General features: G+C 28.6%; 3 protein-coding genes across 5 annotated transcripts; 1 reads left to right on the plus strand and 2 right to left on the minus strand.

Moving 5' to 3' along the window:
- Positions 1-31,436: 31,436 nt before the first annotated feature.
- On the minus strand, positions 31,437-46,023 carry LOC112682347 (tyrosine-protein phosphatase 10D). Of its 2 annotated transcripts, none has more exons than XM_025552916.1 (24): positions 45,771-46,023; positions 44,859-45,685; positions 44,647-44,791; positions 44,317-44,544; positions 44,016-44,122; positions 43,605-43,842; positions 41,098-41,201; positions 40,746-41,017; positions 39,906-40,192; positions 39,307-39,801; positions 39,104-39,229; positions 38,866-39,006; positions 38,493-38,798; positions 37,806-38,180; positions 37,254-37,640; positions 35,604-36,449; positions 35,311-35,528; positions 34,865-35,090; positions 34,413-34,764; positions 34,043-34,313; positions 33,610-33,870; positions 33,288-33,481; positions 32,754-33,061; positions 31,437-31,718 (listed from the first exon to the last, which is right to left on the minus strand). In XM_025552916.1, the coding sequence occupies exons 2-24, from the start codon at positions 44,898-44,900 to the stop codon at positions 31,687-31,689; spliced, it is 5,961 nt and encodes a 1,986-aa protein (XP_025408701.1). In that variant the 5' UTR covers positions 44,901-45,685; positions 45,771-46,023; the 3' UTR covers positions 31,437-31,686. The 2 variants fall into 2 exon arrangements, with proteins under 2 accessions (XP_025408701.1, XP_025408710.1); XM_025552925.1 differs by having other exon boundaries at positions 44,859-45,207; positions 45,270-46,023.
- A 3,924-nt stretch (positions 46,024-49,947) lies between these two features.
- Positions 49,948-55,643, minus strand: LOC112682360. Of its 2 annotated transcripts, none has more exons than XM_025552936.1 (5): positions 54,676-54,953; positions 53,986-54,122; positions 52,058-52,171; positions 51,787-51,964; positions 49,948-50,668 (listed from the first exon to the last, which is right to left on the minus strand). In XM_025552936.1, exons 1-4 carry the CDS (start codon positions 54,909-54,911, stop codon positions 51,876-51,878), a joined length of 576 nt encoding a protein of 191 aa, XP_025408721.1. In that variant the 5' UTR covers positions 54,912-54,953; the 3' UTR covers positions 49,948-50,668; positions 51,787-51,875. The 2 variants fall into 2 exon arrangements, with proteins under 2 accessions (XP_025408721.1, XP_025408728.1); XM_025552943.1 differs by lacking the exon at positions 54,676-54,953 and adding an exon at positions 55,570-55,643 and having other exon boundaries at positions 49,949-50,668.
- A 1,003-nt stretch (positions 55,644-56,646) lies between these two features.
- On the plus strand, positions 56,647-60,747 carry LOC112681916 (repressor of RNA polymerase III transcription MAF1 homolog). Its single transcript, XM_025552280.1, has 7 exons — positions 56,647-56,996; positions 57,078-57,676; positions 57,781-57,918; positions 58,810-58,966; positions 59,903-60,105; positions 60,162-60,284; positions 60,446-60,747. Exons 2-7 carry the CDS (start codon positions 57,594-57,596, stop codon positions 60,585-60,587), a joined length of 846 nt encoding a protein of 281 aa, XP_025408065.1. The 5' UTR covers positions 56,647-56,996; positions 57,078-57,593; the 3' UTR covers positions 60,588-60,747.
- The last annotated feature ends 2,351 nt before the right edge of the window (positions 60,748-63,098 follow it).

Consider the following 63,098-nt stretch of genomic DNA (forward strand, 5'->3'; position numbering starts at 1 on the left):
CGAGTAGATTATGAAACGACGCAGCAGTAGGTACACCAACCTATCTATGTACATTATTGGAACCACGCGCCCGGTGCGGGCGACGCGTTTAATATATCGTACATTATAAACGGCGACGGAATAGTCTGCACAATATCCGTACGCGTACCTGCAGCGATGTGAAAGGGGTGAAAAACATGCCACCGCGGAGCGCGGGCGAAAAAAATATTTGACGATGCATAAGAGCACCACGATAATAATTTGTTGGGGGCGCGCGTAATATATTTTTCGAATCCTAGATACGTATCTCGGTCCCATATAATATGTGTATGTGTTCGTCAAGGTGCTGATACGGAGATGATATTGCGCGGGTGGCGTCGCACGGCGGTGGAGAAGTCCGCGCGGATAGGGGATGAAACGTGAAACAACAGTCGTCGGTTTCGGTTTTGGTGTGATAAATCAGCGTTGTCGGTATCGGTACCGGCAGACTTTTGCGCGCTCGCAGCGGGAATCCCTCGTTCGACCGCCTCTGCGCCGTGGCTTGTAACTGTTGTGTTCATACTGGTCGCGGCGGCGGTGGGATTCCTCTGCGAGAGACACCCGAACGGGCTAGTTTTTTTCTTTTTACTTTTTTTTTTTTATTTATTTATTTATATATTTATTTATTTTTTTTTTTTTTTTGAATAGCGACTGACTGCGTGGCAGCGCAGACATCCTGCTGAGTACCGCCACAGCATATATATATATATATATATATTCCTGTACGCTCGTACATTTTTTTTTTCTTTAAATCCTCTCATTTAAATATTTTTTTTCCATCATACGCATTAAATACTCACTTATACAACACGTATACGGCGTAAGCAGTACGTATTATATTATTACCACCGACTCCGCCGTTCCTCACTAATAATTATATATATGTACGCGCGCACACACACACACACACTTATGACTGCATATTATGTATATATTTGTGTGTATCTTCAATACGTAGATTTATTCTTTTTTCCATCGCACTGCCCTTTCTTTCATATTTTTCCTCAATTATATAATGGTAGCCGTACGTACCTATCCGCATTACGTACAACATATTTTATACATAATAATAAAACGTATTTTAATATTTAAATATATATAATATGCTAATGCACTGGCGGCACATACCTCAGAACGCGTTGGTCACTCGATGTAAAGATTTCAGAAACACCCGTGTCGGACAAATGAAAATGGGTTTTTTTTTTTATCCAAAACACTATCGTACATATTTCATACCGATATTAAAATATTATAATCAGACGCGTAGGCATGGGATCAAGAAAGATCCATCGCCGGGAAGGTATCCGTTAATACACGAATGACATATAAAAAAAGTTCGATATTATTAGATTGTTACCGGCAGGGCCGTATTAGCGCATAGGCACTATAGGCACTGTGCCTAGGGCCTATGAACATTTTTGGGCCTACGGAAATGTGTGACTACGATTTTATTGTAGTATGCAAATGGGTATAAAAAAAATATTTTTATAGTGTTTGACAATTTATATATAAATATGTTTTGAATTAAAATGAATTTTTTTCAACATTTTTTAAAACTTTTATCGTGTAAAAATGTATAATAGTTATCGTATAAAAGTTTAGATTTGATTTTTATGTTGTAAATATTATTGTTTTAAAAGCTAAACACTGCATGAGATTCAACACTTCCTCTCCTAAAGAGAAGGTTTCTTAACCATTTAAATACTGGAAAACGGCCCTGCAAGGACTAGAGGCCTAGGGCCTACGATAGTGTTAATCCGGGTTTGGTTACCGGGAAATGACAATAATACAGAACAGAGGTTTCGTATCACATCGATTCAAGTTAAGATGATATTGTACAATTTCGTGATCGCGAATATAATTTATATATAATAAAAAAATATAATTACCCGTAAAAAAACAATACAGCTCAAAATAAATCTGTTATAAATCATTTTAGAGATATTTCATTTGTTGTCGTTAACTATGTTCACTTACAATTACCTACATAAAATCATAATTATAAAAAATGACGTAAGATGTCATATATTTATATTCGTATCAGTATTTGTATAATTTTAATGTTGTATATTTTTTTCATTTCAGACTTCTTCTTCTTCTCTACTAAAAACCTTCCCTTGTCGTTACATATCTGGATCGCCATTCTTTGTTGTCTTTCATTGCTTAATGTTAGGGAGAATTGATGCAGTGGTTTCCCGTTGCCTTCTGCATCAAAATGACATCACTTATTGCTAGGAAATGTTATTCAAGTAAAGATGAATCTCTACTTGATACTAACAATATTGCTGCCCATTGCTAGGTCCATTTTGATCGCTTTCTACGACGGGCATGGACTGCCGGGGGTGTATTCTGGCCCCCACCCACAAGGAATTAATTTCAGACATAATGTTATATTGAATATAATTTTTATTTGGTATCTATTACCATAGGTAAATAAATCCATCGTGTTTTTGAACTCTCATTATTGAATCCAAATCATTTTATATTATATATTGATACAGAAGAATTATTAATTTTCTTCTGTATCTATATATATACATTATTCAGTTTAACATTATTTTATTATTATTTATATTATTATTATTAATATATAATATTATTAATATTATTACAGTTTATTATTATTTCACAATTTAAATAATTCGGTATATCACCCATTGGTATACACATTCTATGAGGTGTAATATTTTTGGTGTTAGAAATAATGTTCAGAAAGATTCTGAAAAAATATGATTATATTTTTATATGATTTTAATACCTATACCAATATGTATTTATTATATTCTTTAACGACTTAATATTGAAGTAATTCATGAAGTATTTCATACAATAATTAGATATTGATGCATGATCCAATTGTGTACGTAAAGACCAAACAATCATCATTATAATTTAAACAACTATTTAATACCATACAAATACCAAGTGAACTTCAAAATAAATTATCACTCATTATATTAATTCAGAAGCACACCTGGATTCGTTCTTAAACAAGAGTAACATAAATGACGGTTCAGTACTAATTAAAAATTTAAATCTAGTCTTAAAAATAAAATTTAGATGTAAATAGTCTATAAACTAAGATATGGAGGTAAAAATAATTTAATGAAAAATGCATTGTGTAAATATCGAAACTCTACAAGAAAAAATTTCGTATTTTTCATTGAATGGTTATAGTCACATAAATAATATAATATTTATTATTTAGTGTATAGATTTATAAATTTTTATTTGTGTGTGTATGAGTATGTGGGTGTACACAAAAGCTCATGCAATCAAAAGTCATACAAGTCGATTTTTGATAACACCAGCTATTGATATTTTCATGAATGTTGCTATATATATAGCATATATCTAATATATACATATATCTAATTATTGATGTGTTTCGATACCTAGTTAATATAATGCACAATATCCGCTGTTTTTCTATGGCGAAGCCTGCATGTAAACATGGATATATATATATTATTTTTCGCCCAATAACTTTTTTAATGACCTATATTTTTTATTTTAATCAAATTATTAGCAAAACAAAATGTTTAAAAATTAACATTTTTAAAAATTATATATTTAAATCAATTAAATCAAACCTCGACAACGACTATTCACATATTAACTTCGATTTAAAACATCCATAACGGTTAATAATACATTTTGTTTTACACACATAACTAAAATATCTTTGTCTCCCTGATCTAGCAGTTGTTTCTCGAAGAGTTATTTCCTTATTTTGTTTTACTTGAACAACAGTTAAAAGATTGTGTGTAACCATCTGCGAATTACTTGTTTCAAACCACCTTTTTAATGAATCCATATTCAGTTCTTATCCTATTCATATTTATTTTTTTAGTCATCGATGTACACCGATTACATTTTCACGATATAAAGATCATCTCTCAGATTTTGATACAAGAATTTTCCCACAATCGTTTATCTAATACTCTTGAATAGTTCATTTGATTGCTTTACGATTATATGGTTGTATCCTGGTTTAATTATTTTGGATAAGAGATACAAATGTCAAATTACCATTATAATATTATAGAAAAGTTGTATAAAGTAGTTTTTGGGTAAAACTAACGTAACAACTAAATAACTTTTTTATATTTATTTCATGTAGATGTTGGTCAATTAATGAAAAATATTACGCAATGTGAAAATTTAGAGTCCATTTCATGAAAAGTTATGGAGTTAATGAAATTATTTTGTATTTCACAAAGTTTAAAAAAATGGTTTTTATTTCATGAAACAAATAACTCTTCATTAAATGAACAATTTTAACAAACGTATATGACATATACATATTATGTAAACTTATACAGAAAAAACAAAATCGTTAATGCATACTTCAAAAATGATATTATTTACTATAAATTATAATATTTTTGTTTACACTGTAGACTCTACAGATAACAATTCGTGAATTATCTTAAATTAAATGATCAAACCTTAAGTATAAAAATTGAGAGTAGGATAGTAGTACTATTATGAATTTTTAACAACAAAAAAAGTATCAAATTTTCGTGATTGTTATCAGGTTTTGTCAACATTTTAAATTTTAAATCTAACAAGAAAAATAGTGTCGAAAAATTTTAAATATTTTTTTACATAAATAATAAAAAAAATTTTAATCTATATTATTACTTTATATGCATTTAAATTTATAACATGTAATTTTAGGTTTCTTTACCTATGTTGAGTTGTTAAAATTTGGATTCCGTTTCGTTAAATTAATTGCATGTAAAAATTATTTATGTCAAAACATGTAATACAATGTTATAATTATTATAAAAATTTAAGTGTCACTCATTAGAATAATTATAGATACCTAACTAAAAAAACGGCTGACCAAAAACATGAGTGAATTCGGTAAATCGTTAAGAAAAATCAAATAATGGTTTATTTTATTTTAAAGTTTGGTGTAAAATATTTGAAAAAAAAAATGTATTATATTAATGTTTATTATAAAAAAAGAATTATCAAAGAACTTTTTAAATTATACACGAAAATGTTTTAAAAGTTAATTTAATTATGATTAGTCGAATATTTGTGCGTAAATTTATATTAACATTTAATAACAGATTAATTTTAAGTGACAATAACTTGAACAATTATAAAATGCATAGGAAACTTTTTTATTATTATTAAAATACACTTACCATTTGTTATTTAAAACAATAAGTAAATTTAATGTACGAGATATATATATAATTATAGTTTATAGTAGAAGAATAATATGAATAGCTTGAAAGAGAAACTGTTCACTAACGGCACCTCCAAAAAGTAAACTTAGAACATTAATATTGGTTTGAATAGTTCGTGAATAATGAACATCGACAGTCTCGATCGTTTGATAGTTATTACTGATTGCTATCGCAGGAAAATCTTTTTAAAAAAAATCATTTTTCGCGCGTATCAAGTTCAGACTGTGTATTTATTTTAAATATTATTATAGTATTTACATTTCGTATATTAACTATTTAAAATAATAATTACTACAAACATAGACACAAGTGAATATTATAATTTATTGATTTATAATTGCGTGTACACAATTATACATACGAGTTCATAGGTACACGTCATCTCATCATTGATATTCAAGTATATGAAAAAATTTTTTGTCCAAATGTATTTTTTAAATGAAATCAACACATTTGTTGAACCTGACCACCGATAAGTAATATATGATAAATTCCTATGTTATGATTAGGGAACGGATTTATATGTAATAAAAATACATAAATATGTACATATGTATGTAAGTATAATTTATAAAATATGTACTAAAACCATCCAAATATGTAGGAAAAAAATTTAATTAAAAAAAAAAAAATTATAATTATCAAATTATCAAAATGATTTGTTGCATTGAATTATTACAATATATTTTAAATTATCAAATATTAAATGTCGCCTATTAGATCTGAAAATATTTTTAAAACGGTTAAATGATCGTTCCACATCAACCTACGTCGGTTGATTAAAGCATATTTGAAAGGCATAATATTAGAAGGCGATAATTCCAAATTTTTAGAAGGGTGTCTGCCACTCATTATGTCATTGATTGATTTAAAATAAATATGGCCTGAAATTTTTTTCAGTAAAAATAGGAATTTTCTTTTTTACTACTTCTCCTATTGGTCCGTTTACGAGTTTTCATTATGCAATCCTTGATTCGACAATTTGCATACTTTCATTCAAGGACATATTTTTGTTTCTAATTTTGTAAATGTATGTGCAATAAAACTAAAATTCACTGAGATGAAAATTAAATTAGTTTTCAATGTTTCATTTTGCATAATATTTTGAGCTTTTCTAATAGCGATAGAAGTTCTGGATATAAATTTGAAATAATTTCTTGTATTTTTGTACGAAGAAGACGTATGAATGATGAAATAATAAAATATGTTTAAAAATATTTACAAATTAGTGAAATATGTAAAAATATGTAATTATACCAAAATATGTAAAAATATGTAAAATAAAAGTAGCATCATATTAATAGGAATGATTTAAATCATGAACATTTCTTATCAAATTTTAAATATCTCGTTTTAATAAAAATATGTATTTACATATAAATCCGTTCCCTAGTTATGATCTTTATTATTAGTGAAATAGTTTTGTAGAACTTCATTTCCATTGATGTAACTACGCGTGATGTATTTCCGTGGATTTAATATGTATTATTTTTTTGGTTATAAATATTTATACAGTTATTTCTACTTGCATTGATTTATATTACCAAAAAAATTGTTACGTGCCACCAGCTCGATTTCAACTTGAGCAGTCGATGGTGTGTAATTTTAATTAAATATGAAATTTTAACATTTACAATACGTTTATCAATAATTCAAAGTGTTAACATATTCTAATATAAGTGACGTAAAGTTGTTTGCAGTTCTATGACTAGAACTAGTAATATTCAGTATTCCTGATTAAACTATTATTTTTAAACATGATTCATAATAAATAGATGAACGCAAAAATATGATACATATTACATGAAAATAAGCATAATATTATAAATATATATATGTTATATGAGTGATGTATGGAATACATTTATATTTAATTATGACAAGATACAATAATCTATAATGTTACGTAGAGTGTAATCAATTTGTTAATATACTAATAATTGTATACTTATTTCCTATTACGTAAATTTAAGCATAATAGTATATGTGTTATATGTTCTTAACTGAATCCTATATAGGTCTTTTTTGTCCTTATAAAAACAGTTAACGTACAGATATTCCAAAAATGTAATCAAAAGATTATAGTATGGCCATATATTGTAGACATGGGATATATTTTATTCCATATAAACTTTTTGTACTATTAAAAGACTATTGTTAACCTAAGCGTGGGTGCTATTAAGACAGATATCTGGAAAGGTCTAAAATTACCTGTATATTTTTTCAATAACCATTCATGCTTAACATTGTATTCACTATGGAAATTCTACAAAAATAATTTAGGGAGTCATGAAAACCAGTAGTTTTAAGTGTTTAAATTGTTGTGTTTCATTGTTAAATATAAGCAATCAATGGATAAATAATGGCTTTACCAGAATAAGAAAAATACGTGATGTTCCCTAAAACTCAATGTGGATTTTTAAAAAGGTCCTACCCATAGATTTGGCCAATGGCCCACGCGTGTTTCGATAACTTGTATAAAGATTTATCGCAATCAATTCAATCATACTAATAATACTTAATACAATACAATGTTCTCAGACGGACACATTTTATCTTTTTGTTGAAAACTATTATGATCTATTCAACATATATGTCATCCCTAATCTATGTTATTCGATATGAGTTCTACGTAAGGTCTCAAAAAAGTTTCTCAAACATGAATCGTTTCATCTGAAATATAATTTAATTTGTTATTTTATCCAGCGTTAGTTTTGGCAAAAACTGAAAAATACTTCTTTTTATAATAGTCAAAACAAAATTTATATTTTTAAATACGATTTTTGACTGATAATTAAAAATAGTAAAATGTATTGTGATCCAGATGACCCTAAAACCAAAATTATGTTTTTAATATAATAATATTTAAAAAACAATGGGTTTTAAACAAATATCGTGTAAAGATTTCTTTTTACTTAACTAAAAAACAGTTAGATATGTTTCATACTACAATCATCACTATCAGATTTTTTTATGATCAGTAGCATATTCGAATAGTGGATATAGATCTCACATCAATTTATCTGTTTGTGTAGGTATTTTCCAAATATTTATTAATATAAAATTAAAAACAGTCTCTCACTGAAATTATAAATGTTTCTTGAATTTTTTTATCTTCTTCTTAGGATTTACCACATAGTGCTATCCCGGGTCTTAACGCTATTGAAAAAGTCTGTATAATATTATATTATTACCTACCGAACACATTAATATAAGTATAATTAGTTCAATCAACGATTTACACAACATAGATTTTATATTTGAAAAAATGTAAGTGCGTTTTATGTTTTTCATATTCATTATATCGCTTAACTATAATTTCTTTCTATATATTGTATATTCCACACAGCGGAAGTATACCAGTTATAAATGTTTTTGAAGTTATACTTATCATAGCATAAACTATTTACTAACATTTTAAAATGTAAGTATTTTATAAGTACCTTATATATATATATATATATAGGTATATAAATTAGCTATGAGTTAATATAAATCACCTTATGAAATTAAAAGATTTTATACAATTTCGAAATAAATTTGATGTAATATTTTGAAACATTTTTCATCCTTATTGTATTAAATATTACATATATAATAAAGAATCCCTCTTTCAATACTTGAACTTATAAATAATTGCACAAATTTATTGAGTATTTTTAAAACCCATGTTTGAATATATTACTGCTGATAAAATTTGGTTTAGTTGAAATTGAATTGCATATTATTTTAATTTGGTTAAAAAATTTGAAAGACTTAACAATTTATTAGAAGCCGTTAAAATTTTAACTTTAAACATGGTGGCAACTGTTCGTGATTGGCAGCGGCCGTGGCGATGCTCTGGGTGACGTGTCGTGTCCGTGTCACGCCTCCTGCTACTCATAATTCTTGACTCGCTTCGATGATCACTTATATACCATATCACGTCATGTAGTAAAAGTTGTCAGAACATTATTGCTACCAACAAGCCATTATTAGACTTCATTGGCCATCATTGTTACTCGCTTTTGTACTCAGAATTGATTTAGATTAATATATGTGAAACAGTTTTACTAACAAGTATAATAATAATTTTGGTCAGATACGACGATATCGATTACAAAGATCATTCAGATATGTTATTTTTAAATGAAAATTAGTTTTTTTTATTGGTCTATAATATTAAATCGGATTTCGTCCGGTACGATAGAAATTGTATTGATCTAGTTACTGACATAGTACTATAACTGAGTTTTTTTTTCAAACAAATTGTAATCATACATAATTAGGTTAACATTATATTGTATATATAATACCTACTATTTTTTATTCATAAATATATAATCTGGTTTGTATAATTATACATTTGTAATACAAAATATTTGTTTAATAAATCAAGATTTTTTTTTTTGTAATTCGAATACAAAGAAGTTCGGATACAGTTATCTAATTATCTAGGTTCCTTGAAAATCGTAATAAGCGGATTCTAATGTGTATCAAATGTTTGACGATATATATACATAAAACAACAAATTAAATTTTAATAAAACACATGTATTATAACTCCAGGTTCGGTCTATGGGTATAATGTAAAATTGAGTTCCACAACAGGAATATCATCAATAAGAACACAAAGTCACTCATTCACGTATTTTATTATTTTAAATAGTTTATGATTTATTTTTAATTCAGAAATATATAATATTAAAGATTAAAAATAAAATATACATAAGGCGATGCATGTACTTCACTTGTTAGGACATGACTGTCGATAAAATTGAACAGGCCGAAGTTGTCGCTTACACTATTGCTATCACTAAACTTATTGCTAATGCTTACTCTACGTTGTCATTAAATATCTAATAAGGGGTTCATAATAAATCTTTAATCTTATATTTTTATTATTATCCATCCAACTATTTATAGATACATAATATGTTAATTGTTTAACTCAATAAATAAATTGGAATTATATAGACCGCGTTTTGACCGTAATGATTATAAAATCAAATGTAATCTACAAAAATGCATAAGAACAGAAATACTTTTATTTCCAAAGAACGAATAAATAATAATTTATTAGTTTAAGATTTCGAACATAACTTATTTTCTACTAGTTATTGAGATAAAACTTTTTATGGATAGCACACAAATATGTACTTGTGTTCACTTATTTTAAGTGTCATAGAAATAAAATGCAAAATTTGATTATCCACTATTTTGAATTATTAGCTAGTGAACGTACTCAGTCCGTAAAAACATTCTGTTTAAATATTTTATACTATCCATTAATGTTTTAAGTATAAAAATGAGGTCTTCGTGTAACTGCTTACGTGCAATCCGTTTTAGTTACCTAGTTAAAATAGCGTAGGTATAACACTAAAATGTCTGATGATAACCTAAATTATGTTCGTGAAATCACTTGAAGTTTTCTTAGTTACTAGAACTTTGAATTAATTATGAACTGTATATGTTACGCGTGTTTGTTCTCCGGTACAGTAAGTAAGTGCACTTATACTTTTTTTACGGTCGTCTAAGATGAAAAACGTTTTCTTTTTACGCCGTCGTATTATACCTACAACAAAATTGACTACAATAAGATATAAATTTAAAAAAAGATATTAATAACGTTTCGTCTCACACAGTACAGTTACATTATAGTCACAGTACGATAGTATTTAAATATTATATTATACCGCTACTATGCCGCGTTAAAAAAATTTAAGTTGATACTCGGCTGAATAAATTTAAGCGGGTATTATAATATACAAGTGTACAAGAATATATTCAACGTTCACGTGTATTTTTTATGGCTTAAGCCACTGTCTTTGTTATTTCCAACAACAACGGCATCAAAAACGACCGAGGTGGGTGCTGCTAGACAGCGTGTAATGGATTCTGAGTATTCGCTGCCGTAACGGTTAAGAATACGACACCGACTGCGACGAAGAGGTGTAATATTTTATAAAATATTATATACGATCAGTAGTCATATACGTATAATACTACTCGTATATAATATATAGGTACGTGTAGTATACCTACTCAATACTATTTTCGAACGTGCGCGCTGTTAAAATAATAATAATAATAATAATACGATTGTAGTCGACTACCACTCGTAAAACAGTTCTGAATACATCGAAATAGAAATTGTTCAATTATTTGTGCGTACGAAACTAACTGATCGAGATTGTCCAAAGCGAAACTTAAATGATCGTGTTACGATTTCAAAATCAATTTTAATGGTGCCGATATAAATACGTCTAATTATTTTATCACGTAAAAGTTTCGATTTTATTGCAATTTCAAAAATTGCTGTGGGTACAAAAATAATTTATACTTTTACGGTTCTAATGGATGCGATACATCATTATACGAATGATAATTTATTAAAAATACATGTATCCGACAGTCGCTTTAAACCATATATATATATATATATATTATACATCCACCTGCTGTGCGTATGGACACATAACTTCGCTACGTTGCTACGTGACTTGGAAGTGACTTATAAAAATCATCGTTAATTCATTAAATTTCTGTACGCAAACATTAATTGCTAAAACATTATACCAGCGCATTAATTATTACTGAAAAATATGTGTATATACTAATAGTTTACTACACAAGTGATAATACTAAAATAGTAGGTGTAGCCGAATGTTATTTATTTATTTAAGTTTAAGTAAGGAAATAAAATGAGTCGGTTTTCTGAAAAATTTAGTTAGCAAGAGTTATTCTGTAATGTTCGAGTTCCGTTAACTAAATAATTTTGAAAGCATGCATTTGTAGGTAATATTATGTAGTTTTTATATTCAACCAAATATTTCAAATACAATTATTTGATATTAATAATTGTTGCATTTTAATATAGCCTAATATAATATTTTAATACAAATATTTTCTTTGATTTAAATTATTTTATATATCTTTAAATTAATAAAATTATCAAATTGTACCTAAAAAGTGATTAGTGAAAACAACAAAACATACAAATTTACATTTATAAATACAAAATTAATTAAACAGTATAAAATATGTTCTACTTTAGACGTCATTTTCTAATTTTTTAATTAATATGTAATATACTACCATGAAACATGTAAGATAATTTAAAACAGAAGATCTTTTTACTATATTTTTACTCAGTTCACTCTTGAAAATATTTAATTATTTGCAATAACATTTCTGGTATTAGTATTTAAGTGGCAGATACTCAAAATACATTTAAAAAAATTTTGTTTTACAACACCGGAGTTACCTCTTTCAAATCAACTAACTCATGTTATCCACTCAGTATTGAACATTTATATTATAAAAACAGATTAACCTATAAAAAAATTAAACACTGCTTAAAGTCCACGGAATAATTCGGCCCGTAGAATATTTTTATTTTTTTTATTGAGAACATTTAAAATTTGTAGATTGGCGTACTAAGTCGATGGTTCGACTAGACCCGGCAACGTATTTTGCAAATGTGAGTACACTCAGAACCGGGTTGCTCTGATTGATCCAATTTGAATTCCCACTATTTTCTTATCACTTTATTTCAAATATCAAATCGTGATTGTAATATATTTGTTCTATATATAATTTAATACCTATGATTAGGTACAAGAAACCATTCATTATACAAATAATATAATTAATTATATTATATTCTTTACATATATATGGCATACATTATTTTCATTGTTTACAAATTAATATGGTAAATATATATTTACTATTCGTATTTATATTGTATTAATAATATTTTTATAAATTATTAAATAGGTTTTTTTAAAATCACTAATTAAGTACTTCAAAGACTTAAATAGCGAGTCGATTTTAAATGAATTAACAAAACATGTTTTAACATTTCGAACTACTATGGAAAGTCAAAATGATGCTCAACAATTTATTAAACAATTTCGAAAGTTTGATGATAGCAACTGGATAATTGGTATTGGGATCAACAAGGGGAATAATTGTCGGTCAGTATATTTTTGTTAATTGATTGATACTTAAAGTCTAAAGTATGCTATTGTAAACTAACTAAAATCTTGTTATTTAAATATATTTAAATTATTATTTATTAATATTAAATAATTTTTATTAATTATTTACATTTATATTTTATATTATACACCACTACTATCTAATTCTTAAGAACAAATCATAATTTACAGTCACACTTTGACTTAAACAAAATAATAATTTAAACTATCAAAATATATATGTAGTATAGTTACCATAGGTTTATACGTTGAGTTTATATTGTTTTGTTAATTGATTTAAAAAATGTTAGGTCTTTTAAGTCTTTTAAATATTTAATGCTATTTTAATATTATAACGATATGATGGGATACATATTTGATATTTGAAATAAAGTGATAAGAAAATAGCGGAAATAAAAATTGAACCAATCAGAACAACCCGGTTCTGAGTGTAACCACATTTGCAAAATACGCGATCCGGCAGCAGCCAAATATATTTGACCGTGTATCGCAGAAAAAATTCGGCCAACAAAAATAGTCAGACTACATCTAGATTTCGAACAGTACAAGTGAACCGTTTAAAGGATGGCAGTGAATAATTGTATTATAAATATACACATATTTTAGGATTAACCTATAACTCAAAAATATATTTTATATGGTAATGTATATAATATTATTTATATTCATACGTAAAATTATAAAAAATTTAATTTTTTTTAATTTTTAATTTAAAAGCACGGTTAGAATAGGTGAATACATATTTTTACTCCTTATAGTCAATTAGGTTCGTTTGACTTATTTGCTTAAGGCCTACGAAGAAATTAATCCGGCACTGTATATAAATATTATGTATAATGCCATTTTGGAAAATAAGAATAATGATTATTCAATTAGAGTATTTATACTTTAATAGGAAATACGAATTCAATATAGTCGTTGTTGTACAGTACCATATATTTACTCTTCGGTAATTATATTATAACACTTATTAAATTAATCAAAAAACGATGATTTTCATAATTAACTCTTCTATTTGGTCGATTAAAATAAATGTTTAATACTTAAACATTTACTATAATATATTATCATTATTTAACTAATTTTAATCTTAATATTATAAATGTTCTACTACAATTTCAGTACTTATGTATATATTATTATTCACACTTATATAAGTATACTATAAAATATAAATAATACCTAATTTAAAAACATAGGTTACTACATTAAATTTAAATTAATTCTCAAAGTCCTAAGTTATGTTTGTGACTTTAGTAAATGAGTTTTAAATAACTTATGAACATTAGGATTTAGAAAGTTCAAATTAAATTAAAGCGTTCAAATATTCCACTAAGAGCAAAGTTACTTTTTAAATTCTATAAAAGTAAAGAATATAAATATTATTTAGTTTTTTATGTGAAAAATATTGTTATAAATAACGTTAACTTTTACACAATATGTTATCTAGTATAAAGTATACAGATATTTAGTATAAGCTTAATTCAAATAAATATTTTTGCGAATGTATTTCATGCGAACGTAGCTAAATGATGAAATTTATATAACTTTAATGCGGTTTTTATGTTTTCTACAATCTTTATTTCATCCATTTTCTTCTAATATCTAATGTTTAAATGTTCGTTTTGTGTTACAGCTAATTTAGTTTTTATTTTTAACCGTCATACTGTAAAATGTTAGCTAGAATAAAAAATCAAATATCAATTTAAACTATGTATAATATATATACATAAAATGTAATAGGATGGTTCCTCACGTCGTCACATTGAGAAAATAATATTTTAAAGGTCAGAAGGGTAGATACCTATCTATTTCATCTGTTCCAGTAAACATGCCACCGGTGTTACGCCTACTTGAATACATTTAAACTGATGACACGTGACAAGACAATAAGTGATATATTATATCAGAGCGTGAAAGGACCGTTCAAATCACGTATTTATAAACGGTAATTGTACTAAACGAATAGGTAAACATTATTATAATTTATAACTGCGACGAACGAAAATTATACTTAATTATTACGTCGGACGCATTCCGAAAACACTTGTAAATCTCGAAAAACACGACAAACTTTTTACTTTGTGCCACCTATAACATTACAGTCGTGTTCCCTCGCAGAGACTTTTCCATTGCCGCGGCCACGTGTCACACCGACGTGGTATATTATATATTATTTGCGTCGTACACACGCGATATATACGCTATTATTGCTATTGCTGTACGCACACACACGCACACGCACACGCACACACACACACAGACTCATACAAAAGCAGCGATTGTATACGTGTGAGTGCGCGTGTGCGTGTCGCAAACAATAATAATAATAACAGCGACGGCAACAAGAAAAATAATCATAACGACCGAAGCCGGTGCAGGCAACGCTGATTTAGTACATAGCGCATACCGAGGGGTGAGTAGGTGTGTAAGGGTGGGTATATATATACGACCCGGGGGGGAGGAAAGGGATTAAAGGTGTTGCGGCAACGGCGGGGGAAAGCTCTGTCGAGCGCGTGCCATCCGCGTGAAGCGGTGGCGGTAGCGGTCCAGGCCAGAAGCGTCCCTTCGCTCCCTTATATATATATATATATATGTGTGTGTACGTGTGTGCGTGTGTGCGTTTGTGCTTGTATGTATATATATATATATATATATATATATAAACAGTATACACACACACTCACACACATACATACATATCTGGCCACTCGTCCCCCTCCCCACTATCATCGTCATCGCGTCGCATTCGCAAAAAAATCCTCCTACTCCTCTCCTTCTCTTACTCGTCCTCGCACACATACACACACACACACACACACACACACACACACACACACACACATATAAACATAGATATATATTATGCCGCCTACGCAGCAGCAGTCGGGTGGATAGCTTTGCCACCCCCTCGCGCCCCTCGACCGCGCCGTTGTTCCTGACGCGTGTATATGTGCCCGGGACCCAGGGCGGCGGCGTGTACACAACGCGCACAGCGCAACCGAGTCGGCGGCAGCGTTGTCTGCGAAGGCCCCATGTGCGCCTGTGGTCGGGTCTCGAGCCGCTGGCAATCGTCGGCCGGACGACCACATGGGGTACACGACAACGCGTGCGCACCGCTGCACCGACCTAACCTTATGGCCGTCAAGCGGCTGCAGCGGTGCCAGGATAACGCCACGACTGCCGCAAGACGAAAGCTCCGTGACGTGTGTGTGTGTGTGTGCGTGCGAGCGTGTGTTATTACTGCACGATTAAAATAGTAATAAATTACCCGACGACCGTATATACGAGGTAGTCTGTATGAATATAAAAAAAAAAGGAAGTTTTATCCCCGTCCAATCCTGCTGCAGTAGGCATACGGGATTTACGGTTTACGAATAGCAGTGTTCACGGCAACTGAGAAGTACAAGCGAGAGTGCGATTTCTCGTCACGGTTGTCATTGGTCCGACGAATTCATAACGAAGGACTTACAAACCGTTAAACTAACAACTATTATAATGCTACAATAACGATGGTTTTCAATTATTTATTTTTGTGTTTTCGTACGAACTCTACGTTTGTATGCGAAGTTCGATCAAAGTAACATGTCAATGTGCTTACAAACGAGGAGCTTACAAAATTTTATTAATTCACTTAGATTCTGACGAATTATAATACGCTGCAACTCGTTTGCGCACAACACATTCACGCATATGACACGTGTATATATCATATATATATATATATATATATCGCCACAGACTGCAGAACAAATTATCAAATATATTATCTTAACATTACTGATATTATTATCGACTGTGTAGACTGTAGATTATACAAATTTGGATTTTCTAAATTAATTTTAGTAAAGTTTCGGTATGAATGGACTATGTATATGGGCGGTAAAGTGGTGACTAGTGTGTTGACGACGTAAATATGATGTTTAATATGGCGTAGAAATTTCTAATATTTTTGAATCACGGTGAGGAAAACGATGTTTTAATATTGATGATTATAAATTTAGTGAATACCGTGTTTTAATGAGTGGATGTTCAAATTTTATATGTAGTAATCTACTAATAAAAAATGTCCTGCGAGTATTATTGTTAATAAATCAAACAAAATAATAAAAGTAACCAACTCTCATAATCACGAGGAGTATAATAATCAACAATAATAAACAAACGAGTTTTGACACTTGGGATTTTCGTCACAGGTAGCCAAAATATGTATGCGCAATCGAGCTGTGCATTTTTATGCAAACGAGTTATAAAAAAGGTAAATGTGCGCAAACGAGTTGATTCCTTATAATATTATTGACGTTTATCACTAATGAGTAAGCTGTGACGTATAACTTATTTTCGTTTGTAATTTAAACGTCTTTTTGTAAAAAAATTATTTGAATAGAAAATACAGTATTTTAAGACAGATTCAAACACTGAATTATTCAATATTGTCATATATACATTGATTAAAATGACATGGCATGGACTCGCAGCAAATTTTCAGTAAGTATAAATAATTTTCTTCTGGAATTCGTGGTAAATAATAACAAATATTTTAGATAAGTATATTGTTTATCATTTGTTGTGATACCTATGATAATTTTTAATATTCGTGTACTCTCATAGCCGCACACACGAGTCACTACATCGACGCAGTTGAACATAATACATCCTACAGTCTTCTATTTTTCGAAATATTCAAATGTAACAATACGAAACGGACATTTATTATGAATAAACATTTTCTTTCTGCCAGTACATTTGTTTGAATTAATTATTTTGATTTCCTCTGCTCTATGAAATGTTCAACAGACTACAACAATATACTATCATATTTTGTCAACGTAAACGAGGTTTCTCTTGGCAACTGTCGAGTATGAATAAACTACGCTTATGATATAATAAAAATAAAAAACAATTAACACAACACTATTACAGAGTTTGCAAAAGAATAAAGCAAATGGCAATAGGAAACCGTGGTACATAGGAAAAAAATATTAAACAAAAACAGTTGAGAATTGTGCGTGTTATTTAAACCGTCCATTGTTGAATTTCTATTGAGATAAACCGTGCTTGAATATATTTACTGTGACTAAACATTTTAAACTGAGGACTATTTTATAATTGGACATGAGTGAGTACTCGTTGTGTTCCGCAAATTGAGAACTTACATTTTTGGACATTTTGCTATGGACATCACAGTTTTTATAAAATCCGTTATACGGTTTGTTCTGCCATATGAACCAATTATATTATTTAACAGCATATCATAACTGTACACCGCTATAATAATATTATACTATTCATCACTGCACGCAGAACCTATTAGTACAGGTTTTATTTAATGCACAAAAGAAAATATTTACTCATTATTATCAAACAAAAGTTCCACCGTATGTAAATATTTGTATTAAATATAACCGAACCACTAAAATTTTTCATTTACTTTAATGTTGATTCGATGTCAAATCGTTTTTGATGTATAACCATAATATTTATTAAGTAAGTCGTATTAACAACAGACAATTCTAAACTTAATAATTTTAACCGTTCAATGATGATTTTTGTTCATTAAATGCCAATTTTATTCGTTGGAATTTTATCCCAAGAAAACATTTAAGTCACATACAGCCGTTTCAAGGGAAAATTAAATATGTAAGTATAAAATAAATAAAATGCAACAATAAAATAATTACCAATACAATATAAGATCAAAAATATGGATATATTTTTTTATCAACCCGAAGGATAGTTTACAACTCCAACTCTCCATTTTGACCGATTTCTTGCCTTTTCTTTAATTCTTTAAAGGTTTTGACTCTCAAATCACATTTAATTTATCTTATATAAAAGTTTTGGGGACGAAATATATATAATATGTATAAAATAATAAATAAATGTATATATTTATTCTAATATTTTAATTATTTTCCACTAGTATTTTAATGTACAAAATTCGACAATTTTCATCATCCAAATAAACAATTTATTCACATAATTATAAACATACTCGTATATTATATTCAAAATTATACTGTACAGGTAGATTTATTAACATTTTTGCATAATTATTTTCATGGTGCAATAAACTTGACGACAATTCCATTGAAAATTTACTAGGTATGTTATTCAGTATTTAGTAGTTATTTGATTTGTATTTGTATACAATGTATATTTCCTGTATGATAATGACTATACATCAAATTCATTTCAACGAATTACAAAAAAAGAATTTCAAGTAGTTACTTGAACATTTATAGACTTGAATTATATTCAACAGTTATCAAGAACAGAAATTTGATAAAATATTCTATGTAATTATTTAATGATGTATATGGTCAATTCACACATGGATTCAGATTAAAAAAACACCTAAATTATATCAACTATAAACATGACAACATAATTAATATGTTATAAAACAGTAACTAATTCAATTAGTTAAGTGTATAAAATTAATAACTATTTCTATTTACTACTCCACGTACATCACATACATACCTATATATGTATTATAAAAAAAACGGAACGACTAATTAATAAATAATTAACTGGTCGTTACTAACTAATTTATATGCATAGGTTTATACTTCAAGAATAAATATTTTTTATTTCCATACAAGAATATACGAGTAAGTAACAAATCTTAATATTTTAAGAAAAAGTGTTCTTTAGATAGTACGCTTCATTCATAATAAAACAGAGATCTTTACTTGTTTGAAACTAACGTACATAACAGGTTTTATTGCAATGAAATAAATTCGCTTAGAGCCCATGTCATTTTCGAAATTTCACAGGGATTTTAAATATAAATTATTGTAATTCACTCGTCTATGTGTTTACCGAAAAACATAGAAAGTAGTAGACTTATTTATTAAAATTGATTTCAATCCAACTAATGTTAACTAATGAAATATTTAAATCGAAATGTAAAAATAGATTCTATTAATGTATCCGTATAAAAAAGAAGTAGATTACATTTTGATAAGTGTGTATTGTGTCTGCGTGTTGTATGTGGAACTTGATGGATCAATGAGCAGATAATCCTATCATCAACATCTCCTTCACTGTTACAAAAGAATATGTCTACAACATAAATTATTTTCGTCGATAATGTGTTTTTATTTTCTATCAGTTTAATAATTTACTATTTACTTAATGACCGTTAACTGAGATATAGTAATAACAGTTTTCCGGTACAGAATAATGGATATATGCACTCGCAGCGTCCTGGTGTTTATTAGTATTACCTATCATAAACAATTGATTGCTGCAGTGTGTACCAACAGTGTAGGTCCTACACCCATAATGGTTATATTAATGATTAATCGATAACTCGATTTAAGCAGTAGGTATTTCATTTATATTCAACCGTGCCATCCGTGTCTACTTATTTAACCTTACCCCGTGGCCTGTTTGTGCTATCGCACGATTAAGACTAAAAACGCATGTTGGTTATTATCGTGTGCAGGGGCGTATACAGGGGGGGATGTGAGGGTCAGATCCCCTCCAAAGGTCTTTTAAAAATTGTATAAAATAGTGTTCTTAATATAAGAAAATTATAAGTAAACAAAAATATATTGCAAGGATTTATTGTAAATTATTATTTTGACACATTCAATACATATATATCTTTTATTATTTATTATTTAAATGTGCAGGTTTTTAGGTTTAGGAATTTTCCTTCCATAATAATTTGTTTACAACTGATCCTCCCCCCTCCCATACAAAAGTTATATATACGTCATTGATCGTGTACACAACGGTTGTACGTTCGTTACAGAAATGAGTACACCGCAGTGCTGAGTTGCCGGATAGTTCTCAGGGCCCGATGCAACATTTTGCAGGGCCCTGTATATTAATTTATTTACCGATTATTTGTATAATTTTATATTTATTTATTTTATTATATAGCTAAATATTTACTATATTTTAAACGGTTATCCAGGGGCGGGTTTAAGGGAGTGGTTAAGAGGGCATTAGCCCCCCCTTGAGACTAAGTTAACTATTTTAAAAAGCCAAGTATTATGATATATTGATATATTAGTAATTATTATAAAATATCGTCAATCGTCATTGATGAATATGGTACCTATTTTATATATTTTTTTATAAACAAATAGCTCATTTTTGTTGTTAATTATATGTATATACCTATATTTTTAAAATGATTTCAGATTAAAATTGATACCAATATTGTAACTATTTGAAATTTGTCACTATTGTGAAAAAAATTGCTTTCTTATGAGGGACTCTAGAACGTATTCTGTAATTTAAAATCTTATATAGATTTAAAAAACAACTAACTAAATTCTTGAAGCTCCATTAGCCCCTCCCAAGGTGAGTGATAAAACTCACCCCTGCGGTCATTGACGATAAACAATTTTACAAACACACGCGTGTATGATACTGCACAGCTACGTATAATTGGTACCGACTTAATTATCGTCGAGATAAACGACCCGTTTCCTGAGAAAACCGCACGGGTCGCGCTTTGCGTACTGCTGGGACTATGTTATTTTTATTTATAGATAAAATTATATTCGCAATACATAATTCGTGGGGCCCGGTGTGCTTGCCCCTCCTCCCCCAGCTAAGGTCGGCAACGGTACGCCGATATCGTTCCGCGTTGAACGTGTATGCGCGATCGTAAAAAGTCAGAGTAGATGTTGAAACAATGTAGATTCCGTGCGACCGTTTCGTATAACACTATAATAGTTCTGTTTACACAATAAGTTATCGCGTCACGCGATTCACGTGCACAGGTACAGGTCGATTACACATATTACTGTTATTAATTTTTTTAATAAATTAATGTAGGTACACGCCCTATAGTGTATACACACACACACACACACACAAACGCGCGCGCGCGCACATGTATATAAAGCGAATTATACCCTATTGCTCGAGGAGGTGATTACAAATTGTTTCTCTCAGCCTTATTCTCGGACATTCTACTACAGTTCGGCGATTATTCTTACCAGTCGTGTTCAAATAATATACCGATGGCCTGATTTCATTATGTCCCCGGAGTACAGACGGATCGGTATGTATCGTGTGTAGGATTTATATATATATATATATATATAGAAAGAGAGAGAGTTCTAGGTAACTCACATGTGTGAATTGTCTAGCAGTAAAAGGTCCATGCCCTCCAGATGGTCATTTAATGTGTGGACGCTCCTTGTATATGATTACCTCAATCCGTCGACAGGAAGTCCACTGAGTGAAATATGGTAAAAGCGGGCGCGAGATTGAAGAGTAAATCATCGTGCATGACTACTGAGCTCTTCTGTCACTTTTTTTTCGTCATTTTACTTTTAACTTTTGTCTTAAGATTCTAAGATAAAAGTCCGTCGGTACACCCGACAAATGTATTAATGAATTTTGTTCGACTTCAACGGCATAAAATAGCATCGTATTTCCTTGTTATTTTCTAGTCATTTATTTTTTCGATCAATCATTATTTTTTATTTTATTATAAACCTAACCCCGTTTTAAATTTTATTTCATTTATAAAATATGCCGGAAACAATTGCTTTACTCCCTATAGCCTCGTACTGAGAATCCTAGTCACTTTCGAGAATAAGGCGATTACACTGTTTACGTATAAAACACAATTTATAAATGACTGAATAATATAATTCTTGTAAAACCCTTAAAATGGCATAGTATAATTAAATTATCTGCATCGCTTCACAACAATTTCCCTACTTAAACTATAGGCTCGAAGCACATGCTAATGAATTTTCATTTCATAAACATTTTAATGGATTGCTTCATGTAAATATGGATACAAGAATTACATTTTCAGCCATATCGCGTTCTATGATAGGAAACAAAATAGATATTTATAAATATAGAAATAGTTTATAGAAATAAATTGATAAATGCTTAGCTTTGAATATCATTACATTCGTAATGTACAACCAGTTTCAAACTAAAAATACAAGATTCATACAAAATCAATAAAATTGCGACTATGTATATACCTGATAAAGAATTTTTAATTCGAAACCGGTCGTACATTACAAATATAATAATACTCCAGTCTAAATACTCATTTATTTATTTATTTATTTCTATGTATAAGTTATTTGTTTATAAATTGATTTACGAATAATAACCGTTTACTAATTGTTATTTTACACTTTTTATTATTTTATTTATTATTTATAGTTTTATTAGTGTTGTGACTACAATATTTATATAATTTCGATCAGTAAATACATAATTAAATAGTTTGGTTTTTATAACTAAAAATTTTCCAGAAATAATTATTTATTATCTTGAATTAATGTTTATACTTCGTAACCTAATTATTTTTGGTTTTACTATTTTATAAAATAGCATTTAATAATCGAAATCACTTTTCTGAAAAAAAGTTTGACGTTCATCCCTTAAATATAGTCTATAATAATAAAATATTAATTAACAGTTTAAGGATGATAAAATATAGACACTTAAAGTAATTGATTAATATAATCGTTGAGTTTTAGTTTAAGTTTTGATTAAACTAAACCAGAATAGTTATAAAGTTAACATAGCAACCAAATATATAGGAAAAATTATAATTATTATATCATAACAGATCGGAAGTTTACCAGTTGCGCTTAAAATAACCTTTTCATACACCAATTGCAATTTAAACATTCAAGTGTCAATATACCAATTGTACTCTAAAAATTTTAGAGTCGATAGACCAATTGCGCTCTATACATTTGACATTACCTAAGAAAACTTATTAGTTAGTTGCTAACCGATTTTTTTGCGAGTATTTATGCATGATACATTGTGAGATGTATTATACAGTTATACAGAGAAATAGGTGGTTATATCATAAAGTTATAAGATTTTGAGATTAAGAATAATAATAATTTTTTAAATAATAATTTGAGCATGACATTACAATTTAGAATAATATAATTTGGTTAGTTTACATAAAAATGTATTTGTTCATTTGGTCACAAGTTTGATCGTTTTAACGACTGTTTTTGGATTAAAATCAAGATTGAATGTTGGAAATTTACTAATCAAAATTGAAATAAATATTCGCATGTACTTGATAGCATTGTTTGGCAGTAAAGAAAATATAAATTGAATATAGTGCCCATTTTTCAAACCATGTATCGTAAAAAGTTGATAAAAATATTTAGAACAAAATTCAAATGTTCCATCAACAAATATTTTGTCACAACTACATAAAATTTATTTAATTTGATTGTATTTTATTCCATTTTTTAAGATAGTACATTTTCGAAATTTAAACTCGTCAAGAACTAATAACGATTTACCTTTTTCACTAAGAGCTTTTGTAAAACGATTCATATTGTAACGTCAATGTGTTATTCTATATACAGTATATTGTGTGCAGCGAAACAGACTGATAAAATATATCTGATGATAATGAAAACGTGTTTCGTCCATCACTCAAATGCATACTTCTGTGATCAAAATATGTGCGTAATAATAGTAATGTTTCATAAAATTCCCGATACCGTTATAAAATATATTAAAACCAGTCACTTTAGTATTCAATTGATCAATAAATATCAGGCAAATATAAGAGGTGCAATTGGTACTCTGATCCTAAAATATATGCAGCGCAATTGGTATATTAACCCTAAAATACAAATTTTATTTTAAGCGCAATTGGTCCATGCCTAACAGATCAAGAGGGTATACAATTATTAACGATTACTTGTTACTAACAAGTCACAAGTATTTTTATAACTCAGCTTTACATTCAACAAATCCAGAGACGCTCTCAACAATTTAAAGCTATCTACTGATACATAAATTTGGTAACTCAAAAATTACTGACATCTAGTGTATTTGTTATAAACTACTGTATAATAAGAAAATTAGTTATAAACTTTCTAAATAATAAATTTGAGTTCATCTATTTAACTATTAAGGTATAGTATAAAATAAAACAATGTATAGTGTTTAGGTGGTATAATTTTTCCCATAACAAAACCCCTTATTAATATAAGAATATAAAAATATAATTATAATATAAGAATATAATTATATTCTTATATTAATAAGGGGTTTTGTTATGGGAAAAATCATACTACCACCTAAACACTATACATTGTCTTATTTTATTACATGTACCTTTTGGTAATTTTTATATTTATAATATATTTTACATTAATATACTTACCTTGATGTAGATTAATATGTTTTACTCTCTTACGATATGATCTATGGTAATCTCAGTGCAGTGTCTGTACCACTGTATCATGTAACGTCTATAAAATTGAATTATCCACATTTGTGGTAGGATTTCAAATTATTCATAACCTTGTAATTTAGACATATAAAAGCAGTCTTATAAAGTATCCAAATAAAAGTATTTTAATACTTTTTTAGTATTTTCATTTTATATTTAAATTTAAATAATACTCAAATCGAAAAAAATTATTTGTGTTCATAAATATATTATAATCGTGTTTAGTAGTAATTAATAATATAAAATATAGTATAGGCCCGAATTTTTTTTCTAATTTGCCCAAAAAAACAAATATCAATATTTCTGTGAAAATGAAGTATTGAATATTTTGAATCTAACAAAGAATTTCACTTCTTTGGATGATACCCCTTTTATAAAATAAGTTTTTTTTTAACTACAATACGCTTTTACCGAGTAATGCTCCATTAGAACGTATATTTAGTGCGAAGAATAAAATTATAACTAAAAAACGAGGAAAATGACTGATACAGATTTTTAAAAAATAATGGTAATTAAATATAACAAAATGTAAATGTTTTTCATGAATACGAGTAAAGTTATGAGTTTATATAAATTGTATAAGTATAATTAATGAGTATCTATATATACTTATACTTACTTCACCTTTCGTTTTTAATACAATTTCCAGTAAATATTGAAACGCACAACTATCTAAACTATCAAACGTATAAAATAGTAAGTGTTCCTATACACTTGACACCCATACAAAAAATAATATTAAAAACATGCATTCCAATTAAGTATTCAAATAGGTACTCGAAAAACAAAATAATAGTATTAATACTTGAACAGTGGCATAGTCACGTAATTTTTTGTTGTATCCTTTTTTTTTTTTTTTATGTGTAATTCATAACATTAAATTAAAAAATGTTATTATTATTAATGAAGTGACTTAAATAAAAATATTACGTTTAATCTATAAATATAAATGTAAACAATATCCCGAAATTATGATTGTAAATGAAAGGGAATGAAAATACTAAACATTTGATGGTTAAACAAATTTTATGAGTACAAACCACTCAAGTCTTGATTAGTTACTACTACTCTAATAATTATTACATTATTATACATAAATATGTTTATTGTATATTAGTTTATATTACTTTGTATACGTTGACATAGCTACCCGACGCTTTGATCTAGGTTTAGTTGTTTATTTATACGTTTATACTATTCAAATTATAATTAATTTTGTGCTAGATATTTTAGGTTTTTATTGATGTGCAGACACGCTCGTCATGAAATATGAACAAGTATATAAAACACTCACTTACGGCGACCAGAATAAGTTTATTTTAACTATAAAAACTAATAATAATAATCTGACTGGTATTATTTATTTTTTTTAATAATAATTAACGTCTCAACATTTTAGTACGTTTGATTAGTATAACTTACGTCGATTCCTAACGTTAAGATAGTGTTTTACTTAATATATTATCTGGAATATTTTATAATCGTTTTTTCATCCATTGTTTTAGGCGGGGCTAAGCTCCCTTGGTCATCTAGGGTGTTCTGCAGTGAAATTCTCGGAGAAAAGGGCTTAGCACTATTCAAAAGTAATTTCACCGCCGCGATAGGGCTCCCGGAGTGGATTGTGAAATTTATGGATAAACCCTTTCAATAGTTTCAAAAAGGAATAGTACTGCTCATCAAAAGGCGGTCAGGGGACTTGGCTTCGTACGACGTTGATTACCGCCGACACTAGATCGGATCCATGGATTGTGGACAGTGGTAATCAAACTGTCTCCTGTCGTGGGGGATACGTGCGAAATGTGATGAAAACGCTCGCCCGGACAGCTAACTCATGCGCCAGGGTAACACGGATGGCGGCTTCCATCAACGCGATCTGTCTGTGCGAAATACCGGCTGTGCACCGTGCCGCGGAACCAGCAGACGATCATAATTCACTGCAAAACCTTCATCCGAAGCCCGCGGAGGGATGGTTGGTCGGTCCACGAGTTGGCCATCCCGTGGGTCGAGGTGATCGCTCATGCGACGCCTAGGTAATTTGTCATGTCTCACACTAGTCCCGCCCGAAACACCTTGCCAACCCGGGGTCAAAAGCGGTACGGAAGGCCAGCTGGGCAGTGACGGCGGCACTTCGATGTTGCCCGTAATAAGTCAGTAAGTGGCGTGATAACGTCTGGCCTACCGGGACTAAGTCCTACCAATGGCAGCTTACCAATGAACGGTGCGACGGGAGTCGCGGTTGCCCTGGTAGTCATGTGTCCTACGGGATTAGCCTAGTTCATCCGCAGACTGCTGGTTGGATTCATTAGGGCTCAATTTTTGCTGAATGGGAACCAGACGAAGACCTATCGTCTGGGTCCGTACTTTGTTATCCCAGTACGGACCCAGACCTATGACGATCCAGTCAAATTGACCGAAACCCTGTGGCTTGTAAATAGATCCACAGAGCTAATACACAGTCCGCAGCAGTAGCGGCTACGGTCACAAATCGGATATCACTGTTTCATTCATTGTTTATTTGTCTTTAGATAAGCAAACTTCCCTAGTAACTTGTAGCTAGTTGATTGGACAAATAATTGTGTAACAAATTCGTAGCGAAAAAATGTTTACGCTTGAATACGAAGCTGATGTTTGTATCTTTTATTAATTATTCCATAAATGAGTATATAGGTAATTGTTATTTGTTAGCCATTTAATTGTATTGCTGCTTAGTAGTACCATTGATTATAAATACCAGTATTTATAATCAATGGTAGTACCTAGGTACGACATACCTACCGTTAAATATAATTTATTGTCAAAAACAATTGTTACGCTAACTTCGGTCAACAGTTAGCCTCACTTGTATGAAGCTAATCCTTTTTTGAATTATAATCTCAAAACGATTATACAGAAACAAAAATTATTATCGACTCACACATTAAAAAATTATAACTTGATAAAAATTGATAATGTATTGAGTTTTTTTTTTTTTTTACTATATAGTATATACTGACATTATCTTGCTTCTGTTTAGTATTATATTAATAATCTGGTTATACTATTAACATACAAACAAATTGACAATATTCAACTTTAAATAAATTATTCATTGATAAAATACTGCTAGCAGTCAAATATAAAAGTGATATTTTCAATAGAGATTTAATTTAAAAAAAAAAATTAGTTTTTGTAAATTATTTGAAAAAAATGAGCAGTGAATCAAATAGAATCATATACCAATATTAATTTACCTACTTTATTAATAGTTCACCAAGTATATTATTATTAAACTTGGTGAACTAATATATTAATTTACAAAAGCCATCCACGATATCAGTCAGAGGTATCAGTCACTGTATCTCTTATACAGTTCCGCAAAAACCAGGTGTGCAGAGTGTGGCGCGCACACGGGCCCCTAGTCACAGCCTGAAATAAACTACACTTTACAAACACACAATTATTTAATAAAAACAATTTTTTTTTTAAATTCAGGTAAAGTTGTTATAATATTTTAGAATAATATAATATTTATTTAACAATGAGTTAATTGAGTATTTGAGTAGGCATACAACATACCTACCTAAATTACTTAAATAAATTTTCTACATAAATATGTAATGAAGTATAATATACAACAGTTTAAGGTATTTAGTTTGATATATATACATACATCATACATTAACTGATGTGAAACGTGTTTTAAAACCTAAAAAAATTGATACTTAAATTGAACAAAAATAAATCCTAGGAAGGGGCCCAATATAAATACCATACACGGGTCTCCTATTTTGTAGTTGCGGCACTGTTCTTGTAGCTGTTTATAAAGTAAATGGATTTAACCTAATTACAATAACAATTCGTTAGTTGTTTGTTTATACATAAAGATTGACTTTTTTTATGTTATTTTTGTTTAAAATAATTTTGCAGACCTTTGTGTACTTTTTTCGCAATTGTATTTTATAAATTATTATTGAAAAAATACATTATCGTATCAGTGAACTCATAGGCGCGGATCCGGCTAAGACCCCTAAACTAAGATGTTGCTCCCCGAAAAATCCAGGACATAACATTTCATAATATTATATTGTAAAATGTAAATGTACACAATTTGTAACATTTTTATATTTACATATATTATATATAAGATTAGATGGAATAGTTTCTCAGGCCGCAACAAACCTAGTGCTAAAATATTACCGGGCCGCAATTCACCGGTCATCGACATCGTTAATGACATATCGGGCTGAAAATTAATAATAGTCATATTAAGGTCCTTCACAGGGCCGGCGGAAGGGTGGCAGTGAGGGCTAGAGCCCCGGAGCCGTACCTCCGAGAAGGTCCGTCTTCTTAGTCTTTTTTACAGAATTATATTATAATCTCATTCGCCGTAGCATGAGATGCAAATTTGAATATTTTTACTAAAGTATGTACAAGAAGTATGTATACTTGGCCAGTCAAGTGTAAGAGAAGGGGGTCATGAACCGATCAGTCCTGGGGCCTTCAAAAGTTCTCACCGGCTCTAGTCCTTCATAGAATTAGATACTCCCTAAACGCACGATTCCAGTTAATAGGCGATAGGCTTACAAAATATTTGACATGTGTATTACTTTACGCGGGCTATGTGGCCTATGGTTAATCATACTATGTATTTATAATACTATTATGTCTATATAGAATATACATTTATAGTTCTAAATTTTAAAATCATTTATTTATTGTTAATTGTAAAACATTTAGCTTATGGAATATCCAAGTATTTTCCTGCGGCCATTTAGTGCGCTTATCTAAATGCATATGTATTTTTTCGACACGTGATCGTAATCATTACGCGAATAATTATTAGCGAATTTCGTAAATCATAATAGATAAATCAATTAATATCAAAAATATATCCTAAATTAAATTTTCTTTCCTACATGCGCATGCATTTTAGATATATTTTCAAAAACTATTGATTGACGTTTGTTAATTTTGTTCAAATTTTTATATTTTGAATAAATTATCTTTCCACGTCTACAAAAGTAATAGGTGCAACTTTAAAAATACATCATTTAGTTAAATTTGAAAATAAATCTTTGCCGGTTTGAATTGATTCACTTTTCCATTAAACATTTTCAAATTTTAATATGTTGTAGTTTTCATATTTTGATAATACTTTTCTAGATTTTCCATTAACAGATTTACCCCTTATATTACAATACCTAGTAAATATTTAAAAAATATTAAAAAAAAAAAAAATTAAACAAAAAAAACAACGAAATTTGTACTAAAAGATAAAACATGCAATTAAAAACGTAAAATAAGCCCTTAAAATAAAAATAAATGAGTGAATATCGAAATATGCAAAAATATTCTCTAAAAAAAAATTTGATTATTTAAATTGTTATATCTTAAAACAAATTTTGTGCTAACTTAGCATACCATACATATCATATGACCAACCAAAATATGCTTATAAATCCGCGCTCTACTTATTAGTCATTAAGTGCCCAAAATAATGATCATATTAAATTGACAACTAATAGGTACTCAAGTATACTAAATTTTCAATTAAATATAATAAAAGTAATTGGAACATTTTTTTTTCAATATTATTTATTCACATTCAAATGACATGTTTAAAAATACTCAATCAATTTAATTAAGGTTTTGTTTTTGTATCAACTTAATTACATAATAATACTTAGGTATTACAAATTATTTGAATAATTAAAAATAATATTATTTCAATAATAATAATTCTTAAACAGGTACAATAACTAAGAATATAAAATTAAACAATAAATGATACATTTTATATTTTTAACAGAAAGAAGGTAGAGACAAGACGTAATATAAATGTAAAAAAAAATAATAATACTATTTGTAATCAAATATGACGTTGATTATATTTCCCTCTTTAATGAGTAATTATTAACATTCTATATATAAATAATACGGATTGTCTTAATACATTATATGCAGGTAAATATAAAAATTGCAGTTTTAGTTCATATTTTAAAAATAATATACTATAAAAAATTTAATCAAAGTAGTTTAATATAATACTGTTGTAAGTCTATCATAGAGAGATTTTTAGGGTATATAGCCCTAAAAATGTAATACAATTTATATAAAAGTTATTATATCAATATTAATAATACATATAATTTTACAAAAAATATTGACTCCCCAATTTCCAACAAATCTACAACTACTAAGTCTATAATTGTTGGCAATGGATATAGAAAAATAAAATACTATTTCAAAAATGTTCATTTGATCAAAAAAATTACATTCCTGATTCAGCTATACCTTCGTCATCTGTAACATATAACAATACACATAAATATTTTAATTGAAAATCAATAAAAACTACAATTGCTTGTAATTACTACTGATTTAATCTCAATACTGAATAAATAAATCCATATATTAATATTATTTCATGGTTATAATCTTATTATCAAAATTAAAATATTCAAATCTATTTTTTAAAAGCAATTCAGTATTAATACAAAATAAAAATAAAAAACTATTAATTAAAAACTAATATAAACACACAGTATATATTATTATGTTAACAATATAAACTTTAAATACAAATCACACATAATATTATGAATTTTACATACCATTATAAAGTTATCCCTCTCTCAGCAATGAAAAATAAAAGATTAAGTTAATACTTAAATATTTAAATATTTTCAATACAATTAAATAAATTATTTTCATCAACCCAGCTAATAATAATTTAGTTTTGATTTAAAGTTTGTAGTTATAAATCAAATACAACAATTATATTACATTGTTAAATTATTTACGGGTTAAATCCAAATTATATTTCCTATTTTTAGTTACTCACACACTCAAACACACTTAAACACATAATTAATTTCTCACTTTTTTCTTATTTAGTATAGTTTCATTAACTGTACTTCTCATTCCTCAACATCAATATTAAGGTCGCCATCAACTTTTAACAATTTTGATAAGTCTACACCTAATAGTATTGATATTGATCATTTAATAGTTCAATATAAATATATATTAATTTTTTTTATAAACGATAAATATCATTTATATTATTATTGGAATTTGATTTCCGCCTCCACCACGATGACCACCAGGATTTATTATAAGCATTTGTTGTAATAATTGTATTTATGGTTGTTACATTTTTATAGGGAGTAGAAGTAGAAACTTTTGTATTTTTGATTTTTGTTTTAACACCATCATGTTTAGACCAAAATCCTCCTACTACGGTTGGAATACCACTTGTAACAGCAGAATTTAACCATAAAATACCACATCGTACAATAAATGCTGTTGTCTGTGAACTTAATAAGAGTAACGAACCTTCAAAAGCACGATTGTGATGTGCTAGCATTGTTGAAGCTGTGTTGTTCATCAGTTCTAAATCTTGTTGGTCTTGATCGAGTAATTCCTGTTGATCTCCATTGCCATTGTTTTGTTGAAGTATACATACAATACATTGATGTATGCATATATACTGTTGTTCAGTTTGTACCATCCATACACGTTCCTTGCGCATTGCATACACAATACTGTATACATCAATATAATTATTTACTTGAGTAGGGTCATTGAGCGATTGTAAAACTCTATCAAGAGCTATAAATGTACCAGATCGTCCAACACCAGCACTATAACACAATTTATAATTATATTTTAATGCGTAATTATTAATAACACTATAAATAGTATAGTAAAAAGCATCAACATATTTTCAATTAATTTTTTTTTTTTTTAAATTAATTAATTATTTTTAAATTTAAAAATCAATATAAGACATAAATTCATTAGAATATCAACTTTTAAAAGTATATGAAATAAAGAATTAAAAAAATTATATTAAGCAGTTGATTTTACCTGCAGTGCACAATTATAGGCCGATGGTGTTGCGGTAACTGATGCTGGTGAGGTTCAATTGTATTACCCACACCAGTATGATGACGTTCTCTAAACGCACGAACAAAACGACATAAAGTTTGAGGAGGACTAGGAACACCAAAATCAGGCCAAGTAGTAAAATGGAAATGTCTTATCACTCTTTTTTGATCATTCTATAGTCAAAACAAAAAAATAATATATAAAACTGTAAATTACAGATCATCAATTTAAAAGATACTTTGAATTTACTAAAAATATATTGAAGTGCTATTTTTATAAATATGTATTCCAAAATTCTTACCCGACAGACCATAAATTCAGTTATCACCCAATCAGAATAATGAGTATCATTTAACAAAGTAACACATATATTGTCACCATAATAAACAGGATGAGTATCATAAGGCCAATAATGATCACATTTTTCACGACCTTTTTCGACACATCTAGTTAACATTACTATACTCCTTGTATTGCTTTCCCAACACATGCGCCAAAAATCATCTCTAGTTGAATGCAATGGACCTTGAGTCACAATGAATTCCCTAACACTATTGTGACCCTAAAATTTAAATAATCCAATAATTATATCAATAATTAGAATGTTATAGAAATCAAAAATTTTTATGTAAAATTGATTGCACTTCTATTAAAAATCAATTTATAAACATTTTTAATGAAACAAGATTTAAACATTTCAACCTTCAATTTTATATTAAATTTGATTTAATTACCGGAACATAATTAGCATTTATATAATCGGATCCTTCTTCATCATCTACTGGTTGCAACTTAAATCGGCTGTGATCATATGGCAGAATATTGGTGAATCTATTCTTAGGACGATTACATGGTAAATCTGCTGCTGTTGTAGTAGTATTTCCATTAGCTGCTGCATCTGCAGCAGCATGTTTCAAGTCTTCAAATTCTTCAGAAAATCTGAAGTCTGAATCAGCAGACATTTGTGCATAATGCTCCACAAATCTATCTACTCTAACAGGCCGACTATTTTCCAAACAAATACATCATTTTAATAAAAGTTGTAATGCAGATCAAACTATTAACCAATATAAAATCCAATAACTATACAATAATTTAAAATACCTTATTTGTAAATCACAAGACAATTGTTGTTGTTGTTGAACACTGGAAGAATTTATCATATCACCTCCTCGGCCACCACCGCGACCACCTCCATTTAAATTTCTAGCTGATGAAGAATTATCTAAAAATTTTCCTGTGATTCTTCGTTGGCCTGTCCCAGCTTGTCTTTTACCACCAATAGTGCTCTTCATTATTTTGCTTTTGCTACCACGACAGAAAAACCAACGGCTCCGACTGCTTCCAGTAGCTAATGCTGCACAAACAGCAATTAGTATAAAAGCAGCTGGCAATCCTACAACAACTGACAGTACAATAGCCGTAGCTGATGTAGGAGTTGATGTATTGTCTTGGTCTGAAACATAAATATATAATATTATTATTAAATATATATATATATATATATATATATATATTTATATATAAATTTATTTTAATTTATTTTATTTGCATACCTGTCTGTATAGGAAATGAATACATAGTATCCGTAAATTTGTCATTTGTTGTGAACGCACGTACTTTTACACGATATGTTGTTCCTGGTTTTAATGGACCATTGCAATATTGCGATGATAATAATTTACCACCAGTTATTGCATTTTTACTGCAATGAGTATCTTGTCCAATAGTAAAATCTTCAACAGTTTTATTAGTTGAAAATGGATGATATGGGTCAAGAACCTAATAATAGATTAAAAACATAGTTTGAAGAAGAATTATATAGTTAAATTTAATGAGTTGAGAAAGCAAAATTACATATATACTTTTTTTTTTTTAAAATTTATTTGTATGATATGAAATATATGAAATTATTTTAACACCTTGTAAATATTAAGCTTTATAAACCAAAATATTTAATATCATACCAATATTCATAAAATAAAACTATTTTCTATTATACCTGATAGGGTGGCCAAATTGTATATGCTTGTGCATCCTGCCAGCTGGGCATTTCAAGACCACTAGCATTTTTAGAATCATCCTCTGCTACAATCAAAGTATATGCAACAACTCGACCATTTTGATCACCAAAGTAGTTCTTCCGGAAGCGTACCTGTATGGTATTTGTAGTTCTACTTACTTCAGTTGGTACAACTTGAGCACTTGGCTTAGGTGGTGCTATATGGATACATAAACAAATTAAAAAATATATAATATAATAACTACTAAATATAATAAGCCAAATAATATTACCTAAAATTGGCATACGCTGCTCCAAACTAGCTACAAGACCACGACCAATACGTGTCTCACCACTTATATTAAATATATATTGCCGACCAGGTATTAGACCTTTAATTATTGCCCTATTTCTCCATGGCTCATAATATGCAGTCTTAGTTGTTTCACCAAATTCAATTTCAGATCCTATAGATGGCTGGCTGCTTAATAGTCCAGCATTATTAATTAAATTATCAATGCCTATTCTAAGCATATTTTCTTCTTCACTACCATGCAATTGAACTACAGTATTTGTAGATATAGGAGAGCCATCAGAAGATGGAGAAATTACCATAGCAGTCCAAGAAATCACATAACGTAAAAGTACACCATTGTGTTCAGATTCAGGTAATACCCATTCTAAAGTTAAATGGCCAGGTTGTACATCTACTGCCTGGAAACGAGTACAGCGTCCTGGTACCCACTCCAATGTACTAAAAGTACCAGAAACTGGTACTGAACGTCTTAACAACAGTGCTGCTGCATACCCTCCTGCACTACTGTGTTGTGTTAGTGACCCACCGCCACCAGCTCGAACCACAACAGTGAATGTATAGTTACGATATGGCCGAAGACCTTGTACTAAGAACCATGGTTTATCAGTTAAGTTTTGTACAAGCAATGCACCTCCTCCATCAGAAGATGATGAAGACGATGAATATGAACTTGCAACAGATGTAGCCGTGGTAATAATCGTGGCATCAGTATCTAAATACTGAATTTCAAAAGCATCATACTGTCCACGAGGCAGTGTCCAAACAAGATGTACAGAATCACGAGTAATTTGAGTTGCATTTAAATCAGTAATTGGTTCTGGATCTGTAAAATGATAAAAATAAAATTGAAAACTATGTACTAATACTAACGTTTACATCTGTTATTTTCACTATAAAATTAATATAATATGATAATTATTAAATAAGGACAAAATTTCTAAATTGAGTGAAATTCCACAATCAGATGAGGTACAAATATGAATGAATTATATCTCTTGATTATATAATGAATATACATGAACATATAATAATATGATAATGAATTGGTTTTTTATGTTTGAAATATTTGTAGCATTTCTCTCAATAAAAATGATTCTGAGTGAAAGAGGTCGGTCGGAACAGTTTAAATTTTTAATATTCTAACTTTTAGAAAGAAAAGGGCATCTAAAATTTAAAAAAAAATCGAAAAATTCAAGTGACTATAAACATCTTAAAAAATATTTTGAAACTATGAAATGTTTTTAAAATCCTTTGATAGATACTTTGTAAATATTTGTCTAGTCTTAATTATTAAAATTTATAAAATAACATCAAATTACTAAATAACTAATTTGTTAAAATATCCGATTTCATCAAAATTTAATTTAAACATTTATAAAAAATTTTGTAGCTTTTAAATAAACATTTATATAAGCTACCAATAAAATCTTATGGAAATTCTTGTATCCAATTTTCAAGCATTAAATATAAAAATTGAAAGTTATATACATTTTTAGATACAAAATATAGCAGATTTTTGTGATTTTTTGTGATTTTTAACATTTTTTTAAAATGTAATATTTAAATTATAGTATTAAAATACAATATAATGTACTAATTTACGTAATTTTATTCATGCTCAACTTACATAGGCGGTCTTGACGTCGCAAAGGTTGACTAAGAACACCATAGGCTGATACTGTCCATACTGTTATATCATATAGACGACCAGGAACTAAAGAGTGCCAAGTAACTTTCCATTCATTGTCTGATGCCCATTTTTCAGCAATCAATACTGATGCTGCCGTTCCAGTTGATGATGTTGGTGCTATTCCAGATCCTGGGTCTAAAGTAGTAGTAGCAAATGATTGATAAACTGTAGATTGTGTTTGTGTTTGATGAGCTTCAGCTAGTTGGAAACGATACTTGATAAAACGGCTAGCGGTTTGTGGGGTTGGAGTATAACGTAAGGTTAACGTATCAGTAGCCAACTGTTGATCGTTCACAGCCAATATTTCAGATAAAATCAAAGGCACTAAAATTATAATTAAAAATAAAATATTAAACAAATATCAATAAAAGTATAATAATAATCAGTTTATGAATATTTTATAACAAAATTAAGTAAGCTATTGTTATTTATAATTAAAATTACATAATTTATGTTATTAAAACAAAATAAAGTACACATGAAACTTACTAGTATGTGCTTCCAAAAGCACAGGGTCACTGTACATAGAGTGCGAACTTGTACGTACACGTAATGCATAACCTGCACCTGCTATTAAATCATCTATACCCAAATTCACTATAACATTTCCACTAGATGCACTTGAGTATCCAGAGTCTGTAAAGTTTTTCCAACCACTATTTCCAACTCCATTAATACCCCAAGTCATGGCTACTGTATTCCAACCTATTGAGGTAGTTGTTTGATTTTGATCTGCTTGTGGAGGTGGTTTGAGGAGTGTATACTCAACAGAATAGTAATCAATTAAACCTTCTGGACGAGGAAATTGTATAGTCAAGTTTGTAGCATCCACAAGCAAGGCGATATTACTCACAGGATTTGGACCTGATAAATAAATAAATAAAAGGTAATTAAATTTTAAACATTTTAAATAGACTATAAATGAATTGGTATATGTTAACCAAGCACATGTATTATACAAATGATAATTTTAGATTTTCTTGTTTAAATGAGATAAAAAATTAACAGAGAGAAATGAAAAAATCAGTATATTGTAACATTAATTTAAGAAACAAACTCGGATTTTATTTTTGTGTACTTGTGTAAATAAATTTACGTTTTAAACAAAAATTATGTAGATATATATTTTTTAAATTTTTTATTGATAATTAAATTCAATATATTATATTTACTAACGTATTGTATAATTAACTAGCAGAGGGTAAGGCGATTCTAGAGTTCCATATGTCTGTGTGTTAACTTGAATTGTATATCGCTGTCCAGCCATCATATCTGCGATTTCTGCCTCAGTTGTTTGTACTCCAGGCAATCTAATCCATGGTTGCTGCCCACCATTTGAATCAATAGTTCGATATTTAATTGAATACTCAGTGAATAAACCTTCACCAATGGGACCATTCCATTTTAATAAAACAGAATTTGACCCCATATTTGAGGCAGCAGTTATGTTTTCCACTTGAAGATTAGTAGGAGGCCTAGGATCTATATGATTAAAATTATTAAATACTCAAAAGAAGTTTTAAAATATTTTAATAGATAATAAACTTACAAACTGCTTGAAAATAATCATGGGGTTCAGATAAAAGCCCATGACTGATTGCAAACACTTTAAGCTGATAGGCAGCTCCAGGATACAAATTTCTCAACGCCATACGCCATTCATTAGTTATCCTCACTGTTGGTATGTCATCTAAAATAAAAATAGATGAGGTCAAAATCAATATTAAAAAATTATAACTAATACTAAATATTCTACAATCATTATTATACATTAATATATCACAAACCAGTATCATTCCGACGAAGTACAACTTGAAAGGTTTCTTGTCTGCTATTGACATCTGTTTTCCAAGATACATTTAACCCATAATCCAATGTGGGCCTTAAATCTTCTATAATTGGTGCTGATGGTTCTAAACATATTAAAAACAATTTAGTTTACATTTATGCTAAGTAATTTTAAATTAATTATAAACATAATTTAACTTACTCATTGTATGATAAACAACTGTGTCATTAGAGGCAACACCTGAACTAAGTGATCGAACGGATACAGAATAATTACGTCCAGGCAATAAAGATTCTAATGTACACTCTATAGGTGTCAACGGATCTTCAATTGATTCTCTGGTTGCTTGAACTACCACAACATTACTATCGGTAGAAGTTGTTGCAGTAATAGCAGCTGATGCAACAGATACAGCTGATGATGCAGATTGTTGTCGTGAAGAACCGTTTTGTGATTGATTAAGATTATTTCCCAATGATAATACCGAAGATACGAGTAAAGAATCAGATGCAGATGAAGAAGATGACAGAGATCCTGTTATAACTTCAGCATAGCTCACTTGATACGCATCTTGCCAACTCATTGCATCCGCTTTCCATGTTAATTGTAATACTCCACCTCCTCCATCTTCATTTAAATTATTTCCATTTGTATTACCACTACTTATGACTTTCAAATCAATTACAGGTAGTGGTTCTATAAATATTTACAAAATAATTAAAATAATATAACAAAACCAATTGGTATAGAAATAAATTTAAACTTTGATAATTATAATAATAAGCATTTTTTATACATACTTAAGGTAACATTCACTGAAGCAGGCCAAGAAGCTACTTTTCCAGAAACAGTCTTCACAAGTACTTGATAAGTTCGACCTGGTTGGAGCTGTTGTGTGTCATATACATCACACCATTGAGTTGATCCTCCAGAATTTGAACTATCGCCATCACGGGGACGAGTAAGTGTTATTGGAGTAGTTGTTTGTTGTGTTTGATCACTAATACTACGATGAGATGTTGAAGGATTTGAAGATTGCTGAGATGGCCTCTTAACATTGACTGATATTTGATACTTATCAAATTCACTAAACGTAAGATAACATTTAAAAATAATATAATCAAAACATTAATTTATATTAATTTATATATATTCACATACATCTTTGTATGTAACAAATAATTAAACATTTATTATTACTAACTATTAAACTGAACGCAATTAGATAAATTGAGCAGTGTCTCAACAAATATGAATTATAAATAGATCTAAAAAATTGTTATTATCTGTAAATGTTACACCAAACAGTTAACTTGCAAATAAATGAAAAAGTAAAATAAACAAAAAAATGATAGGTTATGTTTTAAACAAGTTCTATGTATTTTTTATTATTTAAAACTAATAATTTAAATATAATCATTATAAATGTACACTTAAAATAAATAATTATTTCAATGATCAATAAAACACTTTTAAAAATTATTAAATTATTTTAAAAATATTCAATATATATATTTAAAAATATTTATTTTATTGATATTATAATTTTCCGAATATATTTAAATAAGCATATTAATTATTATTTAATTTATTTATTGTTTTTACTGTACTTTAAGAATGTTAAATTTTAAAAAGCTTACCAAAGGCCTTTAGGTGGTTCCCAGTGTACACGTAAACCATATGAACTTGTGTATCGAGGATCAACAGCCACATTCAATGGTTTTAAAGGAATAGTACGATATTGAGCAGTAGTTGGTGCTGATGTTTCATCTTCACTTACAGTATGTACACTTATGTTGTATGCACGCCCAGGAACAAGACCTTTAAATGCTGCTTGGGCTGGACCGGGTGGTTCACCTTCTCTTTCTACATATACTGTTGATTCTGGTGAATCTTGAGGCTCTACACTTACCTATTTAACACCCATAAATAATAAAATTTAATAAATACTCAGTATTAAGAATATATATATTGATATTAAATTAACTTTACCTTATAATGAGTGAATACACTAGCTGGATAACTAGGTTGCCAAAGCACTAATAATGTTGTTTCGTTTCTGAACCATACAATAAATTTTCCTGGTGTACTCGGCTCTGTAATCAAAAATAACATATTTTAGTCTTACTTAAATCAAATATTAAAATTAATTAATTACAATTTAAAGTAGTACATATGTGTCATTATGGCAGTGTTTCCCAACCTTTTTGTAATACTCACAAATTTACTGATTGTTGATAACGTGACCCAACCCTCCCCCAAAACTAAAAAAAAAAGTTAATATATAATAGTGCTTCCCGAATTTTTTCGACTCAAGGCGCCTTTTTTGATCCAAGGTTTTTTCAGGGCGCCTTTCTCTAAGTCATAGCATGACTAATCATAAGGAAAATGTTAGACCCGATAGTATTTCATGACGGCGCGGCGCCCTTATACATACATCGTGGCGTACACTTTGGGAACCTATGATATATGCGATAATATAGTATTATAAATAATTATAAATAGTACTGCCTCATGCAACTGGTCGACAGTCGCAACTCATAAAAAATATATCGCGACCAATAGGTTAAGAAACAATGCACTATGACATACTAAATATTTATAAACCATGATGCAGAACACATATTTCAGTACCTAACCAACTTCTTTCTCTAGCACACCATCCTTATCATTTTTTCAAAAACATAAATTGAAGAAAATTAAAAATTATTAAAGATTTAAGTACCTACCTATTTATATTTTACCTACTCAAACTTAAGTTTAACAAATTCTAAGAGACTTTTCCCTCTGATGTTATGATTAACTAAAAATACAGAATGTTGATCTTATTGTTTATTTTTATTGACTATTGTGTATCCTGCTACAATCATGTTCTGTGTTAATATGTTTAAACTTAAAAATGTATTATGTGCATATTTATCCAAAATATTTACACATTTAAATCCGTCCACAGACCCAACTACCCATAATATTTTCACCATTACACCTGGGCGTCATAAAAACTCCATTGTGTCATTGTATGTCATTAATAATTAACACGGTTATCTAAACAGATTAGAGCTCACGCCTATGCTACCCGTGCATTGGCTATGTCGTGGTGACGACTACGCGCAACTATAGCGCTAGGTGTACTTAGCCGTATTTTAACATAATAGAAGATAGTGTTTATAGTTTGTTCTTAACTTAAATTTTGGAATAAAAAATTTTTATGAACAAATTGTTCATAACTAAAGTTATAAATCTAAACAATTTTTATTTGATTCCATTGTTTTCAATTTATTATCTCTGTTCAGTATCTAACTCTTGAATTGTGAACTTGCAAACTTAAACAATAAAAAACCACATACGGCCAAATAGATAACTGCAGTTCAGTGGCGTAATTGTGGGGGGTAAGGGGGCAAGTGCCCCCTCTAACAATTTTTTGAGAGATAAAGGTATAATTTTACCTCCCCAGGTAATCCAACAGTACAAATAGTACCTTTTATTAATGAACTCTTATGGATTATTTAACAATATTGGTACCTAGTACCTGCTACCTACAATTTATGTTTATCTAAACAATAAAATGAGTTAAAAGACATGTAAAATCAAACAATTAGATAAAGTGTATAAATTACATACTATAAAAATATGTTTTAACTGATGAAGGGGAGGGGTTTCAGGATTTTAGTAATAATAAATATATTATATTGCCCCCCTAGATTTCCCAATCACGCCACTGCTGCAGTTTTTTGTACTTTGTATTTTTTTTTTCGTGATATAAGTATTATTAAACATTAAAAATGTAATCAATGATATGACTCAAAATAATTTAAATTCAATTGTTCTTTTCATAAAGTTAGCTTCTGAAGTTATAATTTATTACTTACAGATGAGAATGCACCAGTATACATATCAAAAAAATCTAAAATTCCAAAAAGTTGTAGGAGAAAAAGAAAAAATTGCTAAATTATACAATTCATAATTTTTATAAATATTAATATATAAAATTAATTAAAGTGCAAATTGAATACTAAATATGCTTATTTGTATGCTTACTTAACAAAAAAATAGCAATAACTAAGAATTTATTTAACAAACTTAATTTATTTTCCAGGCTACACGAATCTTCACTTTCATAGCATGACTCAACCCGGTACCAATATTCAAAACTCAAAAGTAATCATAATGACTCCTTTCCCTAATTACATTCCGATAAACAAACAATATCACTTATGTACAGTTTTGTGAAGAAATTAAAAACAAAACTGTTAAATGTTATATCTTGAAATTTTATAAATTAAAAGCAAATATATAAATATATATATAATTTATTATAGATTATATAATATACAAAATATAATATTAATAGTAATATAAATAGTATATAGTATTATAATATACCGGGCTATATACAGATAGCACAACTAGTTCCTATAGTCGCCACTTAGACATAAGAATGCGAGCTCTAACCTGTGTAGATAACCGTGATACTTAATAACTATAATATAAACACTTACTAGTAGTAAAATTTTTTGATATATAAGCTACACTTTCTTTATGGTCATATACTGTAAACAACTGTAATTGATACGTAGCTCCAGGTGTCAAATCTTTTAAAACATATTGTTGCGAATCTCTAAGTGAGTCCATTTGAGATAAAGTTGATTGAGAGCTGATAGCATCAACTATTTTCACAAACTGTTCCTGTTGTTGTTGTATTACACCAGTTGAAGATGATGGAGACAGACTTAAAACCTGATAGACAAAATAATAAAATTAGAATAATATAGATCCAATTCAAATCTAATTATGAATTAAAAAATTACTTGAATATTTAATTTGATGAAATTATTTTATTTTTAATTAAATTTTTTATATTAAATGTAATAGTACCAATAACAATGATAATATATTAAGAAAAATATTACTTTTAGCTTGAATCCGTTGTAGTTTCCCAACACTGGAGGTGACCATTGAACATGAGCTGTTTTCCCACCTTTCACAGTCACAGTTAAATTTGTTGGAGGGTCTGGTGCTGTAAATAAAATAAGTAAATAAGAAAACTATATTATTGATATTATTTTATTTATTCTAACATTATTATGTTATTGGTTTCCACCCATTTATAAATTAAATTAAATAAAATATATAAAAATACCTACATAAAATTAATAAATTTTATCTATAATTAAAATTAAAACATATATATTTATATAATATTATTTATACCAGTGGTAATTGAAGCAGTCCAAGTAAGTAACCACTGTGGTTGAGAAGATATAGAATTAGAAATAGCTCCATTTATAATATTTTCACCGCCGTTTCCACCTATTAAATTTCCTGGAGTTTGTGGTGAATTATTAATGGTTGAACTACTACCTGTGCTTGAATTACTGTAATACAACCAAAAATCATAACGGGCTCCAGGTAAAGCTTGAGAAAAATGTATCACATCGCCTGAAAAACAATTATAGTAAAAATAAACTGTGAATAAACTTATTTATAAAGTATAATAGTAAAACAACATAAAAAGCAGAAAACCATCAAGTATTTCAATACCTATATCTTGAGCAGCAATAGTTGTGTTCGCTGGAGGATGACCATAAGGTGGTTTATAATCAAACCTATAAAAAGCTTGTTGTTGAGAGGTTGGAAACGATAATGTGTTGGACGCAGGAAGTTGAATGGCTAAGTCAGCAGCTTGCTGTAAAAGTTTAAATTAATTAATATCAATTAAGTTTAGGTGTATCCCATTTGATTATAACACTTACACTTGTTTTAATAGCAAATAACAATAGTAATGTAATCCACATGTTCACAGTTATACTGAAATAAACTTACAGTAGTAAATGAGCAAAAAAATTAATATTTTTTACAGCGACTATGAAAATAAGTTTTTCTGAATGCAATGACTTGAGCAAGAGCAGTATGTAGACTGGTTACCGCTTGAAACAAAGGTGCTACATTTTGCAAGATTGTATTGATCAAATAATGTTTATTGAGCAACAGCAGCTTTGGTTTGATCACAACACATACAACAATATCCTTCGTTCATATCTCATTAACGGGTGTTGAGTCGTTGATAATGTAGTTGATATCAATGACATTGGTTTTCACAGACTATCAAATACCAGAATGAATAGTAAATTGATTTTCTTTTTGTTTGTAGGTAGAATATTCACTATTGATTCAATGTTATATATCTCCTTTTCGTATATGTAAGACGAGTATTGGCGTCCAATGCACAGCAGTAGAACTGTATGTTTGTCGACGGTTATAATATGCAAACACTCGTTGAGTCGTAACAAAATATTAACAATAATTTACACTTAATACTTAATAATACTGACACAATTACGATTACGAATACTGTTAAATGGTTTATTAATAAAAAAAAATTAATAAAAAATAAATTAAAAAAAGATACCGTGTTTTTATGTGATTTCTCACAACTTGGGCGAGAAAGTAAAAAACGATCACTGTGTGTCGTTGCACGTTACCACCACCTATGGAACGTACACTACTATGACTACCATTACTACAGGCACCAAATTACCAAACAAGTGTTGCTGCTTTCGTAATCAATCCACGGCGGATCCTTAATACATAACACACAATATACGGGCTTGCTATCATTACCTATAACAATTGCTTTCACAACAGTCGCAGCAACAGTTCTGTACCTGCGCGGCGGAGTGGGAGCTCTTCTTATCAGTAACGCGAAGTATTTTGTTTTGGTTTTCTCCGGATAATAGTTCTAGGTAAACACTGAACTTTAGTAGCTGCGGTAGTCCAACATTACGATCGTTATTGTTGTTGTGTTGGTTGATTAGCTCATTTCGAATAATTGAAACGATTACCGAAAATAATTTCTAGATAGGTAGGCAGGTGCGTATTTTGTTATTAATTGTTATTATGTTTTTCGTTAGATAATACTATAATTAATAGTTTCTACCTATATGTATACAGAATTATGCACAAAAAAAGATCAACAATCAATTTTTAATTATTATTACTATTGTTATGCACTTCCCTTTAAGAAAAATAATACTTCCTCGTAAAAATGTAAAATATAAATATTTGTGTCGTTTAAATATTTATAGCTAATTGTTTATTTGTTATGAGTGGATCTGATCATTTTAATTACTAAAAATAAAAGTTATCAACAATCGTAACACCACGAAACAGAAATTAAACAACAATGACAATTATAAAATATCTCAAAATATAAACGATTCTTATTACCCATCGGTCATTCATTTGTACTTTTATACAGTAATTATTAAGGCTGTTGTTTTAAATTATCGATAAAGAACATGAATGTGCAGTGCCGGATTAAACATTTGTGAGCCCCTAGGCAATTAAAATGTTGGGGCCTACAAAATAATTTTTTGCATACATTATTAACATTACTATTCAATAATTAAAATAAACAGCTTTAATAATAACCAACTATTATTTATAAACAAAATCGTGTTTATTGATTTTTTTTTTATTTGCAAGAAAAATTAATAAATTATTGTATTATTTCTATTTTTTTTTTTCAAAATAATTGTATTGTTATTAGGGATGGGCCAATACCACTTTTTACCGATACCCGATATACCGATATATACAACCGATATAAAACCGATACCCGATATTATAATCACAGGTAAAAACTAAGTTGATTTTTAATATATTACATAAAAAAAATCAACTTTTTTGGCAAAACCATTAACCGATACCAAAATTAATCCGATACCCGATATTATAATCACAAGTAAAAACAATCTTTAATATATTACCTAAAAAAAAAAAATCAACTTTTTTGGCAAAACCATGAACCGATACTAAAATTAATCCGATACCACAAACCGATAAAACCAATACCCGATATTATAATCAAAAGTAGTTTTTGCGGTATCAGTTCAAATATCGGTTTTGAAAATAAACCGATACCGATATTTCCGATACCACCAATATCGGCCTAAACCAAGTATCGGTTCTAGGATCGGCCCACCCCTAATTATTATTACTGCCTTTAACACCTACAACTTAATATATATATTATATTTCATAATGACTTTTGTCCCGTAAATTCGTAAATAAAATGCATTATTAAATTTAAAAAAATATAGTTCTCCGTTTTCACAGGGCCCCTTAAATGAATGAGGCCCTAAGGCGGTCGCTTACTCCGCCTAATGGGTAATCCGGCACTACAGTTACATACTACAGCTACTTCGATTTTATATGAAATTAAATAAAAAACTTTCATATGAAAACGAGGAAATACAGAACTTGGTTAGACCACATAACACAAATGTTTATCCTACGTTGTTTTACTTTTCAAACGGAATACTCATGATGCACATTTAGAAATTTTATAAACAAGTTACAATGGATATTACGAGCCTTGAGCAGCAGTGTATGGATTACTGTAGCTAAGATATATGAGTTGGTCGTATTACTAGTATAGATTTGAAAGCCATGATGAATCATCAAATTAAAAAAACAATTCAAAACGAAGGTTAAAATAATGTACAACATAGTACTTGTTGTGCATTTTATTACAAAACCACTCTAATTCAAATAGTTTGTGTAATAAAAAAAATAGTATACTTTTGTATTTTACAAGATATAAACCAAAACTATTGTTCCTAATAATTTCATAAAATAAATATTTACAATTCAAATAAATTCTATTAAAAATTGTTTAATTAAAAACATTTAAGTACTGTTCAAGACTGATTTCCAATTATTTGTATGCGATACTGTATAAGATTTTGTTAAACTACTGATTAAAGAAGTTGTATGAAAAAAAATATTATTTTATAACCAACGTATTGGTTTGTTATTTGTTTAGCCTCCATAAGAACATACATGTTTCCATCATCCTCACCGACGATATTTTAGAAAATTATTTTTCAGATATTTTTTTCGTAATTTCTTTAAATTTGTTTGTTTATTATCAGAATTTGTTCGACAATGGTTCTTATACAATATCAAAAACTATGAGAAGGTGTGGGGGACATAAATCAACAGCCATATTAGTTTAAATACCTCATTTTTTTTACGATCATATTGTTTGCTATTTGTTTGAATTTGAAAATTTAAATAATCTTCTCTTTATCCCTACTCTCGTAGTTATAAACAAAAAATCACTGCTTATTTGTATTTTATTATGTATATTTGTATGTGATATTGCGTGTATTTAACTCATTCAACAAAATAAACAATGGCAGCAGAAAAGTAGTATTGTTCAAACAGAACCTCCTCTACTGTCGGTTAAACAAGAGGGGGAAAAAATTGATAACAAATTAATTGAAATACAAAATAACAAATTTAAATTACTAAAATATGAAAATAAAAATAGTAGATACATTAAATCAATATAACAAATATGCATTCATGATATACGGACATACGTAGGTATATCATACTTAATATATCATACCGACATACCTAATAACCAGGGCTCGGAAGTTCTAGCAAATGCATATTTTTATTGGTTCGTCCTAGAACATCCAAAGTAAGATACAAATATGTTTCACACTTCTCTGATGTCATACACGAAATTTTATTTTGCTATTTTTTGCATATTTACGGTTTTTACTGTTATTTTGCTAATTTTAGGTTTTTAGTGCTACTTTTGGGTATATTTTCACATAAATACATATTATAGGAGGTATTTTGCTAATTTGGAGTTATAAATGCTGTTAATGGGTATATTTAAGGAAATAAACACATATTGTTGAAAAACTAAATTACCTACCAAACAGCCGCCTACGAATATGTGTACGAAAACAAATTGTTTTATTTTAAGATGTTACGCATCCGGAATAAACGGCCTTAGACCGTTGTTATCGTCGATTAAATAGGACAATTCCGTTCATTTCCAATAATTTAGTTATTTTTAAAATTGTATCAAAATATGAACTGCAGTTATCGAATTCGTCGTATTTACGTAAGATACGGCGTTATCGCCGTACGTAAAGACCTATGATTTTATTTTAGTTGTCTGCGTTCTGCCGTCATTTGCGTGTTGCGTGTACGTTTGATCGTGAACTATCGTATTTATGGTGTTTAAAAATGCCTAAAGTTAAACAAAATTTGTCAAATTGGCTCCAAACCTATGTTAATTTATATGGTCCTAATATTTTTTCAATTGATAAAAGTATATTATTTTGTAAAATTTGTGAAGTCAAAGTTAATTCTAATAATAAATTATTAGAAACTTAATTGGTAAATAGTACATTTTTAATATAGGATATATCTGCCAAGTATTCAACAATAGTTGATTATGACTATCCAGTGGAAAATATCTAACAATTAAATGCTTTATTAAGTCAATGGGGATTAAATTGTTTATAAAAAACATGTTTAAGTAATTTTAACATTGTTCATAAATACGGTTCTAAAATGTTAAATTTGTATATTTTATTTTCTATGTACTGTAGTCTTCCAGAACAGATTAAACAAAATTTAAAAGGCTACATCAACCCAGGAAATAATGAAAGAATTGAAGAGCTATAAGATAGCAATAGGTTATAAATTAGTATGTAAAATTTATTTATTTTATTAAATTTATAAAAAAAATGAGTTAATTTTAAGCAATCAGATTCTAACTGTATGACATGTAAATAAGTATTAAATTTTATTAATTATGATCAATATCATAAGTAAATAATAACAAAAAGTAGGTAGATAATAATTTATAAACATTGATAAAATTAATATACACCTATTAATATAGGTACCTATAGTATAAATTGTAGCTCATGTTTTACATTGTAATTATATAAGTACCAAATAATATAACCTAACTATCAAACTATCTAACTAATAAAATATTATAAATCTATTTATCTGTATAGATGTATAATGTTATTTAAAAAGATGACACATTAAAAACATCAACTAAATATCTTTGCTTGTTGAAATTTTTACTATATTTTGAATATTTTAAAAGATTTTGGTACTATATACATTTTTTAATCGTTCTTTACATAACTTAAAAACTATGACATAGATGAATAGGTATAGCCTACACATATATATCTATATACTGAGTATACCTTATAGTGTTTATTACATCTATACAGTTAGAACTATATCATGTAAGATTACTAAAGCATGATAAATCAAATAAAAATAAAAATAAAATATAGTTTCATTCTCGTTAATTTTTTATTTGTTTGCTGTAAATTGGTTTTAAAATACAAATAAAAATTTTTTGGTTAGAAGTATTTATCATGACTGTAACAAAATGTATATTTCATAATTATTTACTTATTTATTGCGAAGGAGCTAGAACTTTTAAAACAATTGATTCGGCCTTAATTAGAACACACGTTAACTTCGTATTATAAATTTGTTTTAAAAAAGATGATGTTGATATGAATTATGTACAGTTTTATGAAATTAAAATATCCCTTTTTGAGTCGTTATATGTCTACCATACTTTCGTCAATGGATCCATTCAAATTATTCATTGAAAAATAAAAAATTACCTTTTCATGTTATGCTGCAGTAAATAATGACAATAAATGTTTTTTTGCTTTAGTAGTATGTTGTTGTATTTCTCCAAATCCACCACGTTCTAAAGAATATACCGATTTACATGTTATACAAAACACTTCATCTAAGAAAATTGTGATTCTAAGTTTGTTGAAATATTATCGCCTTCTTTTTGGCATTTTGAGAAAAAAATGTTTTTGGAATCCTACTGTTTATTTTAAATTACGCCACTAAGCCAAACACTACCACTACGACGTACATTACGTATAGAAATATTAAAAACCAGTTACATTTACAAATGTACATAGATATGATATTGTGAATTATATATAAAATATAAATATATACTATAGTCTGCAACATGCACACATTTGATAACGAATTAGCTATGACTGGTGGGATTGTACTATTAAACAATTATTAATAGATAAAATCAAATTATACGAAAATATAATAATTATACTAATATGTACGGTTTACGTCACTGATAACAAGGTGACACAACAATTATGGCCCAAACAAGAATCCAAAAATACCACTGAAAAGTATAGATTCTGATATTCTATTAAATAATATTATACAAAAATATCGTGAAAAAACGATTTTCTTATAAAATAAATGAACAGTAAAAAAAAAAAGGGGGATTAATTCAGCACAGGCTTGAAAACAGAGGTGATTTGAAATTTTTCAGTTGGTGGTTCAAGAATAGTTAAAACCACCCACCCACCTATCTAAAAGTCACACTGCAAAACCTTATTTAATTTTATCATTTTTTTTTTTTTTTTTTTACTATTATTATTTATACTAAAATTTGCTAATTTTGATAATTGATGTATTAATTACTGAATTCTAAATAACCAAATAAACAATTTGACATCATAAACCTATAGATATAAGATAAAATTAGTTTAATATAATAATCTAGCGGACAACATGTTGCATGACTAACTAACTTTAAATTAATCATGAGGCATTGTATTTCATTGTTTTCTTTAATAAGTAGGTAGGTATATACTTTAATTATAAATGTATAATAATAAATGTTATCTTTATAGTTTTATATGATTAAATAACACAACATTTAATCAATATCCATAATATTTGATTTAAATATTGTTATTTAATGACTGTCTGAATAATATAATTTAAAATGTTTATTAATTCTTAAAGAATATATAAATACTATAACTATAAACATACCTGTTTTGTCAGGAATATTAAGTACCGTAAATTAATTTGATTTCTCCTTATCTCCTATATAAGTGTTTAAATATTTGGTTCCACCACAGCTACTTGCATTTGATACATTTAAAATTACCATTATTAACAAGACATTCTAGTTCCATACAACTTTTAGGTTCCGGTTTCGTTAGGGACACTATAAGTAATAGTTTATTAGATAATTAAAGATCTTAATAACTTATTGACATAAATTTAAAATTTTAAGAAAAAAAAATTTATAATTGCATACTTGTTTTGTCAAAACTCAGTACAGCTGGTAAATTCGGTTTCTCTGGATCTTGGTTATCTACATTTGAATATTCAACTTCCATACAGCTATCAGCATCTGGTTTCTTTAGACACACTATATAAAACTGATCAATATAAGATAACATATTGTTATTATTTATACATAATAAATATAGTTATATTAGGTCATAAGCTATTAGGTACCAATGTGAATAAATACATTTATACATAAACCATATTTCATGTAGGGTCCCTATTTTAGAACATATTTTGATATTCGTAGATTTAACAATAAATGAGAAAAATTTTGATTTGATTTTAAGTGACCATAAACCCAGTAAATAAAAATTAATAATTTACTTAATGTTCTTAACATAATTCTAAACTAAGTACATAATATAACTATGGTTAAGGTTAATATATTTTTACTAACTAAATTAAATAGGTAGGTACTAGAAAAATAGAATTTATTTCAGTCATTCACAAAATTTACAAACTAAAATCTAAATATTTAAAAAAAATTAAAATTATAAATCAGATACTTACCTGAGGTACAAGGTTTATTTATTTTAATAAAAAAATTTAATGTGTCCAGGCTTTTATTTGCCCCTTTAAATTTCATTTTGCATGAATTAACATGCCGATTCCAATTTGTGGAATTAATTAATAACGAGTCTATAATAAAGTGGACACTACAATATTAATCTAAAACGTAGACAAATAACATTTCCGAGAAAGACCCATAGGCTATAAATAATTATTTTCATTTAGTCTGTGGAATAACCATGACTGCGATTACATTATCTCTTTGGTTCACATATTTTAAAAGAAAACACTGGATATCAGTGGCAAGTGCAATACCTCGTGTAAGAAAGGCCTTGATTAATTTGTCCCTGGGGCCCTTGATTTATCTCCTCGGCCCTGACAACTGGACACAAAGTTGAAATATGAAAAAATCCCCGTTATTATTACGTTCCTTAAGAAATTAAGTATTAATTTAAAATATAAAAAAAGTTATTATTGTAAATTGTATACATGTATCAGTCAAAATACAAGCCGATATACAGGTTCAACTTCCTCTCCTCTAGAACTTTTCGGTGAAGATTTCATCAAGTTGCAAACTCCTTAGTTAGTCTAAAGTTTCTTCAAATAATTTTGTGAGAGTGGCCATTTTTTATCGACATTTGTGATATATTGCTTTTCTTACTGATATTATGTCATTACACATAATTATAATAAACAATTCTAACTTCCTTAGTTCCGATCTTATTATCTTAAGAAGTTTGTACGAAAGAGATTATTCTGCTCGTCGTTTGCAGTTTTCTCTGAGAACTTGCATATCAATTTTTGATTTCGTATCTTCAGTATGATTTTGACTACCCAAGAAGTCATAAACCACAGTTTTCTCAAGTCCAGAATAAATATGCATGGTACAATTTTTATCTTTTGAACATCTACACTTAAAAACCCGTCTTTTTTCCTACACCCGACAAACCTCTACTTCATAAAATTCACTACTGACAATTGTTTACCTCGCTTAAAATTAATTATTTGTATATGTAAACCGATCATTTTTCGACAGTACAAAACAATGTTTATAAGTATAAAGTATGTCACTAACTAAATGCATAATGCAAAATTATAATCTGTGTATGTCATTAGTGTGTTTAGACATGGTGGCCGAGGGGGCACAACAAATTTTTAAATCATGAGACTTATTTTTTTTTATTTATTAAACATGAATAATAAAAATACATTTAAAACTCAAATAAAAACACGTACATGAACTAAACTGTACTGAAACTATCGGTTCCTAGGTAATGAGTACAGATCACATGACTTTTTTATCCTGGCATGATTTAATTGGAGGCACATTCCGTCGGAAAAACATCGTGCCATTTTCGTTAATTTTTAAAAAAAAACACTTACATGTTTTATGAGTACTCCATATCCACTTAACTACAGTATTTGCTAACGATTTCTGTTGATGGAATTTCGTACCTTCAACGATTATCATAGGTTTGTCTTTCTCACCTACCACTGTTTCATATTCAATATCAACCATACTGCAATAAATAAAAGAACGGACGAATAAAAACGTAAAAAAAAAAAACAACCGAAGCACTTCCGTGAATTGCTGAAGAATAACTGACGCCTCATATAGTCTCATGTTTCCATATTAAAACGATTTAATACGATTTCGTAATGCGGAATATCAACTATTAAACTATTATTAGAATGCCGATTAAGCGATAACGTTATGAGCTCTACTACTATAATATAATACTATATAGTAACTAAGATATAGATCAGTGGTAATAAAATACGATAAGAAAATTATGTTAAACTTTTGTGTTACACTGATATAGGTGGATATCCATTATCATTTCTACTTAGCCGGGACGGAATTCGGTCATTTTCAGTAGCCCGGCAATTGCCATTTATACTAAGTAAAAAATGTTAACTTTTTCCTGCATAAATTTCCAAAAAGTTACTTAAAGTCCTAGAAATTTACACTTGGCGCAGTTACGCCTATCCACTAACGATGAGATGTTTCAATGTTCATATTTAATTATCAATACACTTTATAACTTATAATTATTATCATGAAGTACGTACAGTTCTCGAGTGAATGTAAAGCAGCTCGGTATTTTAGGTCGATCCAATACACGAGTAAATGTAGATAGGTGCGGAAATTTGTATCCGACCGATTTTGATTGTTTGATAGATTCAACGTCGTAGAAATTATGTAAAATTAAACTACGAAAATATAATTGTAAATACGGTAAAACTTCATATTTTTTAATGTTTAGTATTATATTTTGATTTTCACTTATATTCAATGGAATAAACATGTTGTTAATTAAAATTATCTACAAAAAAAATATGTAAGAAGTTCCCACTTTTGAAAACTATGTTTAATAATTATGCGTAGGTACAAAAAATATTAAATAATTTCCAATACACTACGAATCACGATTGTAAAATTTATGATTGCAGTAAAAAAAAATACATGCGTACAATATTGAAAATCATCTATAGAATAAGTGATAAACATGCATTGTAAGATAGATTGTAATTTATAGTTTAACACTGTGGTAAAAAAATTGTAATGCACAGTTCGCAACATGTCAGTTCAACGTCTCGATAAGTGTACGGCGACTAAACGAACTATTGATGTATATAGATACTGTGTCATCAATCATCGCTATATCATTATTACGATGAAATAGCCTTTGAATTACTGTGCGTGCGCATTTCATAATAGTATATTTATTATAATAAATTGGTCATGGTTATCGCCGTACATGCCTATGACTTATGTTGTAGTGCCTGGCACGATTATTGATTTTGATTCCAATTAACATGGCTCATACAAAATGAAGCGAAGCCCCTCGCTCAATATGCAGTACCTTGACAATTATAGCTGTAGTCTATGACCGGTAAATAAATTGTGCCCAAACTAAATAATAATTTAAGTTTACTAATAACAAGTTATTTATAATTTCTTACGTGTTAATGCCCGACGTAGAACCATTCTGAATATTTTTAGGGGAAAATTAATTCGGGGGCTGTACCGACAAACAATATAAAAATGTAATGTTTTATTATGTAATACATCGTTACGGTTCCACGGATCAGTCTAATTGAGTTGCAATGACCGATAACCCGATGACGCGGGTGGTACGTTAGGCCTGATAACAAGCGCTTTTTCTGTAGGGACGGGGAATTTGCTAACATTTAACCCGATTCGAGGGCGATCTGTCGATATTTACCCAATAAATTGGATAAATTTATTTGTAATGCTAAAACCAATTTATGGGTATCAAAATACTTTTTTATGATTGTTTCCTGACTTTTTACATGTTTTTCCAAGTCTGATGATTTGAGTACATAAATTATATTTATGAAGTTTTTATTAATTTTATTCACTTTGAAATAACAATTTTAATGGGGAAACAAATAAATCTATGAATTTAAAAACTAACCAAAACGCTTCAAATTTTTAAATGAAATTTATTTAACAAAAATAATTATGTTTGACAGTAAAAAAAAAATATTTACCCAAATTCATGGTGGGTAAATATTATAGTGGGCAATTACCCGGTAAATACCCAAAATTTTTTCCTACCCTTCGGGTATTTACCCACGGCACATCAGTAGTCGAAGCATTGTCGTCGACAAAACGTGTACGAGCCTCAAACAAACAATGCGTTCGCTAATGAATTATTCGATGTACGGCATATATATTATACGGTACGAGGTAAGTTATTTCCGGTACCCGATAGACGGGCGAACGCAACAGTAGTGCGCGTCCGTACCGGTACCGATTTTTCCCGGTGCCAAACGAACGAAACGAATTCGTACTGCGAACAACATTTCTTCCGTCTACCGGTTTCGTGCGCTACGACGGTCTCCCGCACCGCGGTGCATCACGTAATCGTCATCGTCATTGTTTCGTGATGTTCCTTTGTCGTGCAGCAGCTGTTTTTTTTTCCAAAAGGCCGTTACGCGCGTGCGCCGACGTCCCCTCGCTCGGTCGCCCCGTTTCGTACCGCTCGCACGCGCCTTCCATCACCTCTCACCCGGTCCACCCGCCCTACCCACGCCGCTTACTCTAGCACGCTCGCTCGCTCGTTCGACGCACACAACAACAACAACAACAACAACAACAACAACATCAACAACAACGAAATTAATATTACCCGCACGCGCGCGCCGTTGGTCTCGCACGCTCGGATTGTGCGCGAAAAATTAAGCGCACGCACGCGCACACCGATGGTGTCCGGTGCCCGTAGCGTTGCGTCGTTGGTGCGGGCGAAACGGGCGAAGCGGGCGGTGGCGGTACCGCCGTTTGAAAATATTACGGGAAGCGAACCCGTACACACACATACATCTCTGCGATAACGCGACGGCGGTACCTACGGTGTGATTGTGTGGTAATAACAAGAAATCAAATAAACAGTCAAGGTCAACCTCTCGCGCACCGATTTACGTAGTTTTGTTTTTGTTATTATTAGACGTCAGCGGCGCTTGGCATCGATTGTAAATTGTGCACCGAAATCTTGGCGGTCGTTTTATCGCGTCCTATTTTGCCGTCTGTGTGCGTGCGAGCGTCCGTCCGTGCTTGTAAACAAACAAGAAACGTTCATTGGACAACTAACACGAACGAGCCCGAAGTTATTCGTTTCATTTGTACACGCTTTTTTTGTACGGCGTCGTCCTGCGCGTTAGACGACTTACGTTGTTTCATCTGCGATCCCTCCGTTCGTCAGGGCTTTCGCGCGAATCGATAACGCCATTAACGCTCTGCCCGTCGATTATCGTTCACTAGCGGCGCTGCACCGTTGCTACAGACGAAGTCATCTGATCATCTGGTGACCGCAAATTACAAGAAGATGAATCGACCCGTCCGGATATCAGGCGACGTTATTGACGTTATTTACTGTTCTCGACAACAACAGTGGCATCGTCTGCAGAACCGAACAGTGTAAGAGGCAAAAGCGGTACGTATCCAGTTACAGTATCCGTTAACAATGAAGTTGTTGGAGAGCTCGCAACTGAACGACTTGTCAAGGGCACTGTGCGTGGACCGAGGAGACGTCAAAGTCTTAGCTAGGTGCTTAAATTGTTTATTCCTTTTCATATATTTCTTAGTGTTCATTCCCATTGCTCAAATCTATTAATATGCCATGTTAATTGTTTTTGATTGTTACAATATAGAATTGAAAGTTACTCGTGTAAAATGGTGGGCGATGAAAAACATAAATACAAGAAGTTTTATTCCCAAAGTGGCACACAGCCAGGTGACCTTGAAGCACTGGGTTGTTCGCCCAATAGTGATCCAAGATATAGCAGAAGGTAATTAAAAACATTGCATGTATATTTTCATTTGTTTAACAAAATTACATAATTTGACCCACATAATTTTATACTATTGCCCATAAAATCTAAAATATACAGTGATTATGTTTATAAATAAAACAGTGAAACTACTCGTAATATTTTAAGATTTTTAATTAGTCTTAACATTTGAATTTGTTTCAAATAATGATTCTGTTCTATTTTCTAATATAATTTCATAGTTATAAATTTGTCTTTTTCTTTTTCTTGTTTGATATTAATTTCACTTAACTAAATAATTTCACGGTAATTTATTATTTTTACAATTTTAAATATTTTTGAACAAAATTCCTTTAAATATATGATAAGTTTCATTTATACAAATGTTATAGAAATTACTGAACAACAATTAAAAACTGGTATACTTACAGGTAACATATAGAAATATAAATGTAAAATATTTAAGTTATAAAGTCTATATCTATAATATAGACTATAAATAACTTATTATCATGTTATAACCATAGTAGTTACTTTGATTATTCTGTTACTCGAATATTCAATACTTATTTATTAATTATTATGTATTAAATATTAATGTATTAAAACTACAGTTAATAGTTTTTAATTTTTATCAATATTTTCCCTCTCTCATTAATTACTTGGCAATATAAAAAAACCTTATTCTATATTTTTATTTGAGTAGTCTTTTAGGAGTATTTTTAAAATAAATAATTATTTATTTTTACAATTATATTTTGAAATCATTTGTGTATTTTATTCAATTTTTTTTTTATATCAATTTATTACTTTATTTATAAAAAAATTTTCTATATGAGCAAAGAACATAATATTCATTTTTTTTTAATTTGAAATTAAAATATATAAAAGATTATGTTTACTTTATAGTTTGAGTGTATCTGGGGATGAAGAAGTATTACTATGTGATACAATATCTCGTAAATCTTTGTTTTACTTGATTGCCACACTTAATGCCACATTTGCTCCTGACTATGATTTCACAGATGCCAAGTCATCAGAATTTAGTCGAGAACGCAGTTTACAGGTTAGATATAAATTGTAAATTCTATTAGTATAAATATAAATTTATTTATCATATTAAATTAAGTCTTCTCTGATATCAATAATATTAAGTAAAATGCATAAATAAAATATAGATATTTCATAAATGAGATAATTAATTTAATAATTCAAAATTTTCAGTTAAATAAATTTAATAACATGATTTTAGTATAAAAATATATAAATAAATAATATTAAATTAAAATAGCTCTCAAAATATCTTTTAACAATGAATGTGAACATATCTTCACCTCAGTTCAAGACTGCAATAACTCAAATTATGAAACTACTGGTTCTAGGATGAAATAAACAACCTCTAGAGATGAATAATGAAACTAAAAGTTATTGTGTTTTAGAATCGAAATCGTCGTAATTTTGTAAATAATATTATGTAAATAACTCAATTTGGAATATTTTCGAGTTATTACTATCTTAAACTGAGGCGTCGATATCTCAATAATAGTTTTTTTTGAGTTATTGCAGTCTTGAACTGAGGCGACGATATGTAATCTTATATAAATTAATTTATTATTTTTAAATTTGTAAAAACTTTAACTCAAATATATATTTCTACTTAAATATTAGTAATAAAAGACAAATATGATTAAAATTAAATTGATAAAAGTATTTTAATAGAAAAATAGGTTAATCATTTTTTTTTTTTTTTTGATCTAATGTTTTATATTAGTGAGTATATTACTTGTTGTACTAAACTGATAAATTTTAGAGTCTTAATTATTTATTTTACACTATTACTTAATTTATAATATTGAATATATTTTATTTATAGTTATATTTTGAATTTTAGGGACCTTCATTTCTGAATTGAAATGTTTCTAATTTATTTAAAATAAAGTTATTATTTTACCTTCTAAAATGTAATATTTTTGTATATAATATTTTTAAAAATATTATTTAGTGGGTAATGCGAGATGTGGATAATAACTTATCAGCAGTTATAGTTGAACCTACCTTATCAGCATCCTGTAATAATTCCAATCAAAATATTATGATGGCCCACTTACAAAGTGCTGCTTCTACCAAAAATTATTCACAGTTACGTGACAAGCTATGGGAAGTGATAGACAAAGAAATTGGAATGTCACAATGTGACATTTACAGGTAATAATTTTTTAACTGAAAATTAAAATATAAATATTTATTTATGTTATTTACAGTTATACACCAGACATGCGTTCAGATCCATTTAGTGAAGATGGATGTCTATGGTCATTTAACTATTTTTTTTACAACAAAAAACTAAAACGAATTTTATTTTTTACTTGTCGTCGCATAATTAGGTGAGTTATAAAAATTAAATTATTTGCATTTATATAACTATCAAGGAATTTTTATTATATTCATATTTATAAACTATTTACTTCAAAAATAGAAATGTATTTTGTACATTGTACTTGATAGAGGATTATTAAATAAACTGAATTCATTTTTTGAATTTTAGTTCTTCATACCCAATGGATTTTGATGGATCAATAGGAACTGGATCAGACTCTATGTTTCAATCTGACTATTATGATGATGAAAGTACTGATAATAATAGGCGTTATAGAGAACGAAGTCCATTAACTAGTAGCCGCCGTTAAGTAAATATAATGGTAACTTGGTGGTCGAATCAAAACAAAAATTATCTTTTTTTTATGCTTCTAATATATATTTAGTTTCCATTGTTCAAATACTATTACTATGAATACAGCTTTTATTTAAAAAAAAACAAAAAAAAATTCTGTATATTTATGTACAATCATATTTTTTCATGATATTTACAGAATACTCTTATTTTAAATTTTACAGTAATTATATATTATATATAAAATACCGGCCCTATCCTAACATTCTTTCTTATTATTTGTACACTTAAATGAGAACCCATATACTTTTTGTTAAATTGTATAATTTAAGTGATGAAAATTGTTTCAAAATATTTAGTTCCTTAATATTTATTTAATATATTATATTTATTCAAATATAACCTGATATAATTAATGTATAAAAGTAACAAATAACTTGATTATTTATTCAATATTTATATTGGTACATCACTTTTTCTGGTATTAATATAAAAAAATAACATTGAACAAATTTGAATAATACAAAAAAAAAATATTTTTTTAAATTTATTAAAAATAAAAATAAACTGTAATGGTTTGTTAGAATATTAATATCTTCAATATAAAAAATTAGTTATTAATTTTAATAAAAATATTAACTAATTAAAAAGTCTTGATGAACTAAAAAATTTTAATAAAACTATTTTAATGTTTTAATTGTAAACCACAATGATTTCCTAACAATCTATCATATTAATTTTATAAGCTTTATTTCTTTAATTGTGCTTATAAACATCAGAACTTAATTACTAAAAAATAATAAGTGCATACTGTAAGAATTGAACTATACTAATAGTCTTTTTAAAGTAAAAATATATAATATCAGTAGAGGAAGTATCTAATAATCAAAAGATATTATTAAATAGTGAAATAGTTGTTATATTGATTAATGTTTAGTTATGATTGTTGGTTTACCAGTCAGTTATGTTATTGACTATTGTGAAAAGCAATATTGATAATTAGATCATTTTGTATTGATGTTTGATTTCAGATATAATAATATTAATATTACGTCTTTAATACATTTTTTGAAAACCATTGGACAATGATTTTTTTATTTGGAACCAATTAATCAATCTAATAAATTTACTGGTAGTCAACTTAATGGCTATCAGAAAAATTGAGTAAATATTTTGAGTTATTTACTTATAAAGATTTAGAGCCATTTACTCAAACAGTTGATAAAATTTGACGTACCATGTTTTCCAGAATTCAGTTATGTTTAACTAGTAGACATCGACTGTAAAATAATAATATTTGGACTTCATTTCTAATAATTGTGATGATATAGTTTTTGTTTGCATAGACCTTACTCCATAGCTTAAGTTTTACAGTTGACTATACTTGTAGAATAAATTATTCAAATGATAAAAATTAGTTTTATATCTAAATAATAAATGATTATCTAATAAGTAATTAAAAAAAAAGCCCAAGTCTATTTGATTGTTTCTAATATTTTATCAGTAAGGATGGCATATTATAGAATTTTCTAATTATTATAGAATACTAATAAAATATAGTAAGTTATGTATTTTATTTTTATAGATAACAAGGATTCCAATTCTAAAATTAAATATTTCATTTTTTATGTATGTTTCATAGTGATATTCTTTTATTTTTTTGATGATACATTTTTGCTTATATGTATCAATTGAATTTTTTAATGTTTCATAAAACTCGTAATTTAAATTTAAATTTTAGAAAAAAGTGTTATGGTTGAAATGGAAAAATTCTCTTATTTTTATTCATTATTTCTAAATGTATTAAACCATAACTAATTAACATATATACATAGCTGACCATGAAATTCTTTGCTATTCCTAGATTTTATTATGTATTATTGTCTTGTCTTCATACAAGTAGGTACATATAAAAATTGATGATCTGTATGCAATATTAAATCTAGATTTCATTGTAAAAATATTTGGAAAAATGAAAGATTCTTATTTTTATTGATGATATTTGTTATTAATATTGTTCAAACTTTTTAGTTAGTTAAAAAATTCAGCAAACGTAATTTGACATTTGCCAACAAAATTATAACTGTAATAATAATTTGGATTTTTTTCATTCATCTTACCAATCCATTTATTTGAAATATATCATCTGTAATTTATATATAAATTTTTTAAGTAGTCAATAGAAGTGGAAAAAAATTAACATTTTTAAATACGGTGGAACCTCGCTATCTCGAACCCCGGTATCTCGAAGTTTCTGTTAGTCGAATTTTTTTTTTCAATCCCGATCTTTCAGTATTCTTCTTACGTGTTAAGTTATTTCGGTATATCGGATTTCCATTTTTTGAATTTTTTTGTAAGTTGAAGTCATTATTATCCAGTACCCACTACCTGTGATTCACTAACTCGAATATATGATAGATTAGATAAAGTATAAAATGCCTAGACTATAAAATATAAGATAAATGACAGAGTTTGTAGACACAATGTTATAATAACGTTGATATTTAATTATAGTTCAGCTAGTGAC

This window comes from Sipha flava, unplaced genomic scaffold, assembly GCF_003268045.1.
Source record: "Sipha flava isolate LNK unplaced genomic scaffold, YSA_version1 103_pilon_pilon, whole genome shotgun sequence".
Lineage (NCBI taxonomy): Eukaryota > Metazoa > Arthropoda > Insecta > Hemiptera > Aphididae > Sipha > Sipha flava.

Coding starts and splice junctions, on each gene's coding strand:
- LOC112681916 (XM_025552280.1), top strand. CDS start 57,594: ATGAAGTTGTTGGAGAGCTCGCAACTGAACGACTTGTCAAGGGCACTG. Junction 57,677..57,780: donor GACGTCAAAGTCTTAGCTAG/GTGCTTAAATTG, acceptor GTTACAATATAG/AATTGAAAGTTACTCGTGTA. Junction 58,967..59,902: donor GTCGAGAACGCAGTTTACAG/GTTAGATATAAA, acceptor AATATTATTTAG/TGGGTAATGCGAGATGTGGA.
- LOC112682360 (XM_025552936.1), bottom strand. CDS start 54,911: ATGTTTATTCCATTGAATATAAGTGAAAATCAAAATATAATACTAAAC. Junction 52,172..53,985: donor ATGGAGTACTCATAAAACAT/GTAAGTGTTTTT, acceptor AGTTTTATATAG/TGTGTCTAAAGAAACCAGAT. Junction 51,965..52,057: donor ACTGAGTTTTGACAAAACAA/GTATGCAATTAT, acceptor TATTACTTATAG/TGTCCCTAACGAAACCGGAA.
- LOC112682347 (XM_025552916.1), bottom strand. CDS start 44,900: ATGTGGATTACATTACTATTGTTATTTGCTATTAAAACAAGT. Junction 44,792..44,858: donor TATTTGCTATTAAAACAAGT/GTAAGTGTTATA, acceptor AAACTTTTACAG/CAAGCTGCTGACTTAGCCAT. Junction 41,018..41,097: donor GTGTATTCACTCATTATAAG/GTAAAGTTAATT, acceptor GGTGTTAAATAG/GTAAGTGTAGAGCCTCAAGA.